Source organism: Aplidium turbinatum, chromosome 13 (assembly GCF_918807975.1).
Source record: "Aplidium turbinatum chromosome 13, kaAplTurb1.1, whole genome shotgun sequence".
In the NCBI taxonomy this organism is placed as follows: Eukaryota; Metazoa; Chordata; class Ascidiacea; order Aplousobranchia; family Polyclinidae; genus Aplidium; species Aplidium turbinatum.
Genome location: NC_137484.1, coordinates 12868651 through 12940739, shown reverse-complemented (window position 1 = coordinate 12940739; position 72089 = coordinate 12868651). Strand labels below are relative to the sequence as shown.

The 72089-nt window shown below is 38.0% G+C and overlaps 4 protein-coding genes across 4 annotated transcripts; 2 read left to right on the top strand and 2 right to left on the bottom strand.

Moving 5' to 3' along the window:
• The first annotated feature begins 2327 nt into the window (after nt 1-2327).
• Nucleotides 2328-4533, top strand: LOC145781903 (heterogeneous nuclear ribonucleoprotein A1-like). The gene has a single exon (XM_082593595.1). The coding sequence runs from the start codon at nt 2363-2365 to the stop codon at nt 3395-3397; it is 1035 nt and encodes a 344-aa protein (XP_082449721.1). The 5' UTR covers nt 2328-2362; the 3' UTR covers nt 3398-4533.
• Nucleotides 4534-14329: 9796 nt separating this feature from the next.
• LOC145781658 (kazal-type serine protease inhibitor domain-containing protein 1-like) lies at nt 14330-27813 on the top strand. The gene is made up of 8 exons (XM_082593332.1): nt 14330-14351; nt 14665-14914; nt 15093-15266; nt 15806-16005; nt 18568-18728; nt 19648-19792; nt 25713-25856; nt 27207-27813. The coding sequence occupies exons 1-8, from the start codon at nt 14330-14332 to the stop codon at nt 27455-27457; spliced, it is 1347 nt and encodes a 448-aa protein (XP_082449458.1). The 3' UTR covers nt 27458-27813.
• A 4092-nt stretch (nt 27814-31905) lies between these two features.
• On the bottom strand, nt 31906-45298 carry LOC145781785 (broad substrate specificity ATP-binding cassette transporter ABCG2-like). Its single transcript, XM_082593457.1, has 17 exons — nt 45172-45298; nt 44596-44843; nt 42869-42928; nt 42231-42345; nt 41876-42028; nt 41557-41714; nt 41116-41267; nt 40533-40706; nt 39416-39565; nt 39014-39138; nt 38672-38757; nt 38054-38143; nt 37226-37350; nt 33962-34116; nt 33607-33696; nt 32862-32998; nt 31906-32456 (listed from the first exon to the last, which is right to left on the bottom strand). Exons 2-17 carry the CDS (start codon nt 44802-44804, stop codon nt 32288-32290), a joined length of 2148 nt encoding a protein of 715 aa, XP_082449583.1. The 5' UTR covers nt 44805-44843; nt 45172-45298; the 3' UTR covers nt 31906-32287.
• Nucleotides 45299-51369: 6071 nt separating this feature from the next.
• Nucleotides 51370-59872, bottom strand: LOC145782108 (protein SLC31A2-like). Its single transcript, XM_082593855.1, has 5 exons — nt 58505-59872; nt 55123-55241; nt 53986-54087; nt 52024-52167; nt 51370-51762 (listed from the first exon to the last, which is right to left on the bottom strand). Exons 1-5 carry the CDS (start codon nt 58704-58706, stop codon nt 51637-51639), a joined length of 693 nt encoding a protein of 230 aa, XP_082449981.1. The 5' UTR covers nt 58707-59872; the 3' UTR covers nt 51370-51636.
• Between the last annotated feature and the right edge of the window lie 12217 nt (nt 59873-72089).

Here is a 72089-nt window from a genome sequence, read left to right as displayed (position 1 = left end):
GCTTATCTTTCTCCTCGTGAGGTGCAACTTCAAAGTCAAAACGCATGCGAAGTTGAATGGTTATTCTCATTTCACGAGTTATCCAAACGTCTGTTAGATTTTCTGTGACTTCAAACATGAAATCAATTTTAGCAAACTTATCAAGTTGAAACTACGACACAACGAACAATTACGTGAATACAGCTTAAAGAAAAAGTGCATTTTTCAAAACTGTTATAGTTGTGTTTTGCTTCAATAAGCACTGTATGAAAATATATACATCAACAATTATGAGGAAACTACGCTACCGTATATACTTGACATTAGGTCGTTTTCGTGTATAAGTCGAACCCCTACTTTTGAGCTGAAAATCGGTGATGTTTTCTTCTCCCGTGTATAAGTCGAATAGCTTATTCCCGACACTACCATTTGATGGTTGATCTAAGTATTGACATTAACATAGGGTGAGGAAATTTCAAAGTAGATCGTAGAGTAACTTACGCTGCTGGAATGGTCACATACCTATTCAAAGCAATAATAAGTAAACCAGCCAACCACTATTTTCAACGAGGTCTTCCCGCTGTGAGATCAAATATGGTTCAACAGAACGGATTGTTTTGTTCGCAATGTGTGAGCCATTGAGCATTAAATCGAAAACCGATAAAAGAAAAAGTGTTTAATGGTCTTTGTTGCAGATATTGCCTGCATTAATGACGTCTTTTACCGCTATTATCACCTAGCCAACCTGACATGATTGTTTTATGCGGCCGCTAAGGTTTGACATCAACTTCATCGATCATGGAATGTTACGTAACAAAAACGATTATATCCTACACGCAAAAATAAAAAAATTGATTTCTTAAAACAGCTCTTTCTTTCTGGTGTCAGTTCAGCACTACTTGACTAAAGCTGAAATTTTGTCAGGTAGTGCTGACCGGAATGGCCCGATTCGGTGAGTCCGATTCGGTGAGAGCCTTTTTCGGTGAGAGCCCTATTCGGTGAGTTTTTTTTTTTAATTATTGCGCGCCGTAGCCTAATTATCATTGCCGTTATAGGGTTAGGGGGTTTTTGGGGTTGGGGGTTAGGGGGTATGGGGGTTTTTGGGGTTGGTGGTTTTTTGAGGGTTTGGGTTTTTTGGGTTTTTTTGGGGGGTTTGGGTTAGGGGTTAGGGGGTTAAGGGTTTTAATTAGGCTACGGTACCCGATAATTTTCAAAAAAAAATTCAAAAAAATCACCGAAAAAGGCTCTCACCGAATCGGACTCACCGAATAGTAGCAGACCCAGTGCTGACGCCAGGAAGATCGCTCCTTCTCACTGTGCGTATTCTTGGCGCGTCCATTCTCAACATTTACTAGGTGTATCATGGTATACTCCAGTGGTTCTCAACCGGGGTGCCGCAAGTTATTAGAGTGGCGTTATCAAATATGCGCCCAGACATTGTAATGATTAGCGTTAAAACTCAGCACAAATTTCGCACTGACTTTGTTTGAAACGAACTTCATTAAATTGTACATGATATGATATGGAGCAGTAGTTAGTTTGTTTTTGCGACAACTCAAAATTATTTTTATTTAATGCAGAAACTTTTTGGTTTGACTGTGGGTGCCACCAAATTATTTGGTTGTTGGTAGGGTGCTGTAAGCCGAAAAAGGTTGAGAGCCACTGGTATACCCTGGGATGCAAATCCATTTGTAGTAACGTATTTGCTTTTTTCCTAATGTAATTTGTTGGCAAGTTATCTTTTACAAGTTTAAACTTATTGCATTTTTATAAATATTTTCAGATTCCTGATGATGGCTTAAATTAAATCGAAAACGTTCGACTGTTAAAACTATTTGTAAATATGTAAAATGTATTGTTAATGTTATAATGCTCAACCCTGTTGTGTTGCTGTGTCTTTCCTGTTTTGGGTACAAAAAAGCAAGCTCTCTTCCGAAACTATGAAAAGTCAGATTCTAGTTTACTTTGAATAAAACATTTTTAACAGCTTGCTTGTGTAAACAAAAACAATTAAAAATATGTAGGAAATTAATCGTATGTTTGACTGCCTGCTGCCTGGGCAGTGAAATATACTGGTCGTGCTGGCAGAAAAATGGCTACTGCAAATTGTTTGGTGATAAAACATAAATATTAAATTGCTCATCCTAAAGATGCCCACCTTTTTGATGAAATGTTTTTCCCATTGCACTTGGGCCAGTGTGCTGCACAGGTGGAGTCTACTTACGACATATAAAGGTTTTTCAAACCTAAACCAAGATTTGTTTGTACTTTACTGTATCAGTGTTTTATTTTTGTTATTTCATTAGGAAGACTTAGAACTTACATTTGAATCTTCTTTTTTCAGATTGGTAGTTTCTAAAATAAATTTCTGTAACATAACAAGATGCCTTACAGTTCTGGCAACGAAGAAGAGCAGTCTCGAAAGCTTTTCATTGGTGGAATTTCACTTGACACAACTGATGATGGAATGAGAGCCTATTTCAGCAAATATGGCAATATCACTGATTGTGTTGTTATTCGGGAACAAGGAACCAACAGATCAAAAGGTTTTGGCTTTGTAACGTTTGAAACCGAAGAAGAAGCTGACAGATGTATGTGTCCTAGCCAACGTCCTCACACTATCGACGGAAGAACAGTTGATGCAAAACGAGCCGTTTCAAGAGAAGAGTCCTCCAAACCGGGTGCTCATGTCCAAGTAAAGAAAGTTTTTGTAGGTGGTGTTAAACCAGGTTGTGATGAGAGCGTGTTGCGTGAGTACTTTGGTACATTTGGCAATATTGTTTCTGTTGAGATTCCTTTAGACAGAAACACTCAACAGCCGAAAGGATTTGGATTTGTTACATTTGACGACTTTGATGTTACTGACAAATTGGTTGCGAAGCGACATCATGATGTAGGTGGGTTTCAATGTGAAGTCAAGAAAGCTCTCTCTAAAGATGAGATGGAAAAAGCAAAGCAACAATTGAACATGAAAGGGCAAAGGTCATCTGGTTCCAGAGGTGGAAGTTATGGCGGCGGTCGTGGAGGTGGCCGTGGAAGGGGGAGAGGTAGAGGAGGAGGTGGTGGTGGTGGTGGAAGCGGGGATGGTTATGGTGGTTACAATGATAGCTATGGCGGAGGTCCCATGAGAGGTCAGTATGGTCAATCTCAGCGATCTAGTGGTGGTCCCTATGGCGGCGGATATGGCTCTGGTGGAGGTGGTTATGGTGGTGGCGGCGGCTATAGCAGCGGTGGTAGTGGAGGAGGATACAATTCAGGCGGATATGGAGGAGGAGGAAGTGGTTATGGATCAGGAGGATACGGCAGCTCGTACAACTCTGGAAGTGCTGGTTATGACAACTATGGCTCTAACAATGGTTACGGAGGATACGGCGGGCAAGGAGGGAATTATTACGGAGATTCAGGTGGAAAATACTAAGCTCTTTATTTGCAAGGAGCTTTGCTTCATATGAAGTGAATATCCAGACATCTATTTGAACATATTTGCTTTCGCAAACGATAACTGTACAGAGTAAATTTTTGTGCACGAAAACGAAGACTAGTTGCCTCACTCAAGACAAGTCTTCTGTCGTTCGTGCCCTTCGGGAATATGTATCATTAACAATGGATGTGCTATGACCAAACACATCGTAATCACTTTTTCAAGACATATTGAGCATTGCTGCAAGATTTGTTTTTTTGTAGCAGCTACTTTGTTTTTAAACTTAGCGATTCCAATTTTGCTTGGTAATACAAGGAAGGGTTTAAGTCGTCGAGTCTTCTCCGTTTTTGCCGAACGTTACGTATATGACTAGCTATTTACAGTAGATGTTCAAACTTTCACTCCAGTAAATTTCACGTATGCATGAAGTGCTTCAAACTGTCTGTTGGTATTGCGAGGTTGCTCTTGACGAAACAAGTATATTTCAAATAGGTTTGTGGGTTAATGAATTTTGCCAATTGTATTCCGATGACTAATTGTTGTTATTTGTCATAATTTGATTGCGTTTATTGCGAGTGTAAACCATTCATTTTGTTTAGAAAATATTGACACTGAAGTTAAGATTTCTCTACATTTACAAACAAACTCCAGTCTTGTAAATCAGCACTAGTGCGATATTTTGCAGCATGTGTTTTAGAAACAGAGTTGTGTCATTGAGTTTCGTGTTGACGCGATTTAACACTGAAGCAAGTTATTCCTCATATATAACATGCCAATGTCCATAAAATGGATTTTAGAATGTCTTCAATGCAATCTCTGAGAAATAAGAAGATTGAACTGAGGGTGTTTTAAATTTTTGCCCCTTTTTCTAATCCACGCATTTCTGGAGCAGTTTTGAGATATTCGTGCATAAAACCATTGTAGCATCCACAGCTTGATTTTGTTAGTCACTGCCGTCGCCGACCATGCCTCTCTCGATGTTTCACTCACCACAGATTCAAAAGTGCTGATTTGTAATACCGGTTGAGTTAAACTTCCACCACACGTGGGGTTTATTCATGTACCTTGTCAAATTGTTCTTGTGACAATTTTACAGCTCAACCAGTTTTTTTAAATAAAAGTAATATTTTGGATTCTATTGAGTGTTTCATCGGTGTCTCCGCATGCGCTCTATATTCTAGCCACACCCTTCCAAGCAAGATGCCCACTGCCAAGAGAATCCGTCGCAAACTTTTCTGGTGAGCCTGTCCTGTAGGAAGAGTGTAGATGACCACACTTGTCTGAAGATTATTTCAGAGAAGCAAACACTTTCAATCACAAACTGAATTTTTACAGCCGAAAATGGCCGAGTCCTTTAAAAAACTGGTTTGACGTAGATCTGTTTTTATTTTTAAATTCTCGTGCTGATTTACTTTGTATGCCCCTGCTACTGCCAAATGAGGTTTCCAGTTATCTCACGTGATGGAGTACCCCGATCTGTCACTGGTAAAACGCACTTGGCGAACCAGAACGCAACAGATAAGCGCAGCTTGAATTAGGAAACGGAAATAACATAAACGTGAAACGGTTTTGCATGTATTCACGCCGGTAACCGTTTAGGTATCTATACAAATGCAATAGGCTAAAAAAAACTTTTATCAGGGCTTTAGATCGTTCCCTTGAGTTGTTGTCCGATATGCAGTCATAGGGCTGTTGGGAAGATATTTTAGGCCCGGTACCAATGAGATTCTTGGGCTCCAATTCGAGACACTTAAGAAAAACGCACTATAAATACGCAGAGGCTTAATCTTCAAGTTCCCGAGGCTCTTGGAAATGGTACGGCCCCTAAAATTAACCCGGATGTAGAAGTTACTTCCCTGTTAACGTTTACTGTGCAGTCATTAAGTTATTGTGACTTTTGGTTGCGTTTATTGACTGATTTCATCTTTTTCCTCGCACTGAGAAAACTTTTTTGAGTGCTTAATCTTGGCATACTGGTAGAGGCTTTGAACCGCTGACGCATGCCCGGTCGCGAAATTTTTTTCCTACGAACTTTTTGTCTCATTTGCATATTTCTGTAAGTGTAGCCATTATCCTACTGGTTAGCGCGCGTAACTGTTTTTACCGATTCATTTTTTCGCGCGGTTTTCTAATTCAACAGCCAATTTTCGCTCTCCAAGTCCACATCTGAACATTGAACTTGAAAAATTCCTGAAGACACACCTAGTCAAGTTAAAAAAAAGTTGAGTAATGAAATTGATTCTGGTCACTCTAAAAGTAAGATTTTCCGAATTGATTAAGCATTAACCCTAACCTTACTTTTTTGAAAAGCTTTTGTGCACGGCAAAAATTAATTTAACAAAATGACTTCAACGGGCGCCGAACCATTGTTCTCTCGAACATAAGGCACAAGATGAAACCATTGAACCAAACTCGCCAACGAAAAATGTTTGCATTTACACGGTATTAATACAAACTCTATGCAAAGTAACAAAAAGTTCGTGGGAAAAAAAATTCGCTGCCCGGTCGCAACTTTCTAAAAGGTACCATTAAAAAATCCCCTTTGAGCAACAAAGGAAAAAGCAAATAACACCATACATTAACTCATCGGTTTGCCACTGCCTGACTTAGCGCAGAGGGTTAGGGCAGTGGTAGTCATTGCACTGACGTGGGTTTGATTCCCACCACTGCTATGCTCATTTTTCTTCCGTAATTACCAAACAAACTTCGAAGGGGATTTTTTAATGGTACCTTTTCAAAACGTGCTGCCCGGTCACCGAGATTGACGGTAACCACTTTAACACAACAACTTTTGTAAGAGCTAGTGAAGCTTCGAAGCAATCAACCAACCAAAAGTAGGCCTACTGGTAGAATAGCGTTTCAACTACCGTAATCAGAAGTAGAACAGAGAAAAGCGCAAACAGTTCTGATAGAAAGTAAATTAGGCCCAAGTGAACGTTCCAGCGCGGGCTAGGGAATACATTTCGATGACGTGGGATCGATTCTCACCCCTGTCATAACTCTTTTCATCTGTAATTACCAAACAAAGCTTTTGGATCAAACTTCTGGCTGAGTGCTAGAATGATCACAATTGGACGGTAGGTACGGTACTTAAACATGTTCTGATTGGGTGGCGGTGTCATTGGGTCTTACTCACAATTGGCATTTAAAGTGGCTGCCTAGATTGACAGAGTGAAGTTTTGAATAGTTGTTAGCGGGGAATTATTTCATCCACTGGGACGGCTGAATAGAGAGCAGTCCTGAAATGCGTTGCTCAACTTACCTACATTTTCATTACTCACCATTCAGCCAGCAACGCCTGACAAATGACAGTTGCCAACGTCTATAATAGTGTATAAGAGATGGATTATTTTGCTTGACTAATTACCGTATCATGTTGTCTACAATCTGTGGAGAGATATCTAAACAAGTCTGGTCTGGTAGGCTATAAAGTCCCGTATGGTATCCCTAAATCTGTGTACGATAGCCAGAAGGCAATTGTCCCCTTCCCCTAAAATATTTTTAACAAACATTTCAACCTGTGTTACAGCATCTTTTGACAAAATTTACTGTTGATTTTGGCTGAAAGTATTCTCAAAATGCGCAATTTTGAGGTATTTGTTTCAAACTTTTGTGGAAGAGCCCTCCCAGACCCCTTTCCGGGTGCTTCGCCTTCGCCGATTTGTTTCCGAGCAAGGTACATGTGCAATATAATATTGATTTGCCCCCCTCCCTAAATTTTGTGTTGGCTACGCCCCTGGCTACACTACAGTGGCTTGGTTTCTCAAGATTTTATTTTTGCTCATGGTAAGAGGTAGAAAAATCGTTAGGTGACGTAAAAGAGCTAAAACGTTCTGTTAATAAGTATCATCATTCATCCTCGATTTTTTCTTTTTGAGTGAAAAAGATTTCTGACGAGTTAGAAATTGAAAAAGAAAAGTACGTTTTAAATTTAATGTGAAATGACAAGCAATGAATCTCTTAATTGTACAATGACGTAGCTAGAAATAGAATTTTAGAGGAGCAACAAGATGGCAACTGTTGGGGGAAAACGCCATTCAACACATATTACAAAGGTATTCGGCTAAAACGTTCTTATAGTAGGCTATTAAAGCGTTTTTGATGCCTCCTCTTAAACCCCTCCCATGGCTACGTCCCTGTCCTTGCAACCGTTCAACATCATTTTTTTAAGGTGTGCGATTGCCCTTTGTGCCCGATTCTTGACAAGAAACTTGTAGCCTACTTTTGGCGTGTGAGCCATACATTTTCCTTTCTTACGTTGCCACGACGGATCAGCTGCAAAATATAAACTTTGCATGCAATCGAATGATTGAAGCTGTGGACAATCGAATAGCAAAGTTGTTTAGGCAGGCTTATAATAGACTTTTAAACGGTTTTCAAAGCCTACTTCTCTTTTGGTACAAAATTAAAAAAGTTGCAATAAATGGTTCGGTTTCGGTACGTAGCTATAATCAGTAGGCATAAAGCAATTTGAAATGTTATTCCTCGTAAAATATAGGCTATTAAAAGCGATCAATCAATTGTTTAGATTAACTTATATTCAAGGGCCTGCATGCTAGGCCTATTGAATTGCAAATTCAAAGTCGTCCATCGGTATCGGTATTTCTGGCAGCCGCCGGCGATGCCGTTGAGGTTCTGCTTGTGCACTTACCAGCCGGTAAAGTATTCAACGACCCATAACATTTCAATTTAATCACTCAAAGAATCTAAGCTGTCTTGTGCTTCAATGGTTCAGTCTGCTGGAGTTAAAAGTGGCGTTTCAAGATATCATCTTGCAGTGTGAAATTCGCAATGACATCGCAAACTTCCCATTTTTATTACGCTATAGCCTAATAGCAGTTGCGATAGTTTGTAGTTAAAAGTGCAGCTTACAAGTGTAAAGTTCTGTTGCAAGTTTTATCTAAGCGTTAGCCGTAAGCCCCTATTCATTGCAAGACATTATTAAACCAGAAAAAGCAATTTACCGCAAAGGGTTAGAGCTGTATGAGCTGTCAAGTCAACACATGCAAAAGACAGTAGATGGTTAAATTTGATGTGTTCGTGCAGTGCATCCCAATTTCTTCATGTTGAAAAGAGAACAAGATCATAATTTATGATAAATCAAATTAAAAGGCAAAAATAATGCAATGTAGCCAAAGGTGGGCAGTAGCGCTACTTTGTTTGTTTGTTTGTTTATCTTTATCCTGCATTGCGGGAAAGCGGACTTGAGCGCTATGCATCGGTGTACGCCTTCCGACGTACACCTGACCCACGTTGCAGCCGACAGCAATGTCAGTTTCCGGTTGTCTACTTTACTTATGACTTAAATTTGGTACTACCCATTACTCGAAATCGATCACTAGGTAGAGGCAATTATCGTTAAGTTTCTTGCCCAGAGAAACAACAGCAAGTGCGGGTGGCTGGAGTCGAACATGCAGGCTCTCGACTGCGAGCCCAACGCGCTAACCACTCGGCCACGGCTGCCGACTTTTTTGGCTTTTTTGGTAGCGGTAGCGGCTGCAGTAGCGGCGCTACGTTTTTCAATGTAATTGCAGCAGAGCAGCGCTACATTTCTTTCAGTCGCACTCCGCTACTTTCCAACTTAAAGTGAAAAAATGAAACTCGTTTTGGGAGATTTTTCATTGAAACAATGCGTGAAAAAATCAAATCAGAAATCGATTGACCATTGCGGGAAACATCAAGCAACGTTGATACCGACAAGAGAAGACTCCGATGATGAACTTTTTGGTGTACTGGTGCATGAACTTCTAAATAGTAGAATCTGGACTGGAAACGCAGTGGACAATAGTAGGCCAAACCAGTGCCGGTCTTTGGGGTGTGCAAACCGTGCGATCGCACAGGGCCTGCAAATTAGGGGGCCCGCAATTTACTCAGAAAATGCAGTAATTTTTGTCATTTTCAATGGAAAAATTCAACAAAAGAATTAGCAACAAGAAAACATAGAGACGCAACCTATTTCGTCCCCTGAACATTTCGTACCATGAAAAGATCAAGAGAAAAAAACAAGAGAGCCGAAGTCGCTGATCGGAGTGCCGCAAACGTTTCAAAATTTCTCTCGATCTTTTCAGGGGACGAAATAGGTTGAAATTCGATTTTGTTGCCAGCGGACAGCACCATTTCACAGCAATTTTCCTACCCAAATTTTTGTTAAACATGCTCTCAGAATGCACCAAATTCAAAGTAATTGTTCAAAATTGTCTGGGGGAGATCCTCCAAACCCCCCACCGCGGGGTGTCGCCTTCGGCGAACACACCATCAAGCATTGCCCACCGACTGTCAAACCACGCCTCTCCCTTTTCAAAATACCTAGCTACGCTATTGAATTGGATCATTGTCATTGGGGCCCGCAAAGCATATACCGCACAGGGCCCGAAATACCCTAAGACTGGCACTGGCCAAACAGTTGGTAAAACAGTTGGCCAACAGTGGGCCAATAGCCAAGTAACTAACCCTGTTGGCCCACTGTTGGCCAACCGTTGTACCAACTGTTTGACCTACTGTTGTCCACTGCGTTTCCAGTCCAGATTCTACTATTTAGAAGTCCATGATTGGTGCCTTCGCATAAAGCGTTGGTAAAAAAAACCAGTCAACTGTGAAGGCCTTTTTTAAGATAGAAGCAAGTCCTTGAGCTTTTCCAGTAGGCCTACCGATTTATAACGCCTCTTTATTAAATACAACATCCCATTCCTTCCAGTGCTGTGGCAGAGAAATTTTTCTCCTTTGGAAAAGACGTGCTGAAGTCAAAACGGGCATGATCAACGGCAGGACTCAGCAACCCGTATTTTGAAATGCTCGTGTTTAACATTAAATTTCACCTAGAACGTGTTTTCTATGACGACTTTGAAATGGCAGTGTAAAGGAATGATATCATTCCTTGTCAAGGTCATTTTGACGTCACAAAGTGCCTCCTGTGTCAGTTTAAGTTAAGACAAAAGTGGTGGGAGAAGTAGCGGTAGCGGGTAGCGCGCTATTTTTAAAGTAGCAAATGTAGCTCATGGTGAAACAAGATCAGGGTAGTCTACGGCTGGTGAGAAACATTTAACTTATTTTAAACTAGACCCCTCTTAAACTTACGAGTTTTCGCTGTTAAAAGACATTTTTAACTTTTTCACTAAAATTGTTCATTGTGGTCAAAGATTTAAAATTTACCAATAATTTATAAATTTGTTAGTTTTGAAATATTTTCTACAAACTTTTAAATTAATATATTTCTTGAACCGAACGCATTAAATCGGCAATATGCTTGTGAAAATATCAATAGGCTAAGACACTTTTTAAATTTTTATCAAAGAGCATAAATAGCTAAAGAGTAGGCTACATCAAATAGGCATAAAATATCCAAAATCAAAGAAAATAGCTTAACGCATAAGCTACTGTAGAACCCTATAACAATTCGCTACGCAGAAAAAATATTTTACCGCTTCAAAGTTTAAAACGAATAAAAACTTGAAGCGCATTCAACAAATTCTATGTTTTGTCGTGGACAAATGTGTGTGGCATTCTGAGGTTACATCATCTGTTCGAAATTACTTTCACAAATTGATGCACGTGTTATGAAGTTTGAATATTCTAGCGAATATTGCATTCTAACAAACAGCTTAGGTCAGTGGTACCCAACTCGTTTTAAAGGCGACCCATTTAAAAAAAAATCAGTTCGGTAAAATCTTGCGACCCAAGCAAATTGTCGTAATATTTTAAAAGCCATACAAGATTGTGTTGTGAACAAACAGCACTACAAAAGCATTAACTTTTTGCGAAAATAATATGTTTATCAAATCACTAATGAGATAGCTGTGCTGGCTTGCTGTAAGTGAGTTTTTGAAATCGAGGCGTTATTTTGCTTAGGCATAGCCGCATGTCGGCTTTAACTTCCAGCCGGTTTCGCTGTTCAGTTTTCAATACACACATGGCGGTAAATCCAATCTTACAAAGCCAAGTTGTTGCAAATGGAATCTGTTTTTGAATCCCTAATTGTGAAACTGTGGGATACACTTTGTATATGGAAGCCCAAAAGTGGATGTTTGCAGAATCTTTGGGGTATTTGTCTTTGAAGGACGCAAAAGAAATAGGGGAGAACCTCCTACAGTGCCCAGTTTTTTCACATTTTCATAAATTTTGAAAAAAGTTGCAGAGAAACACTGAACTTTTGATTTTTATTCTATAGTTTGAGGTTTTCTCTATTTCTTGGCCTATTTGTCTAAGTTCTGGGATTACTAATTTTTGTTCGGCAGCCATTTAAAAACTTGTTTTCAAAAGTGGGCACTGTAGGGTATCGGTCCCATACAATGCCCATGGGGAGTACCTACAGTGCCCACTTTACAAAGCATGACATTATTGTAATGCTTAAAAGGTCATATCCTACTTATCTTGTGTTGTAATATTCTGGCTGCAGCAATCACCACACAAAAATGTTGAATTCAAGCCATACATAAAATGAACGACACTAATCAACAATAAAAGAAGCAGATGAAGAAATAAAAAACTTTTCAACCATTTTTTTCCAGCCATGTTATTTGCCTTCCACGCTTCCGGTATTTTTTTGTCATATTTTGTACGTAGCAAGTTCGTATGCCAATTTTCTAACATTCTTATTGGAAAACCAAAATGGTGCTTTGCAGACCCTATTAGATAGTCACAAAGTTTCTGTTTTTCTGGTAATTGAAAATTCTGTTTACGGAGTAGTTTTGCTTGAAATTGGTCATGGCAATATTCTCTAGATCTCCTTCACACTTAGCTAAATAACGCCGAATTGTTCTACGAGAAATGCCGCACTCCTCAGATACAAATTGTTTTGATCTCCCTTTTACAATCACCTCCATGCATGCTTTCTTCATTACATTTTCTGGATATCTAACAAGCTTTTTTGTAGGCTGCTGGACATTTTGAAAATATGATATAGAAGATTTGTAACTTATTGTCTGGACAAGAACAATAAAAGTAAACCTATCTGAAGATTGTTGCTCATTATCAATAAAAAAAACATAGATCCAACAGTGCCCACCCCTGGGCACTGTAGGCTCTGTCACTGATGGGCACTGTTGGGGACGTCGCCATTTTGGACAAAATGTGCTGCAATATTTATAAACTGCATTATTACAAGCATTAAGCAATATCGAAGCTTGCCTACATTAACTAACTATCCACAGTGTAACTGACAATACTGTAACATGAGCAATGAAGTCACATGCAAACTTTCCTTTCTTCCAAAAAAAAGTTTCTATTTTCCTAAAAAAATGATTTCTGTTCTCACTTGCCAAGTACTTCACATTGCATCTTCACGTTACATGCTAGAAATCATTGGGCACGTGGACATCTCAAAATGAATTCGGGCGCGCAATTGATGATGCATTGTGGGTAAAATTTGAATATGGGCACTGTAGGAGCCTGGGCACTGTAGGAGGTTTTCCCCTACGGTTTGCTACTTCTGTCGTTATGTCCATAAACTGTTCTGCAACATGGATGGAAAGTTGAGGCAGATCTTTTCCAACAAATGGATCAATTATCCAATCATTTTGGTTATTACGTGTTAGAGATTCTCCATAGTAGTGCACAAACTTTTTGGCAAACTGTTCCAGGTGTCTAATTATATCGTTTGCTTAATATCAACTTCATGGCCACAGATATATTGCGTTAGCTGAGGAAAGATATCGTACTCATCTCTGGTGACATAACTTTTCCAGAATATGAGTTTTTGTGTTAAGCAGAAACTTTTGCGGCGCGATCAATCACCGTAAAACCGTTGCCTTGGATATATAAATTTAGAGAATTCAGAGTCAAATATATTTGGCAAAGTAAGCAACTTTTGCCTTGAAATCTTCTTGCAAAAACTTCTCGGCTAATCTCACACAGTTCTGTTGCCTCAGGAAGATAGCAATCTCCTCCCGCAAGTTACAAACTCGCTTCAGGACACGACCTCGTGAGTCGTGACAACCATCGCACTTCTGTGTGCAACAGCAATGCTTGATAATAATCAGAATCCACAAAGACGAAAACAAATGCCGATTTAGTGGACTTGTTTTGATCCTTTAAGAATGAAGTTGAAATTTATTGCATTTTATTAATATTTTCAGATTCCTGATGAAGGCTTAGGTTAAGCCGAAAACGTTTGAATGTTAAACTATTTTGTAAATATGTAAAATATATACTGTTGTAATGCTCAACCCTGTGGTATTGTTGTGTCTTGCCTGTCTTTGGTATAAAAAAGCAAACTCTCTCCCGAAACTATATTGTTTTGATGAAGTTTACACACTTCACATCATTCAACACTTCGTGCAGCTCTTGAGACAGCTTTTTTGCAGCAAAGGCCTCTCTGTGGAGAAAGCAATAAGTCCATACAGCACTTGGGGTTTATCTTTGATGCGTTTTACAACACCAGACTATGCGTGGTCCAACGTGTGGAAAACTTTGTCATAGTTTGTCCGACATAGCGTTAGTGATATATAGTGCACGTTACAATATATACCGTACCCCGTAACTTTGTCAAGTTAATTTATTATATGTTTGAGACTGAAAGTTTTGTTGGGTTTACATTTAATAATAATAATAACAATAATAAAAGCGAAAATTGTTAAAACTTCTTGCACTACGATCATGCTACAAAGCTTTCCGATGTCTCGACATGAAACGCTTCATGACTTGTGTTCATATTTTCCAGTTTTGTGATCGATCTCTTCGCGTTTTAAATTTTTTTTTTGTTATTTTTTTTCGCCCAAGATACAATATGCCTGAAAAACAAGCGAGCCAAAAAAATTATCAGGCGACCCAACTTTGGGTCGCGACCCATGAGTTGGGAACCACTGGCTTAGGTTATCGTGCAAAATTTAAGATTTCCTAGCTTGTGATGTGAACAAACGTGAAGTTTTACGCAGCTAAAGCGATTTGACCGGTTTCAAGTTGAAGTTTGCGTACGTACGCTAATGCTTTATTTGAATGCGGTGGGATGGCGTAGAGGGTAAGACGCTCGCTTTCCAATCACGCAATCCTGGTTCGATTTCCGGCTTATGCTGGTGGTTGACAAGCACCAATCACCTCTACCCAGGGTGTATTTTTAAAGCTTTACTTGAAGCGTGTTTCAACTTTACAACTCACAATCTTGAGGTCCAGGATAAACTGTTTGTTGTTTTGACTTTTTACAGATTTTATTATTGAATTGGACACTCTACTTGCGTTTAATAAACTACATCACGTATACCGGTAGGCTTAAATGTACTTTTATAAATATAAACGCATTTGCTCGACAAAGAGGCGCCTCTTTTGTTTGCTAGTCCTTTTTGTCAACATATCTCACTTGGTTGCATCTCCCATTCATGGCAAGCGTTTACAACACCTGACGCGTCGTTTGCTAAGAAAAGGCGTAATTGGAAGAGGAACAACTACAAATGGAATCCAGCGTTTTGCCTTCTCGGAAAATGTATCCCTCAGCTCAAATACAGCTGGCCCAACAACACTGAATAACAACCATTTAGCAGAAACAAAGCCAAGGCATAAGAAACATCGCCGTCATAGAAACAGCAGGTAGAATTGAATATGCGTGAGCTAGCTTATAAAAACCAGTGCAATTTATTTTTTGCAAATAAGTTTATTGCACTTGTAAGTGCTCAAGAATACTGTTTGTGCAGTTAGTCTTTGGCAGTGGAATCAACAGTGCTAGACTATTGCAAGGCTCTAACTGAATTACTCTTCAAAATTTCAGACATCCTCTTCTGTTTGATTGGACGACTTCATCGTGTGGCGAATGCAATCCGGACATGTGTGATACTCCTCCAGAAGATTGTGACACTGGTCTGATACGAGACGCCTGCGACTGCTGTTACACTTGTGGAAATTTGGAAGATACTCCTTGTGATTTGCCCAACGAAGTGTTTCGGTATAATCATCTATTCGAAAATAACTGTATGACAAGTTTTATCAAATAAGGAAGTCTTCCTTCTCCTTATTTTTCTTCTTCTTTGTGATGTTTGTTGAAACCTGCAGCAAAAGAGATGGCACTCCACCGGTATCGATCTTCCGCTGTGCTGTTTAAAAACAAATAGTCCACATCCCTACTGAACATAGCTATTAGCTAGCCTACTGAATGTGTGAGTGTTTGATGTCCTTGATCATCATTTGTTACACATTTGGAGGTTATCTCCCACTAATTTCCTAAATCAATTTATGGATGTCTATAATTTTGTAGTGTTGGTTTTATATCAATTTATTCGAACGCCAGCTATTAGTTACAGCAATCTAACTTAGGCTAACCTTAATTTGAACTGTTGTAGCTTTTTGTTTGCTGTTAACAATGATACAACATCACCAGTATTAAGCCTGCTACGAATTTTTTAATGATCTTGTTGTCGCCCAGGTTGGTGATGCTGAGCACAAATAACAAACGCAAACATTAAAATCAGATTTGACTTTGCGAAGGTTTGGTGAATGCGGAAAAGACTTGATATGTTCTCCGTCGGATCAAACCAATGGAGAGGCTACTTCGTTTTGCACATGCGCATCTACAACTATCATTTGCGGAAATGATGGCCGGACGTATTCTAATCCGTGCCGATTCAAACGAGCCAGTGGACGGAAAGTTGGTTTGACAAAGTCGCACGAAGGGCCATGTTTAGCAGGTGTTTATATTTATTAGCAGGCGGAGTACTCAAAAACGGCCTATTGTTTATCAAACCATCATACATATTCTTTTTGAAAGAAGCTCAGTCTTGTATGCTTTACTGACGTGAAGTATAGATATACTTTAATAAAGCCTTTAGCCTTTTTGTTACTTTAAAAAGGTAGCTTTACTTTGGTAGCTTAAGTCCAAGCTACATCAAACCAAAAAAAACAACATAACAATAACATAACTGTGCTGCTAGATGCTTGTCACGTTTTGTTAAGATTAACAATACTCAATGATAAGTCAAGATGGTCAATAAGAAAAAAATAATTCGTTTACATTCCAAGCATCGTTGTGTTACTTGGCTAACAACTTTTTTACATTGACTACACGTTTGCAGACGTTGGGTAATTGTATGAAAACAGAAAACGATTTTGCGTGCTAGATATTAACCTTCTCCTTGCAAAAACATAATCGCAAAGACAAAAAATAGAAATATTTTTGTCATGAACTCGGTCCCAGCCACTGACCCGTAAACACAGCAAATTGTAAAAAAAACGTTGAAGAATTTCTCTTGTAAAGTTTTGAGTTTCATAATACCGGTATAGCTAAAGATAAACCATTGACCGTGCTTGACAACGTATCGGATTAGATCATAATGTATACAAATTGTTTTCAAACTATGGTCACAAAAATACCTGTACCTGGAAAAAAGATAATTAAGTTATTAACGCGATTTGGGATCAGTAGCGAATCCAGGGGAAGGGGTACTTGGTCATGCTCTCCAGGTGACCAGGTCGACAAAAAACTTGTGTATTTGTCTTCGCTTTAGCAAAATTTTCTCAATGGCTTTCATTTCATTATCCCAAAGTGGCTTTGGGCACGCATGCGCTCAGCAGAAGATTCGAGGAGTAGCCTATAAACGTTTACCGTATGGGCTCTTTAAGAACTAAGAAAGTAATGCAAATGATTCGAAGCACAATGCTCACTCAACTCGTTCACATTCAAATTGACCTATCCCGGTGTTAAGTTAATAGAAGTACGAGTTGAAACATGACTTGTATTGTAAAGCCTACAATTTGGAAAGATAGGACACCTCAGACCGATTTGGAACTTTCACTGGAAGACTCACAACACTATAAATCTTTCATCAAATATATCATTGAAATTCTTTTCTAACCGTAAAAAAGAAACATTTGAAACCTAACTTCAATTTGAGCCAAGCTTTCCAACCTAAACTTTTACAAAAACCCAAAAGTTCTTAAGCCTAGAATTATACAAAAAGTGATCAAAACGAAGTAAGATTTAACAAAATTGTCAAGTCCCCATAATCCTACCAAACTATTTGCTTATTGGCTACTTACCAACGTGCTTTAACACATCGATTGATATTCACAAAAAAACACAGTCAAACCAATTTGTTGATTGCAACTTCATGAATACCGATGCATATTAGTCTTATTCAGTAGCCAGTAGTTGAAATAAGTCAAAAATGAATTTAGTTTCTTGCTAGAATACAACCGGAATTTGACCATTAGTTTTTGAAATAAGTCTTAAAGTAGATTTTTAGTGAGAATTATGTGACATTTTATAGTTTATGTTATAAATAAATAAAGACGCAAAAAAGTGCTTCATAGTTATTTGCAATTTGAAACACCGTGACATTGACTATATTGAAAATAACAAGCTAAAGATAAAAAACAACAGATTTGCCAACACTGAGTTGATGATGGTGATAAAATTACTGACCTTCGTGTCTATCACTTGATTGTCTTCCAACCTTACAAAAAAATGTTGCTTAAGTAGGCTACTTGTGATCGCAGCTTAAGCGATTCTGGCGTTAATACCACTTGAACTTTTTTGTTCGTTGCAACGCAGCTTGAACGTGAATGGAAATGGCGTGAAAATGTTGCCGTATTTTTTAAAGCGTGCAGCTTGTGCTGCATCAGACTATCAGTTTACAATAAAAAAGACAGATTTGCTGTTAATGGTACTCAAGAATTAGCGTATTTTTGTATTTGGTTTTGCATCTTCGCCTTGTAATGCATACGTCAAATCTGAACAATAAAATTGCTGGAGTCTCAAACAAGTCTACACAAAGTGACAATCCACCACCTGTGTCTGATTTGTTCAAAGGCAATATCGGAAAAGTGTAAAAACACCGTGATTGTGAATTGTAATACAACCGAACGTTTTAATCGTTTTATTTAAGAACTTTTTAGATTGTGCACATTGTATTACAACTTGGCCTACGAATCTACGATGATGATTTCATATTTTTAAAGAGATTTTGGCAAAAACAATTCTTCTTAAAATATCGAAAAAAGGTTAAAATTCATGCATCAGTTCAGTTTACCGCACAAAGTTTGGGTGTGTGATCAGGAAACCGACTAAGCCACCTCGTTCTTAAAATAGCTTTTAACGGATAAAAATAAATACAGCGCAAACGTTGAATAACTTCATGAATGTATGTGCTTAAAGATTAGCTTAAAGGCAAAAAAATTTTCCTTCTGCTATCTTAATCTATTATTGTTGATTTGTAGACTTTAATCCATGCTTTGTTAAAATTAATCTTCAGCGCCTTTAATGGAGATTCCACCAATGAACCAAACTGCTGAAAGAGGAAGTTCAGCTGTTTTTAGTTGTTCCGTGTCCGGATATCCTTTTGCTTGGTTTGAATGGCTTAAAGATGGGCAAGGCATATTTCAGCCGGGCATAAACGACGGAATAGTCATTCAGGTGAGCTTTTTTCTGACCGCAACGAGTTATTGTAGCTTTGTAGCACACCAGTACGGTAAATATAGAAACAAAACATTGGTGTGTACATTCAGTTTAAGCGTTAAATAGCTTAAAATTTCGCTTAAAAAATGTGCCAAGGTTTATGTTTAAAAATGTGGAAAACTTTGGTACCTTTTGCTTTCATAAGATCCTAATTTCTGATATTTTTTCAAAAAAAAAAAAAAGTCGAGTAGCCCAGTGCTTGAGATTTATTTAAAAAGTGTTCTCTTTGATCAGCCAACATTCATGTAGCTAATCTCTTTCTTGACACCTCTTACTGAAAAATCTAGATTTAGCTTATAGGCTTACTAACTTTTTTTTGGCCAGTGTATAGTTTTTACAGAGTTGTAGAGTCGGAGTCGAGGGATTATACAATTTTTTTTGAAAAATAGTGATAATAATTTTACTCTTAATGAGACCAACGAGTGGATGGTCTTGTGATAGCCTCTCATCTCGTTGTAGTCTGAGGACACGCTGCCAACCTGAGAGAGAGAGAGAGAAATGACTTTATTTGCCAATAAGATTCTATAATAGTTTAATATAACCTATACCTGTACTTCAATTAAGTAAAGAAAATTTGAGCGGGCTAAGCAAGCGAAAAACTCTTGCTGAAACGAAAAAAGATTACACATTTGTTCTCGTATTTTTAGGAGTGCATGTGATGTCACCAAATGCCCTTCAGGATCCGCTACTGAGTGCGACGTTCGGTAACTTCGCTTTTGCATCAATTGTGAAGAAACAAACGCTGGAAAATTTGTGCAAGTCCCATTTTTCCACAAAAATAATGAAAACTAGAGTCGACAGAACATAGGACTAGCCTACTACGCCGGAGACTGTTCGAATAATGTATCCTTTATTTACAAAATTCCATTTGTTTCAGATACGTAGTGGACCTTTGAAATATCAAGTCACAACTTGGCTTGAGATTGAAAATGTTGATGTAGCTCATTCAGGCTATTACACATGCATTGCTAAAAACCAATACGGAGAAACAAACGCAACCGCTCAATTGGAAGTCATTCAAGGTTAGCAATGGCCTAAGTTTTGCATAGGACCAGGGCCTCTGAGAGAAGTTTTCATCAAGGGTACGAAGAGTCATTCCGGGCCCCCCTCTCACTCCGGGCCCCCTTCGTCTTGGGCAAAGCGCGTGATGTTTGCTTAGGCGTACCGCGTATTGCACACAGTGCCGGATTATGGGGGGGCGGACTGGGCTGAAGCCCAGGGCCCCCACTTTTGGGGGCCCCCACCTCAAAGAAAAAAAATCTACTAATTTTTTTAGTTGCACAGCTGGAGATTACTGCTTTAATTCGTATCTCAAACAAGCAAGGGCGGCTCACCCATATGTGCTGCGGTGCTGCAGCACCCCTGCCCAACCCCAGTTATTCAATTTTTCTTCGTTTTTTTAACAAAAAACATATTTATTTGATACTTTCATATCCGAAAATGGTACGGATTACGGGTCAAAGTTATGATAATGCTGCCAATATGAGTGGCAAGTATAACGGTCTTCAAGCTCTTCTGCGCGAGAAATGTAGTGTAGCTCATTATGTCCCTTGCACAGCACATTCACTTAATTTAATCGGTAGCCTAATTGTCCTGTAAAAACATGCCGTTCTGCGCTGAGCTTTTTGAATTGTTGCAAAGCCTTTATTCATGGCTCGTCTACTCATCGTTGGCAAGTCCATCGAAAATTCCTAGATGGTTTGAATGTTTTGAAGACATTATCTGATACAAGATGGTCAGTTAGATATGATGCAGTTCTTCTTCCATCGAGTCTTCTAAAGTTCGTTGATACACCACAGATTGACACATTCTTCCGCAACGGAGTTATACACTGACAGGTCCCACCTACTGCACCGGGTGGCAAGCCGAGGGCAAACAAGAAGGTGATCCGCTGCATAGCCGTAGCCAGGGGGGCGAAAAGGGCCATGCCCCCCCCAAATTTTCCAAGTTTGGATTCCGAAGTTGAGCCCTTTGTTGAAAATATAATAAAGTTTGTAGAAATTTATATCGTTTTCCAAGACATCTGGCTATTAACACCTCCAAGGACTTGTTTTAGACACACAGAAAGACATCAATAAATTTTGCAAATCGTAAATCGCGCAAAATTTACGCGATTTACGTTTCTTTGAACTAATTTATGGAAGCAATTTCAGAATGGCTTACTCTGTTGGGTTTTTGTGTAGTTATTGAGTTTTTGTGTAGCTGAGTTTTTAGTGTTCTCTAATTTTAGCCGCAGTTTTTGCCCGTTCGTGTGTAAGAGCTATCTTTAATAAGTTAATAGCTGTTTATCTGCTAACAAATTTCATACAAATATTACCTTAAAAGTGTTTTCAGAAAGCGCTATAATCCATTATTTGAGTGTAATTTTTCAAAAAATTTCCGGGGGAGCATGCCTCCGGACCCCCTAGAATACGAGTGCCTTCGGCACGTTCTAACACCCCTACCACTTTTATTGCTTCAACCCACCAGGATACGCCACTGCACATCAAGTGGCGATGGCTTTAAATCAAACAGTTTGTTGTTCTCTTCAATTCATCAAATATTTGCCCCCCCCAAAGTTTTTTTCTGGCTACGCCACTGGTCCGCTGTTTAAGGCTCAGTGCCACAGATACATGCAACTGGGCCCGTGTCGTAGCCCCACTCCACCATTAATTTTTAGCGAAAAATGTCACTTGATAAGGGCCCCCACTTTTAGCTCAGCCCAGGGCCCCATAAACCCTTAATCCGGCCCTGATTGCACACCATACAACATTTTACTGCAGAATTAGACATCTGTGCGATATAATAGTATCAGGCTGCAATAAAACTATTACTTAATTTTAATAGGCTATGCACAATAATATTGAATATGAAAGATAAATAGCCTATGTCACTTACCTCATGTGATATAAGCCTACCCTGCCCTGCTGCCAGATAAGAAAAAACTGAGAATCATAAAATACAAGTTTATAGGAACAGAGAATGGGATTGGCCTATTCTAAATTAAATTCTATTCCTATGCATCTGAATAATGACAGTTCAGTTTATTTTTGTTTTGTTGGCGAAAAAGAAAAGAACAAAAATATACAAAAACACAAATAATTCACACAACAAGGATGGCAGCGAAAGACCAAAAGGTCACCAAAGTCAGCTGCCACCCAAACATTTAAACAAAAGACCCAAAATTAAGAATATTAACACATATAGCACAAAACCAGCACTTTACATAATACATTAACAGTGGAGTAACACAGGGCAACATAAAAAAAACTGTGCAGAGAAATAAGCAGATGATATATTTCAGGAGTGATCATTGTACAAATTCTTTAATAAACATTTATATTTAAATTTAAAAGCATTATAACACTTTTCCTGTATTTCTTTTGGTATTTGATTCCATAGTTTCACTCCATTAAAACATAGCATCTTCTTACCAGAGTTTGACGTTGCAGAACATAAATGACCGGGCGCCACAATGCTCTGCACCTAAATATCCTGACACCACAGTATGCGCGCCTATTTGACCGGCGCCTAATTGTCTGCACCTAAAAGATGTGGACCACATACAGCCAGTAGGCTACTATTGTACAAAGAGGATAATTTGTACAGTTTAACAACTACATAACAGTATAATGTGCTATTACTGTAGAACTCTGATGTAATGGACCAACACTCTGGTCAGTTTTTTTTCTCCAAGGCATTTGGATGTAACAGATGTCAGATTTCTGATACAGAAAAGGACAAAAAATGCTGCCCATGAATAGTCCATTATATCCAAATTCTGCTGAAGATAAAAAATTCACTATTTATAGTTATTAAACAATCAGTCCGTCATTTAACTTGAACATGCACAAAATTTTTCTGAGATTGAGAATGACAATGACCGTCCAAAAGCAAAAAAGCTCAAGTACTTTCAAAAGTTCACGCTTCAACAGGCTCAAGAGCATCAAATTAGTAGCTGTAGTATGGTATGATTGCAAGTTAGCCCACAATCAAAACTAAATATATATACTGTAATACTTGTACTACAATAACTTCATGATCGGTATTTAGTTACTAGTTAGCATGACAGCTTAATTGTCTGGACTTTTCTTTCAAAAACTTTTATAACTTGGCCAAAATAAACTTTGTCAGGGTCTTCTTTAACTCTTAGCCAATGCTTGCATGTCAACTATATACCAAAAGCAGTATTTTGTACATCGCTGAGTTCATTTATTCAGCAAAACAGATTTTTCTTGCCTTTTTTTCTGCAAAAACTTTAATAACTTTATCAAAGTTAACTTGTCTGGCTAACTTTGATTCTATGCTGAGCCTTGCCAGATTGACTAAACGCTCTTCACCTGTTGTTGATCTTAAATAATTTTTGATCAGCTTTAGTTTACACAAACTTACCATCTTGCTTTGCGTTTTTAATTAATGTTTTGTGTTGTGCATATCATGTGAATTGTCACACACAATTTGTGTTTGCCAGTTGTTGATGGTGCTGTTAAAAGGTGTCGCTTGTACAGCTTAATGTAAAATTTTCAAAATTAGTTATTTATCTTAGATGTAGCCTATAATTATTCCAAATGAGGACACTATGTGGTGTCGAAAACGTTGGATTTAGTAGTTTTTTTTTTGTGTTTAATAAATAATGTTAAATCCGTTAACGCTACTGAGTGTCATATGTATCTCGTACAACAAGTCAAGCTCTCTACCAATGCTCAAACACAACATCAGGTCAAAACATAATCAAATTAATCATCTGACCAATAACTTTTCTTCATTAACTTTTGCATTCACCACATGCTTAGCAGAGATGAATGAAGCCACTTTCAACCTTGCTTTTGCTACGCTATGCCCCCCCCCCCCTCCGGACAGGAGAATAACTAACTTTTATGATTTAATTTAGGGTGCTTTTAACAGAACATTTTTAACGTAAAGCATTAAATCACCACCTTGGGCCCCTAATTTGCGCACAATGCACTTAGTTACCTTTCCGGGCCCTCTTGCTACATTACGGCCCCCCCAGAACTAAATAATAACAACTTTTATGCTTGAATTTAGTCATTTAGGATGGTTTTAACCAAACATTTTTGCGCGTAAACTATAAAATCACAATTCCGGGCCCCCAACAGTCACAGGTCTGGGCTCTCAAGGGTACGCCGTACCCTCCGTACCCCCCTCTCATAAGCCCTGCATAGGACTAACAAAAATAAGTAGATTAAATCGTGCTTAGAGTCTCAGAGAAGATATAAATGATGAATGTAGCAGGCCCAGGGCCCGATTAACCATGAGGCACACGAGGCACAGGCCTCAGGCCCCCTGGTATTGGGGGCCCCCAATTTTTTTTTACATTAGTACCGTAGGCGTCAATACTTTTATAGGTTTCAAGCAGTGCCGTGGGACCGTGTCAAGGGGGCCCGAGCCCACCATCGCAGGGGGCTCACAAATAATAGATTTTTGCGTTTTAGTAAAGTGTTTTTTGAGTTGCTAAAGTTCATTGCGTGTACTTGTCCATTAAGAAGATGATTTAGGCCCTTATTATACTAAAACATCTCAAATTTGGGCCTAACTACACTGAAACATCTCTAAAAACACCATTACTATATAAAAACAAGTTAAAATGCGATAACGTCAGTAACATGATCTGCAGAAATGTATTTAACATATAACAGGTTGGATGCAATTGAATATATGATTTCAAAAAGGGCCCAATTGCCACAAAGTGTTTTTGGTACAACTGTTTTAATTATTTTGGTCATTTACTTTTGTGGTGAAACTTTGATAATGATTATATGCTTAAACATACTGGTAAGAAGCATCATACCTAAAAAGTTCACTCTGTGAGGATTCTGTGGAGAAACTATAGAGAAGTTGAAGTGCAACTGCTGTAGTTGGGCCCATTTCAAAATCAATGGAAAAATTGATAGGGTATTTTTTATGTGTTTACCGATATGTTTGAAAAATTTGGCTGTTTTTTTTAAGTATCATTTAGAAGACATTGAAAGAAATCGGAAAACACAAATAGTTAAATAAAAAAAAAAAAACTGGAAGGCCCTTTTTGAATTCACATATTCAATTTCTTTTCATTGAAAGAAATCGAAAAGCACAAAAAGTAAAATAAAAAAAATGGGGTTGGGTCCTTTGTGTTAGAAAGTTGTAGGTAAATTGGCTAAATTAATATTTATGAAGTTATAGCTTTGCTTGAACTATTTGTTAGCCCATATTTCATCATTTGCAGAGACTATATGAGTATATGGCATTGCATTGAAAGCGATTGCCAACAGGGGCCCCTAAACTTAGCTGTGCCTCGGGCCCCTGTGAGCCTTAATCAGGCCCTGAGCAGGCCTACCGACCGGTCTGAATATTTACTAAAAAGAACATTTTCCTTGAGCACTTTCAAAACCAACAACTTGAATTTTCAGCCTAGTGAGAATTAGGCCTACGTTTATTGATCGCACAAACTACAAATAGCAGCTGATCTGGTTTAAGTAGTTTTCAATGAAACTTTTATTTTTATTTATTTTTTATTTAAGTTATAAAAAAGCGCTATTGAAAAATCCTAACATGTAATAGGCTACCTGTTTCTTTTCTGAATAAAAGTAAGATAGCCTACAGGTGAGGTGAGCTATTTGGTTGAATTGATTGTGCGAATCTTTGTCCTTGGCTTAGACAGCCTCTTTGAGAACTTGTGGATGGCAGTTTTGTCTACTTGCATAAGCTTTGAACCACTGACGCAGGTCCGTTACCGAAACTGACTATGCAAAGTTTCCTCTTTTTGTTGCTTGTGAATAAATTATGCTATTCACTTGCTGCGCTGAGTTGAGATATGTTCTTGAAGTAAGTTGCGTTGTTGCTTGATCTTGCTGTTTTATCCCTTCGCAAAGTTTGAACCTTTAACCAACTGGACTGTAATGACAAACAAATAACCTTTTTGACTGCACTATAGAACAATCATTTCATATTATCATTTTTAAATAGGAGACTACGAAGTGGAAAACCATTATGTTTATCGGGGGAAACAATACATGTTCAATGACGAACAACCGACAGCTTCGATTGACGAGCAGAAAGAAATAGAAGATCATTATGCTATGACGTACTTGCTTCCTCATATGCTACCAGGTAAGTTAGAAAAAAGATTCGGCCCACATGTTGTCTCTTGTAGAGTTCATTTTCTAAAACTTTACCGTCAATGTTTAATTTTAAACTCCAAGATAAGTATTATTTGGGTGACCCAAAAGAAATGCCACCCATAAAAACATCAATAAAATGCACACTCTTTTTGTATTTCATCCATATTTGGTAGTACACATAAAGTTCATGCTTTGCCTGACATGTCTACCCAGTTTTAATGATTTCTGACAAACCATCTTCGTTTTAGTGCCGTTCAAGGATTTGCTCTAAATGTCTACCTTTGCGTTGCAAGCACACCTGGATGCGACGTGCAAAATTGTCAATTACTTTGGCACATTCCTCTCTAGAAACTGTCCTGATTTTGGCACCGATCGCTGTCTTCAGTTCAGGGATAGTCGTACCCAATAATCTGCAAAGGCCACTTCATTCCATCAAGTGCACAGCTTGGGTTGCAATCTCCAAGCATAGAATAATTGGGCCATTTTGGTTTGAAGACGAGAACCAACATTCAGTCCATTCAGTCCCAATCAATACGGAGCGTTATCTAGGGGTTCTTAGGAAGTTTTGGACAGCCTTGGGTAGATGTAGAGGTGTTGTGAGGGATGAACAATGGTTACAACAAGATGGAGCAACTCCCCATACTTCAAATGACTCATTGCAATGGCTGCGGGAACGCTTTGGTGATCGTCTCATCGGTAGGAGGTGTGATCCTGAATGGGCCTCACACTCGTCCGACCTCACCGCCCCCAGATTTTTATCTGTGGAGTTTTCTCAAAGATAATGTCTACAAGGACAATCCCCAGACTATCCCTGAACTGAAGACAGCGATCAGTGCCAAAATTAGGACAATTTTCTAGAGAGGAATGTGCCAAAGTAATTGACAATTTTGCACGTCGCATCCAGGTGTGCTTGCAACGCAAAGGTGGACATTTAGAGCAAATCCTTGTACGGCACTAGAACGAAGATGGTTTGTCAGAAATCATTTAAACTTGGTAGACATGTCAGGCAAAGTATGAACTTTATGTGTACCAAATATGGATGAAATACAAAAAAGAGTGTGCATTTTATTGATGTTTTTATGGGTGGCATTTTTTTTGGGTCACCCTATAGTTATGCTAAAAAAATAATTTAAAGCGTTAGGTGTAGAAATTTACTTGGCACCCCTAAAAGATTCCAAGCTATGTTGAAACATGATTATGATTATTCTGGTCTTTTAGTAATAATTACGTCCTTCTGGTAGCCTACTTCTTGGGCCCGAGCACAATGTGGCTTCCCTTCTTGGTCATCTCTTTTCTAGCAAATGTAACCAACTTTTAACACCAAAGACTCTTTTTTTAGATGCAGATGCGACTTTACCTGAAGAGTTTACCCAATCGAGATTCGACAGTGAAGATGCAGAATTTCGCAATTATCGCACATATTCAAGCCAAAGTAAACAATTTAAAAATGCAAAAACTACCAAAAACGACACCACGGTGGTAGATCAATTGTTGGAGCAAACTTTGCAAAAATTGGTGAAACCAAAACAATTTAAAGATATATTTTTTGATGATGATGACTTTTCGGAAGGATCTGGAAATGCGCTATAGCTTTTGTTTGTGCTTCAGCTTGTTGCACTTACTAGTCTTAGCTTCGTTAACATTAGCAACTCATTATTTAATCGAATGATTGGGGAAATCTTGGACTGAAAAATCTTCTTTGATAAGTTAATTCTGGAATTATTCCATCCACTGGATGCTGCTTTTGAAATGCGTTGCTCAAGCGCACACAATAAGTCGAACCAGGGCAGCTTGATCGTGACGTTTCTTTGTTTATAAAATCAGGCGCTTAATCAAGTGGGTTATCAGGGCAATTTAATCAGAATAACTGAAGTTTAAACAGCTACTTAGTATGCAACAATACAACATATCGGTATTTGTTATTAACGTAACATGTTTTTAATTTAAACTGCCTAGGCTACTTCAACTTAATCATAGACTAGCCAAGGGTGGTCCAAGACTGTGAGCATAAAGGGCCACGTTCAGATTTGAAGAAAACTTTAGGGGCAGCATAAAAAATGATTTTCAGCTTGTTTGCCATTCAAAAAAGTGATTTTCGGCTCGTAAAGGTACATAGGCTACCACGTCAACAAAATAGCAAACCAAAACAATTTATTGTTTCTGGCTTTTGATAATAATATATAATAATATTGCGTCAATCTCTGATTTAAATTCGGTGGTAACAGACGTAAGCAGGCATCCAGGTGTCGTTAGCCATTCTGTTCCTTGTGTCGCTTAATTATATATCAATCGCTTTGTAAGTGAGTAGCCTAAGTGCTTTCGCAAGTGTAAGTGCTACCAAACATGAAGCACATTTTCAGTGCAAGTCTTATTAAAATAGTTTTTCGGAACGGATAACTTATTACTAGCAAGCACACCAGAAACTTTATTTTACATTTGTTTATTAGCCTATTGGCAAAAACATGTTTCCTTCCAAGTCGAATGGAACTCTCCTGTTTTCCTCTGGACTCATTTTATTATTAAATTATTTCACTTGGCTATATGTAAAATGTAAGTGTATTTTAACCAGATTTTAACACCTGTGGACATTGCACTAAAAAATCCGGCTAGCAGGAATTGTTGGCAGGCCGCCACGTGCCAGGGTTTGGACCGCTCTAAATTAGCCTACCACGCCGATATCGCTTATGTTTTTGTTGAATAATATTTATGGGAGATGGTTGCATGATTAAAATTACAAACGCAAGGGAGGGTCTAGCAAGTAGTCTTATGGGAGGGGAAGTGATTTTAACAAAACACAATGATGTGTAGCAGGGATATCTAAAGAGGGGATACAAAGGCTCGCAGCGATTGCCTTATTCTCACGACACGAGAAGGGCGATATTCAAACATGCGGTTCTTTTTAAAATTACAGAAAGCTTTGTAGTGCTGCTGGTACAGTCAGTGATGGGCATTATCGGCGATAGATTTTTATCGCTTATCGTTATCGCTTAATTATTTTTTCAGTTATCGTTATCGCCAAAGACAATATTTGATTATCGCCGATAATTAATCGCCGATAAATTTTAAGCGGAAAAGTGGAAAGACCATGAAAAGTAATATTTTTACTAGCCACCTAGTTCATGAAACTAAAATTAAAACCAGTTCTTCTTCAGTGCCTGAAGTGTGTGTGCACAGGTCGTTGTCATGGGAGGAGCACGCCCCCTGCAGCGACGGCCCTGACAACACAATAATTTTTAGAGTTGCAAATTGCAATGCAATGAAATCCATGCAACAAGTCTCTTGTTGTTTTGCTGCAATCGCGAGTGAATTTTACAATTAAAATGTAAGCGCACAGGCGGTACAGATTTGTTTGAAGCGAAGCGAAAGAAATTGGCAAGTGGTTTATGAAACTGTCGCAATACGAGGCCGCTTTTGCATCGGAAACATGGTCTTTCGCGCCACCATCACTGAAACAAGTCATTGCAGAATATGATATTGCTTCAAGCATTTGACATGCAGACCGACATCACACTTTTTGCATCTTGTAGTAGTTTTTGCATGACAATAGGCGCATTGAGCTGCATGGTAAAATTATGCTAAATACAGTATAACCTTTCCCATTTACCTATGCTGCATAGCCGAGTGGTGAGAGCGCTGGAACGGCAATCGAAAGGGCAGGACACTTACAGGCATGCCTGAAAGTGGACAAGAAGATTGGCTTCCTTGCCTTCCCGTCTACTTAATCTAAATCTTTAACCACCGGGCGTAAGCCTTGTATACGACGACGATTTACCTATGCGACATAGCCAACGCTCAATCAAATATCTTTATTCCCACTAATAATACAGTGCCTATATTGTAATTCTTATCTCAGCAACTCAGCGTTCTGCCATTGCTTTAATGATGGTGTTCACAAAGAAAACAGAAAAAATTTATCTGAAATTATCAGTAAATTACGATAATTATGTTATTGTTCTTGAACAAACACGACTAATTTGACAAGCTTGATGGATTTCACAGTATGCACATTTTTACTACCAATAACGCTTAAGATTACTGATAAATTTTCAAGCATTTTGCGTTTTTGGGAATTTTTTCAATTATTGCTGACTTTGCTGTAAACAGCTCGTAGAAAGCAAAATACAAAGTTTGGAATTTTTTATGGTATTTTCATTGGATTTAATTATTTTGCCTACTGCACGTAAGCGGCAGTGTAACTCAATTGATAAAAGCATCCAACTGGTATCTGAAGGTATAATTATAAGCACGGCGGTTACCTCAGTGGTTTGATTCTGGACTAAGAGGTTGAAGATTCGATACCTACTGCCGTTGTTGCGATTCTATTCATGCATTACTTACAAAAAGTTTTGTCCCTTTACAGTATATTATGTTCGATTTTTCGTCATGTTGATGAAAACAGTTCGTGCTGCATGGGATGGGGCAGCGCTAATCAAGAAAAAAAAAAATTATCGTTATCGGACATTATCGGCGATAATTTATCGTTATCGCTTAACTTTTTTTTGATTTATCGTTTATCGTTATCGCTTTAGGCATTTTTCGTTTATCGATATCGCTTAATTGAAAAATGAGTTATCGCGCCCAACACTGGGTACAGTCAGCTACAAAAGATAGTTAGCAAATTTTATGTAGAACATATTTAAAAAATACTTGTTTTGAAACACAATTGAAAGGGAATTAATAGGCTAAGCTGTTTTTCTTACCAAAGCCTTTGCAATAGGTTTGGTGTAAAGCGAGTATACGGATGGTTGAATTAACAAGTAGGCTAACAATGATCACGCAGTGAATATCCACGCCTGATGCTAATAGCCAAGGTTTATTAAATTGTTATCGGTGTATCGGTGGTGCCAATTGCCATTTTACGAGAAACAGAAGCCTTCTGTTGTTACACGCAATAAAAGCCTTTGCATCTCCTTTAGATGTCCCTGGCCATATCAAGAAATTGTAAACCTGCTGCGGACTTCTTGTGTGTCCATGACTGCCTGTCCGGGAAGCGAAGTTTTTTTTCCCACCAGATTTCTGTCTCATTTACATATTTTGGTAAAAGTTTGGATTAAAACCGTGTGAATGCAACATTTTCTCGTTGGCACGGTTGGTTCAGTGGTTTCATCCTCTGCCTAGTGATCGTGAGAACGAGGGTTCGACGCCCGTCGAAGTCAAACTTTTTTTTCTTTAAATTAATTTTTGCGGTGGTTAAGAGCTTTTCAAAAAAAGTAGGGTTAGGGAAAGCTTATATTTTATTATCATTGCAGAATTTCATTGGTAAATAGTTATTTCGCAATCTGAATCAACCAATCTCTCAAAACACTTTCGGAAAATCTTACTTTTAGAGTGACTAGAATCAATGAGACAGAAATCTCGTAGGAAAAAAAATTTCGCGTCCGGGAACCATTGGGACGAATTTTCAATGCAGCTCTATAGTCAACACACGTTGTTCAAATCTAGTTAGGAAACAAGCACGTTCTACTGTCACTACTTTAACTTATTAAAACCAAGTTAAAATTAATAAAAAGTATTTTAGCTCGAACTTGCAAGCATAGAAGGCTAGCATGAGCTGCGACGAAAAAATAAATTGATTTTACAGCTCCTGATTAAAGCTATGAGCTCGGAATCCTTAGTGGACATGGACAATAATTGCACATGGAGAGTGGTCGTTACAAGTTATAACACCGATGATCAAGTCACTTTTTTCGATCGATTTTAGCTTCAGCTTCAAGAATATTCGTTCGCTATTGTAGCACAAACAGCGTGGCCTATTAGCCTATAGGCCACGCAAAATATGTAATGCAAAACGTTGCAAAGAAACGAGAATTAGATGCTCTTACTGAGTAGTGGAAACTGCTAAAAAGGCACGACAAAGGACTTAGACGATGTCTTTTTCATTGAGCTGTGGATATCTTGATAACATTCTCATTCTTAAGCAATAACCATTATATTATAATAGTCGCACTTACCATTACATTATAATAGACTTAGTCGCACATTTCGTTGTCTGGCATCCTACAGTTTCTGTACTACGTTTTCTTAAAACATAAGCCAACTGCAGAAAAGCTTAGACTTTATTGAACGATACTATTTCTGTGTAAGTGATTCACATAAACGAGTTAAGTTGCATAAAGTTTACAAACAATCTTGCTGTTAGGAAAATTCACAAAAGAGGTAAAATGCATGAGACAAAGGAATAATCTCAAGGTTAAAAAAGCGAAAACATGATTTATACATAACAAAGAAACAAGTTAGTGCAAAAAAGGTGCCAGAAAACAAACTAGCCTAATAACACGATAACGATAGCCTGAACGTAGAAATATGGTTAATAAGTCACTTTGTCAGTTGGCCTAAACAACAAGGTTTACCAAAAGCGAAATAGCATAAAAAATTTTGCAATCGTATGATGCTCACTGATAGCTGAGCAACCAGGCAAGTCTACGTCAGCGTCTTCGTGCGTGTCAACTGAATGTACGTGATCGTAAGCATGCCGAGAGTGATTACTGACAAGGCAAGCACGTTAACCCAAAGATCAAATTCGGATAAAATCCCATTAGCTCCAATTCCCAACCGCTCATTGACAAATCCTTCTCCAGTTACAGTGTAACTAAAAACGTAACAGAATATGAGACGCGTGAAAATTACTGTAATTGAATTCAATCATCGGCAACGCAACCTTACGCATGTTGTTGCTTTAAATCAGTGATGAAAATAATCCTCACAGCGGGGCAACATTCTTTACCAAAAAGAAGCAAGAATGCCATGAAGCGAAACACGATATTTAAAAGTAAAATCGTCTGATGACTTCGGCTAACATACAAGTGCAAATACAACGTAAGTTACAAATCGTGCTGGCTTTCAGAAAGAATTCACTCCTACTCTTTTATAACCATCTCCTGCTCAGTAAACCCTTAATTATATGAGGGTTCGACCACCATGTATCGTGGTTTTAAAATCACAATGTTCCTCAGAAAAGAGGCAAGCACGCTCCTGATATTGTTCCAGTACTTACCAGGTCAGGTTGCCAATCGTCTGGATGCTTGTACTTGGAGAACTTGCAAGCTGCAGCAACGACGCTGCTCCTGACGTGTCCCCAGAAGTGATGCAGGTGCTGAAGTTCGAATGACGGAATTCGTTCACACATAAACCCTGAAAATAAAGTGAAAACATGAAAGTGAATAAATTCCGTCATGCACAATTGCACATCAGTAGACTACGGTTAGATGATATTTTAGACTTTCATCAACCTGTATTCCCTAGCTTAGCCTATAATCATAAATAGAAGTTATTTTTCACCACGAAAATCTACAATTGACCAGATTAGCATGAAATAGGAAAAACCATTTACAATTGGCATAGAGATGTTGCATTAATAGTTTTTGATACATAAACAATTGAAGACAGCGGAGTTAGATTATCAAACGTTTATTTAACTTTGCACTGATAGAAAGTCAAGTACCAAGATAAATGTTTAAAAAAATCAAACATGCGGTTGTAAGAACATTTTGCTTTGACCTAACTCGCCTCTTGATTCCACAAAAGTTAGGTCGTGTGGCACGGCCGTTCAACTAAGCCAGGACCTTTACAAAAAGACAACTTTATTTGCGCTACGGCAAGTATAACACAAATAATACAGAAAGCTGACCATAAATGCATATAAATTGCATCACCAACCAAAGCTACCAAAAGTCAAATGTCAGTTTATACAAACAAAAGGTAGAAGTCGTAGGACTGTAATAGGAAGAGAAGCAATTTACCGAAAATCCATATTGTGCAATGCTGAGGTACTTGATCCAAGAAAGCCATGGCAAAACTGTGTCGACATTGAGAAGAAGGCCGGCAAATAGCTGAAAAAAAGACACAATTATTTTAAGTAACTTGTTTTGTACACTGTAATCATAACGTTACTATCGACACCACGCAGCTAGGAATTTCCCACAACAAAATTCGTCACTTTTACATTGATTCAACGTCTACAAACGTTGCAAAAATGACGGATTTTGCTGTATGGAATGGTTCAACACAATTTCAAAACAAGTTGTGAGTTTTACAAGGGAAGAAGAAAGTTATACAATATACGTCACTAACGTGCATACGTCACATCCAACTTACGATAGAAAACACAAACGTGAGGGAGATGAAAATGCTCGCTACAGCGAAAGTGCTGAATGTGGAAGAAAAGAACAAGGCAATGGATGTCGCTGCGAAACCGGTTAAAACCAGAAGCAACATGAAAATGAAGAAGGCTCCAACGTCAGCTTTCATTCCTGCAACGACAGTCAATTGGATAACATTCACTGGTCTGGAAGCTGCGGCGTTGTAGTGACTAGTCTCGTCCTGTTGCTCAACACAACAAACAGTGTACCAGCCTCATTTTTTTAATCAAATATCGATTTCGCTTGTAAAGCATCTTCAGTTTGATATTGTCAAGAGCAAAATAATAATAAAAAATTCTTCAAAGGTTAAAAGTTTAGATATTATGATGTAACAAAGCATGTTGCGCCACCATGGAAACAATGAAACAAATTATGTGATCCATTATTTAGTAATTACTTCTTTAGTAATTTTCTTCTTTAGTAATTACGTACTAATGGATCACATAATTTGTTTCATTGTTTCCATGGTGGCGCAACATGCTTTGTTACATCATAATATCTAAACTTTTAACCTTTGAAGAATTTTTTATTATTATTTTGCTCTTGACAATATCAAACTGAAGATGCTTTAAAAGCGAAATCGATTTTTGATTACAAAAATGGGGCTGGTACACTGTTTGTTGTGTTGAGCAACAGGACGAGACTAAAGATAAGAGACAGTCAACCGCTTCAAGTGGACAGTTTGCTGGGTGGTTCACTAAAAACAGAAAAGTTTTATTAGTCAATTTGTAGTGACTGCCAGGGCCGTAGCCAGACCGCAGAGCAAGGGGGGGGGGCGAACTTTTTGTTAGGGGGGGCCGAAAAAAGTTAAATGATTTTGGCATTTTAACCTCTTAAATACCGGTATCCACAAAAATTGCAATATATATCATATTAGTGTTAAGACCAACAGTCAACACTGGTCTCTTATTTTATCCACTAGTTAAATCACGGCAACCATATTACAATGACCAGCATAACACAGCAATTGTTGACTTGTATAAATACCGATACTTGTTATGAGCAAAAACTTTAACTGCCTCGAAGAAGCTAGTGCCGAGGATTTTGATATATATGATTACATTCCGCCTATACACCCGTGAGATAGTCTATTGCAATTGCAGTCGCGGATGTTTGGATGCAAACCGTCTCATAAACAAGTCTAAATCGATAGATTTCGATACAGAATGTTCAAAGGCCATAAGCACCCAGTTTGCCTGTCTTGGTTGTAACATACTCCGTCTAGTGGGAGCGTCAACCCTTGTTAACACTGAGAATCCACACTCACAAACGGCAGTGCTAGATCCAAATGTAGCAATATCTGCTGCAAGGTTGAACACTTCACACTGGTTCACAGATCAGAAAACTAGAAACAAAATTTATTTACACTGATTGGATTGAAGAGAAAAAATAAGCACTGCTTAAAAGATTCATCATCATCACGTGCCGTCTCCGATCCGGAGGTTGGCTGTCACTTTCTTCCACAAGTCACGTTCTTCCGCTACTCTTTTTGTTTCTCCAATGCTTGACAAATCAGCCCACTGTACCACGTCATCTCCCCATGTTCGTCTCCTTCTTCCCCTGCACCTCTTTCCTTCCACCATACCTTCAATAACCAATTGATGTAGCTGTCCTGCCGCTCCTCTCAAAATATGTCCCGCGAATTTCATCTTTTGTTTTGCCAAGTCGTTTGCCCATCTATCTTGCACTCCAATTCTTTTCCTAATCGCTTCGTTTGTAATGTGTTTTTATATGATATTTTTAATATTCTTCTGTAGCACCAGAGTTGAAAAGCATTAATTTTTTTGTGAATTTCTTTGCTGTAGGTCCAACTTTCCCTTCCATATGACATGACTGGTTTGATGTAACAAGATAGAAGTCTCAGTTATAATTGTAAATTTATTTCTCCTCTTAAAAATTCCTTGCATTTCCAAAATGACGCTTTTGCTTGACCGATTCTTCTTTTTATATCATTGGTGCATCTTCCGTTTTGTGTAATGAGGGACCCTAGGTATGTGTACGTGGTGACCTGATCCAATTGTTCTCCTTCCAGATTAATTTTTTTTTATTATTTCCATTGTTTTTTTTCGATGAGTTTAAAAGATTACGGGTTTATATTTTGTATGCGTTGTCTTCAAAAACCACTTGCTTTACCACTGCACATTTTGCGATTTATCACTGCACAAATTTGGTTTATCTCTGCACAAATTGGTCATCACTGACCCTTAGGATTAGGTATGGTACCGAGAATAGCGACAGCTGATATCAAATAGCCTAATTTGTACCGGTTTGTAGGCCTGCTGGAAAACCATTCCCTCTTTGTTAGGTTATCATTCTTTCCCAAAACATTTTTATTTGGCACAGTTTCTGACAATTTTTCTACCAACCTAACACGTGTTGGCCTTGGTTGAATTGAACATGTTGAGGTTGCCAAAAGAGGGGTAGGGGGGGGGGGGGGCGAAATTGTTTAATCAACTTAGCTGTTAACTAAACAAAACAATTGTAGTTAATTGGGCCTAGGTTGGAGCTCTGCAACGGGAAAGATGGACAAAATCATTATACTTGTAGCTGTTGCTCGAGAATGTTGGGATTTTGCCAAGGGGGGCGAGGCCTCCCCCCCCTGGCTACGGGCCTGAGCTCTGCCTTAGCAAGCAATTCAACATACGCTTGAGACCTTGTATGGCTAAAACTTTCACAAAAATAGGTCTAACTTAAGTCCTTTTAAATTTACCTAAACCACTTTTGTGCCTCAACAACAATACAGGTATAAAGATCTAGCAAATCATTGATAAGAAGCAAAAGGTCACAGTTTCAATTACAAAAGACGAATTTCGCTGAAAAAATCAACTTTACGTCTGTTCACGAAATTATGGCCAAGTTATCTGTCTCCGTATTGTGACATAGATTGTCGCGCAATCGTGACGTCATCATTGCGATGCACTGTCACGCTTGAGCGACAATCTCTCGTCATTCTTTTTCTAAATTTCTAACTTGTGTTTTCCAAACGTGCTTCGTCTTCCTTTTACGATGTGTGAATCTAACGGACGGACGTAATAAGAGTGTGAAGTGACTATTCCACATCACAATTGAACCCGTCTCATTTTGACAATATACCATCTCAACTCAACACATGTGGAACTTGAGTCAAAAGTTAGAAAGAAGACAGGTTGGGTAACAGTTAATGCATAGCTGTTACCAGAAAGAAAGAACAACGTCTAAACCTTTCCCATTCGTCACTCACCGACCATCCAATACGTGACAGATCCAAAAATAAGCGGAGAAATGGTTCGCATTGGGATGAGGTCAGCAAAAAGCTTCGACAGGAAATACGAAACCACTCTGTAGTAACCAGACACGTATTCATGTCTGTGAAAGGCAAATGAGAATAAAAGTGCAAATTGAAACAGCGTTTCTTATACTGAACAAAACTCGAGTGATTAATGATGGGACTTTTTATGTTCGAATTCGAATTAAAAAATCCACCCGAAAGTTTAATCCTGGCAGTTTTGCATGAAAGCTTTGGACCACTAACGCATGCCCGGTCACCGAAATAGACAGAGTGAAGCTTCCGCTTTTTGAAGTGTAGTTGGGTCTGCACTCTGCATGTAGGTGTTCCATCTACACGGTGCCGCTAAATGGAGAGCTGTCCTTAACACGAGTTGCTCAAGTGCACACCTCTAGAGAGTTAAATCAATGTTGTGTGATTTTGCTATTCAGTTATTCGCAAAGTCAAGTGATTATTGACTTTGTTATTAACCGGTGCATTTGTGTTCATTCAGTGAGTATAAGTGCGCAACCAATACTTTTTACCTTTATAAAAGCACAGATGCTTTCAAGGGTGCATTGAGCGGTTTTCACCAGATTCAAAATATCAATTAAACAAACAAAATTGAATAAGACGAAGCAAATCTATTGCACGCGAAAACAAAATCACTGAATCTAAGTGAAGGCACCACATAAAGATCGCATAAAATATCTTCCAAGGAAATTTTGAAATATAACACGCTATTATTATAAGAGTCTATCAAAACCGTCATTGCGTTACCAAACAATTGACATGAGAAGTTACATGAAGATGTCTTTTTCCTTGTTGAACACTTCAATGGCGCTGATAGAGCTGAACATGAGGTTGGTGATGATGAAAAACAGAACACCAAAGCTGGAAAAGAACCATGATTATGAGAGTATATGGATCTTGCCAGTACAAGTATCCTGACGTGGAAAAAGTGGCATGTCGTTTGGAAACATCCCAGACAGCAAGACGTTGAATCAATGTTAAAACGACTGATTTGCTGTTTGGGATGGTTGTTGCCGCATCATGTCTCCGGCATTATTTGACGTGACATTTTAAGCAAAATTGGTTAAATTATCGCTATAAACCAGTCAGAAAATCAGCTTATTTTACATTGATTCAACGTCAACAGACGTGTAAAAAAGAACTGATTTACTGCCTGGTGAAGCGATTACCTTGTTAGGATGCTATGGTCAATATATCAACATCGTATCGGTGTTTTATTTAAATTTATTTCCTCTTCTTAAATTACGATTGAATTTAAGATAGTGTAAAAGCAGATTCTGTAAATACAACCCCGCATTTTTCAGTAAAATAATGTTGAACATAGCCAACCTCATGTGCTTGATTAAATTATCTTATTTCATAAACAGTCGATATTTATTGACGGTTTACCGATTTTGGGTGCCAGTTGAAGGATTGTCATCAACTTGATAAAATAGAAGTCCAAATATAACGCCCACAATTATGTTGATGGCAAGCTGAAAATTTTGTAATGTTATGATAATATACAGCAATGCTTTTGCATAAAAAGAACAAACAAAAGCCATCAATGCACAATGGGTCAGTGTTCGGTACAAATTCCGTTACTTAAATATAGTTCCTAAATTATTTTTTTTTTAAACGTATATGGTCAGGAATAAAAAATGCTAACATTCTCCTTGCAACAGACAAACACACTGTTGAAATATTCAATACTGCAACAAATATTTCAGTTGACAACCAGCCTCGGCTTACATTTCCAACTGACGCAAGTGGATTCCTGATCACATTTCGAAATGCCCGTTTCGAAAGAACACCAAATTGGTAGTAGAACGGGGTAGCGTAGTCGTCGTAATCATTTCTTTTCTTCCTTTTTTTTCCTACACCACACAAAGCAAGACTTTTCAATCTCAAATTTTGGGATATTAATTTGCAATAGAATAACGTCAGAGCAAAGACAAATCAAACGAGTGAAGATGGCAGTAAAGTTTCCAAATCTGCTAATCTTTGTGTTTTTATGCTTAACCAGAAACTGAAAAGGAATTATGAAAAAATTGCAACTAAAAATAAAGAGTCAGTGTACCACGAAAAGAATTTGGGATTTTATAAAAAAGTTTATCTGATGGTGTATACAACTGCTGAATCGCTGAAATAAACCTGAAGACAGTTCTAGTATCCTCGACAGTTCGGCCTGGTTCCCTGTGTGTATGTCTGAACTCATGAAAGAACTGGAAAGCTTTTCCGCCAACGTTGTATTATCGTTATCTTGCGTTTCGTCGAAGTTCTCTGTAGGATAGACGTTTGATCAGATCGAATCGCCGACAATGCAAAACCACATAAAAAAGCTATTTATATAAATTAAATAATCAAGTAATCTACAAATTTAATATTTCTTTAGGGCAGATTTATTTTTTGTGTGATATTCCAAAATACCCGATACATTTTCTTCTACGTTTTTGTTATAAACACAAATACTCGTAGGTTTAGTCACATATGCATAAAGCTGAAATAAAATCTACATACTCTAGTTCTAAATTTAAAATGTAAACTGTTTGAATGGTGATGCTTGTCACTTTACTGATAATGGCGTTAATGTTGCAACGTATTACGTTATTTTGATCATTAAACTTGATGCCAATGTTTACTTTATAACAACATGCGCAGAGGGCTTTAAGTCAAATGGCGACCTCAAAAGAGACGACCTCAAAAGAGGCGACCTCAAAAGAGGCGAGAGATTTTTGAATTTTTATGTTTGTCATTGAAACGTGAATCTATTTTTTGTAGCAAAATTTATATTTTAAACCGAACGTTGCACAACCAGCAGTATATTGCACCCGACAATCATCAGGTAGAAAGCTGGTAGGCCTGCAAAAGTAGACCACCTGACGTTTACTGCCTTGATAACCAGACAGCAAAATCCGTTATTTTTTCATTGCGACAAATAACACAAAAAAATCTGAACCGAAAAGAAAAATTGAACAAACAGAAGGCAAATGAAGACATCACACATCTTTCTGGGCAAAAACGACCTTCAAACATCTTTGAAAGAAAACAAATTATGAATACCACTGTATTTATTTACAGAAAAAAGTGCAAGTATTGTCAAGACTTTACATAACTACTGCAAAATACGGATTTTATTGTCTGGGTAGTGGGTAGTTAGAAAACCAATCTTATTTTAGATTCAACGTCTGCAGGCGTTTTTCTGGCTTAGAAAATTTTGACTGCTGTAAGTAGATGAAGTATTAAGTAAGTAGATGAAGCTGTAAGTAGATGACGTATTTGAAGATTTCGATGGAAAAGCAGATAAAAATATTTTGCAAATGAAGCTTTTGAAAAAGTTGTTTACCAGAGGCATCTTCTATAGAGCTCGCAAGCGCTGTCGAATCCCCGTTGATGACGTCCAGAAAGAAATCGGCCGGATTGTTATGTTCTTGACAGTGGTAGCCTGGTAGTTAGCAATTGAAAGTTGCTATTAACAAGTTTGCAATGTCTTTATTTAATGGTAACTGTTTAGTTAAATTACCAGCTTTGCACACGCAATCACTATTCCTTCACACCTGCTTGTACATGGCGGCTTTGGCCCAACGAAGATAAACTTATTTAAATAGGAATTTTCTGTCTTGATATGTTTGAGCGCAAGCCAGACAGCAAATCAACCGATTTTTACATTGATTCAACGTCTGAAGAGGCAAATGAGGGACAACGAAAAAGAACATGATTACAAACGTGATACGTTTCCCAGAACAAAGCGGGCAAATACTTCTGTTACGTAATATTTTGTCGCCTCTGTAATGTCACTTCATGTTACGTAACAGTGTTTTGTAACGACAAGAATATGAAATCAAGATATTTACCAAGGCTTTCGAAGTAAGGAAGGACTGCCTCGTACGACCCATGGTAGGCAAGCCTGCCCAATGAAAGCAACGTAAGCGAATCGAATAATCTGAAAATGCTGTAGCGAGGTTGATGTATGGAGAGTATTATGGTCCGACCTTTCCTCCCCATTCTGTAATAGAAAAATATAACAGTAGTTGAAGTTTCAAAAGGTTTTTCTTTTATCATTGCAATGCGTAATTATTTTATTCTCGGACTGGAAGCAGAGACAACTGGACAAAAATGACGTCACTTCGTCGTATCCGGGCATACGCCTGATGGTAAAACTTGAGGATAAGTAGACCAGAAAACAAGAAAGCCAATCTTTATCTTTTTCCATGTCAGAAAGTTCTTTTCAAGACGTAAAAATGATCAATGGCAAGATATATTTTGTCACAAGATCGTGCATTCGTGCAGGTCACCTCTTGAGGAGCAACATAACAGCGTTGGCTGTTGAAGCATCCAGTCCGGTGGTGGGTTCATCTAGGAACAAAACAGTTGGTGCAGTGATCAGCTCTATTGCAATGGAAGCTCGTTTCTTTTCTCCTCCAGAAATTCCTCTGATCATCTCGTTGCCAACCTTGACAAAAACAAAAAAACAAAAAAAAATATTGGTTTCTGATTTGTTAGATTGGTATAAAGAAAGTACTTTTTGTGCAATGTCGTTGAACCTTGTTTGATTGTGAGAGAAATCACGAAGTGAGTTTTCAAGAGAGGGTACTATTTTGATTGAAATCTTACTTTCGTGTCGGCACATCCAGTGAGACCAAGATCGTACAATATTTGATCGATTCTCTGGCTTTTTACGTTCTTAGAGACGGACTTCGGGATTCGAAGGTTTGCCGAGAACCAAAGGTTTTCACGAACAGTCAAAGTTCCAAGAACAATATCTTGCTGGAATTTAAAGAGGCACCATAAAGTTTATGAACTCTCACATTTAATGTTGGGAATGCAGATGCATACGCCAATACCGACCTAAAAAATGAAAACCAGTTAAAAGTAAATTACACAACCCGTACCGCGTACACTCTCGAGCCAAATTAAAAATTTCATAGCAGAATCAACGTGTTCAATTAGTGGCCAAGTGTTAATTCACCTGCACGACATAGCCGCTGATGCGTTTGAAGTTTTTTGGCAAAGGCGATCCATCTATTAAAACTTGGCCAGACAATCCGCTGGGATCTTTTCGTCGAGCAAGAATATCCAACAGGCTGTAACACAATTGTGCAACACCAAGTTGCAATCACAAAGTTTTGCATTATTTCGAACTCGGAAGCACATGGACATTTTGCCATGACGTGGCCATTCTCAAAAACTGATAACAAAATGGCGCCATTTTTAGGTCCTGATGACATTTTTAATTGTACGATTGCAAGAATTCAGAAAAGGCACGCTTCGAACAGCAGCACCCAACAAGCACAGAACGTCCTAAAATTGAGAAGATAAAGCATTGGTTGGATCGGCCTAATAAACACTATTCTGACATCAAACTTTGGATCACTTGCTGAGCTATATGATGATAGGTTTAACAGACTAAGCCAACCTGTTTGTGTTTCAGCACGGTTTTCACTCAAAGCAAATAACTGAAGCAACTCAGATCATCTAAAAATTGTCTGTGCAAGTGTGCAGTGTGCACACTTCACTAACTTCACAATGCAAATAGGAAGATAAGCTGTTGTCACGGTCATTCACACGTGAAATGTAACTATCGCAAGCAACGCAGAGCATACTCACGACGACTTCCCACTTCCAGTCGGCCCCATAATCGCATTTATGCCAGGCTTCATCATACCACTGAAATGTTAACGCAATTTGTTACCTTTCAAACGCTGTTACAAAAAAAATATTTATACAATGTTGAATTTAAGTTTTTAATAAAATTCAGGCATTTGAGTAAACGTAACATAAACAATATGCATTACAACAAACAAAAAATTTGCAGTTTATATGAACAAGGAAATTTCAAACATATAGCAGCTTTGAGCAATCGGACCCTACAACGTTACAAAAAAGTCATATAAGATATAACTCAGCATAGTACAAGTCCAGATACCATGCATCCCTGTACAAGTCATCACACAAAACTTAGAAGTCCTCATGACCGGAGGTGTAGTTGATAAGACGAAAGGACAAACCACCGTCCTGGTAAGTGAGGTGGTAAAATTAAGTCCACAATTTACTTGGGTTTTTAATCGTAAGTGGATTGTACTATAACACTGTTTTATGGCCAGTTGCTCTCTTTTAGCTAAGTTTTCCCTTAGACCGCCCACCCGTTTGCATTACTGCATATAGCTATGATCAAAATATAAGATTTATATATGGCTGTGTTCAGTTGTAGGCTTACTGGTAAATATTGGAAATTGTGAAAAACAAAACCAGACAGCTATGCTCACTTTCAATTACAGTATAATAATAATAATAATGTTTGTTTTTATATAGCGCTGTATCAATCGCAGAATGCGTTGCTCCTCAGTGCTTTACAAAGCAGACAGTGTCAATGCAGCCGTATAGAGGCACAACTGAGTACAGTACATTATTACCGGAATCCATTCCATTGCTCAATGCCAAGCAAGAATTAAATTCAGTACCGTTATTAAAAAGTCTTTGGTATGACCTGACAGGGTATCGAACCCATGCCTACCAATTCAGAGACGGGCACACTAACCACTAAGCCACCGAGCTGGTTCAATTCATTCAGATCTTTACCAGACACAACCGTGTCTCATAATATTCATCACACTTGAATCTTCTTAGGGCTAAGACATGTAAATCAAACATAATTGCATTGCTACCTCAATATTTTAGTTTTTCAGACCTTTTACCACTAAGTGGTGCAACATCACAAACTGGATAATAAACTTGCTCCACATTAAACCACAATTTTTGATTTCACAATAACTTGCTATATACAGTGCTTTGATCTGAAACAACTGCCAGTGCAGGATGGTTTGGTGAATGATATTTTTGTCGAAGGTGGTGATGGACAAAGATGATTTTTATTCAAGAAACTCCTGTGGCAAAGCACTCTGGCCAGCAATACGTTTTTCCAGAAAACAGGTTTAGAACAGTGTCAACCATGTGTCAAAATAACAAAAGAAACAGTATCATTAAGCATATTTAGTATCACAACAAGCACAAACTCAGCCAAGCTTTCAACAAAACCTCTTCTGCAATCTATGTCAACAAGATTTCTAAAACTCCAATTCCCATGTGTTGCTGTTTGACCTACAATTGCTACAATGCTACAATTTCACAAAGCTGCAATCTTGAGCGTATAAGTTAGGCCTAATTTGTCTACTGTTGTTTGTTGACTGTTTTTTTGTTGTTGTTTCATTCGTCTACAGCTGTTGGAAGTGGAGTTGCTCACCACACACAGCACTACGGTATTACAAAACGAAACAAATAACATCAATTTTTATTTAAAAATTGTTTTCACAGCACATCAGTATTATTTCACTTACCTGACGTTTGTTAAAATGGTTTTGGAATCCTTTGGCCTACAAGAACCACACATGCTTTTTGGGATTTGGACAGTGTAGTTGATGTCATGAAATGATAACACTGTTTGCTTCACCTCTGTTGAGTCAACATTGAGTGATAAGGATGACACTCCATCTGATTTCTCCTTAGTTGGTTTTTCCAACTGAATTATGTCATTAACCTTGCTCATTTTGACATAGCAGAAAACCACACTGCTTTAACAAAATGCCTGTAATTAACAATTATTATCAAGAAGATCATCTTGTTGCCAGCTCTGAAAGATGGTGTTTCTTATGTATAATTGATATTCTCAATTATAAACTAGACACATTGCACTCACCAAAATCTTTACGTGCATGCCATGTTATAAGCCTAGATTTGTCAAAATGTATGAAAAAACAACCTTGCTTTGTGAAAATTGCACAGATAAATCCATAAAAATAACTTAGTAGACAAAAAAGCAAATGCTCAGTAATGTTTTTTTATATTTTAGTTCAACATCTGTGTAGCCATTTCAAAACACTTCTGTTCATAACTTAATAGGCTAGCCTACTCACTTTTATCAGGTATTTTTGCTATTCTCAACAGTTATTAGCAAGGATGAAATACAACTGGTCTGTGAGCCTCATACTCCTATCTTGTGACTATCGTCTCAAAGTTAGTGTGCATTAAAACTTGTCAGAACAAAGCCTTCACTCCTATGGAACAGCTACAAAGGGAAACAACAATATAGATACCGTAAAGCTGTGTCAATGCTGCTCATACTGCAGCACAATATAACACTAGGCGACTTTAGCTAAAGAGCTGATAAACCATGTATGGCAGCTCTAGTCGTCTATTTTTCTGGGGAATATTATCTAACTATCTGGTGAAACAAAACTCAGTGTGACAATATACCGTAGATACTGCCATGTGTGTTGTCTCACTTACTAAATGCCTGCATTTCAAACCACAGGGCAATATTTTTATTATTCTTGGCATCCATTCCACAAACTTTCGTCTTGAAGAAACCATTTTGTTAGTTTCTCAATGGGCACTCCAAAGTGGGTGCAACCTAATTTGTACCATGAACAATTCGTACCGTCAGTTCGTACCTTGAAAAGATCGAGTGAAAAAATTAAAAAAAGCCGAAGTCGCTGATCGCAGTTTCCGCAAACATTTTAAAAGGGTTAGGGTATCGAAGTATCGGTTAGGTATCGGTATCCGCAAACAAACAAACTAAAAAGATCGAGAGAAAAAATAGAACAAAGCCAAAGTCGCTGATTGCAGTTTTCGTTTTTCTGCAGTTTCCGAAAACATTTTAAAATTTCCGGTAATAATCCTAAGAGTTTGCCGAAGTTGCTGATCGCAGTTTCCGCAAATATTTTAAAAGGGTTAGGGTTAATCGGAGTTTCCGCGAATATTTTAAAAGGGTTAGGGTTGATCGGAGTTTCTGCAAACATTTTAAAATTTCTGGTAATGATTCTAAGAGTTTTTGTTTGTTTGCGGAAAATTTTAACATGTTTGCTGAAACTGCGATCAGCGACTCCGGCTTTTTTAATTTTTTCTCTTGATTTTTCCAAGGTACGAACTGACGGTACGAATTGTTCATGGTACGAATTAGGTTGCATCACTCCAAAGTAAAGCCAAACGACCACTTATTTTCAAGGCAGTGGCTATTTGACCGGCGCCAGTCTTTGAATCTGAAACACTATTTGACCGGTCATGACGTCACTATATAGGCATTTTTTTCTTTTTCTCTTTCAAAGCATAAGACGAGAAGAGTATATAACTTCTAAATTCAACACCTTATGTTCAACTGATTCTGTGGCGCGTAGGATACGTATCGGGCTGGTGCTCCAGAGGAATTAAGTTTGATACTACGCGGAAGCGTTCTTTTTTTAATTTTTAACTAAATTTTGACCCGAAGTGACTCAATCAATCAATCATTTTATTTTTCGTCATTTTTAACACGTCCGGGACGAAAAAGATACTAACTACAAAAATCGATATAAACCTACCAGCACGTTAACGAATGGGAAAAGGTAGCAAAACCTTGAAAGGTTTAAAACATGCCTGAATAAAAAATTATGTAGTAGGCTATATATCAGTAGTTAGCACGGCCACAAAACCCAAAAAGACAAATAGCAAAAAATAAAACAGAAACAGAGAGAAGCACACATGTAGTAATGAATGACAGTCTAATGAAAAGTGTTGTGGATTGAATTTGCCATCGTTAGGCTTCTGCATTTTTGTGGTCAATTTTTAATTTGAGTAGCCTACAGCCCAATTTTTTATGTCTTTTCAAATATGAGTAATAAAGTTAGAGTTTTTAATTTTCTTTAATTTAAGAATTTCTCTGAATAATTTTCCGTTTGTCATAAGAGGATGTGACCGTGTTTGCCGAAAGACGCAAAAATGTAATGACGAACGGAAAATTACCCAGAGAAATTCTCAAATTTCAGAAAATGAAAAACTCTAACTTTATTACGCATCTAGCCTAGTTGAAAAAACATAAAAAATTGGGCTGTAGGCTACTCAAATTAAAAATTAACCACAAAAATGCAGCAGCCTAACGATTGAGTCAATTCGGGTCAAAATTTAAAAATGAAAGAACGCTTCCGCGTAGTATCGAACTCATTCCCTCTGGAGCACCAGCCGGAGACTTATTCTACGCGCCATCGAATCAGTTGAACATAACTGCCGAATTTAGAAGTTATATAGGCACTCTTCTCGTCTTTTGCTTTGAAAGAGAAAAAGAAAAAAATGCCTATATAGTGACGTCATGACCGGTCAAATAGTGTTTCAGATTCAAAGACTGGCGCCGGTCCAATAGCCACTGCCTATTTTCAAAGTCTACAGTATTCTAAATTAACATTTTTATCAGACAAAATCAACACAAATTAGTGCCAGCGGTTGACCTTTACTTGATGAAACTGATAAACAGAATACTTTTGCTTCTAATAAATCAAGACAATATATCGAAGGAAAGTGGAGACTAAATACAACTAAACTTCATTGCCTATTCTAATATTGCAGGTCTAGCCTACTGTAGGAAGGTCAGCCGATGTTATTAAACCTATCGTAAGTTTTACTAATGCATTTATTTATAAAGCAACAAATTGCATAACCTGAGTTGGTTTTTACTAAACTTTTACACCCAGTGACCCAGTTGCTCAATCTGAACTCAGTTTTGCTTTTGCTGCTCAGCTGATCGGTAGCCACTTTAACAAGTCGAAATTCTGCCACTGAAATTGACTACAATGCAACCGCCAACCAATCAGAACGTGTTATAAGAGGCTACCGTCTAATTGTGATCCTTCTAGCACTCATCCAGAGAGTTAATGCTTGTTTTGAACTTTATTTGGGAATTACAGAAGAAAAAGAGCAATAGCAGTGGTGAGAATCGAACACGCGTCAATGAAATGACTACTTTCTAGCCCTAACCCTAACCCCTAAGCCAACCAGCTGACAAAAAATCCATCACCTAATTTGCTTTCTATGATCTTCTTTTCGCCATTTTTACGTCACTTAAACCGTAGCTTATGATTGGTTGGCGGTTGCATTCTAGTCAATTTCAGTGGCAGAATTTCGACTTGTTAAAGTGGCTACCCAGCTGATCAGCTGCTTGCAGTGATGCCAGGTTGTTTTTTGAAACCAAGCAAGTGAGTCTAAAAAACAAGCCCAAAACAGGAAAATCAACACAAAAACAAGCCCAATAATTTGCAACCAATACCAATTAGCATAAAATATGCAGTTTAGCAGTTCAAAATTTTCAATACAGTCTTTGCAGTCTATACATCACGTTTATTTTAAGAATAACATTTGTTTACGCCATTCCAAGCCATATAATTACCTTGAAAAGAAGGGATACAATGTTGACTACAATAAAAACCTTGCAATTTCAGTATCAAAAACAAGTTAAAAAAGGTTTGACTGGCCAAAAAAACAAGCAACCGGCAAACTCAAAAAAAATTACGCAAACTCGAAAAAAAACAAGCCCAAACTTGCGGGAAAACTGCAAGGTTGGCAACACTGGCTGCTTGCTTCTGATCTTGTCTTGCGCTTGGACAATCATGCATGGCAACTAAGATTATATAACACACAAACGTGTTGCCACTTTAAAATTCGGCAAGTTATCAAATTGGTTTATTTGTTGCGCAGTACCAGTTAAACATTAAACGACACAATAGGCTACGGCTACGCATAGCGATTATAATTAACAACAGAAAATATTAAATGTATACTACATCGTTTAAGTAAGCAAATGCTTCAAGTAAACCACAACAGCAAGCTGAAAAATGACCAAGACGGTCTTACGGTGTTCTAGTTCACCCCGATAGCTTGGTTGGTTAGCGCCAAGGGCGCCGGAAGCTTGCAGGAGGCAGATGCCCTCTGTTCTCAATTTTTCTGTGTATGGAAGGACAGAGGGGCAATGGTGTCCTTTTAAGGTGATGTAGGCTACTGTACATTTTGCAATATAACAATTTCTGCTATTCGCTTTTAGCCGTCACAATCTTTCATTTTTGCCTCAAAAATAATATTTAATTATTCACGGCACAAAATTCTGCAACACAGTAGGTTACATCATTAATCATTATAACATAACATGATGCCCTTCTTTGTGTACCGGACACTTGTATCATTACTCGATAGTGAGCTGATAGCTGAGCATAAGCCTATCGCTATATCTTATCTTAAAATTTTAAAAAAAATTGACTTTTCAGCAACAAAAGTGCCATTTTTTCCTAATCCTGTCTCCCCAGTCAAAAATCATTCCGGCGCCCCTGGTTAGCACGTGTATTCGTGAACGAAGGACCTTCAATATTAAGCAGCCCTGGTTCGACTCTTGAGGTGTGCGCTTGAGCAACGCATTCCAAGGACTGCTCTCCATTCAACGGCACCTAATGGATGGAATAATTTCCCGGCAACAACACTTCAAACTCCACTCTGCCAATCTCGGTAACCGGGCCTGTGCTGCGAAACTGGTAGGAATAGCTTATCAGAGGCTTTGTCAGTAAGAGGATAAAAATTCAAAACCAATATTTAAAAAAAGAAATTACGATAACATTATCGATTTAACCAGGGCTGTTGGGAGGATAGTTTGTGCCCACTACCAATGAGGTCCTATCTAGGCCACAAATCAAAATATTTACAACAAAAACGCACTGTATTCAAAGAAAATGTTGTGGTTTCTTTATGTTTTCGGGTCCCTAGAAATGATTTCAAGCCCTTGAAATTATCTCGGGCCCAAATCTAAAAGTGGCCCCTGAACACTCTGTCAAGACTACTGGAATGAATATCCGCAATGCCCGCAATGCTTCTAGAGACCAAAAACCTTTCCTAGAGGCCTGGGAACTTGAAGAAAGCACCTCGATCGTATTGTTTGGATATAGGAGATTTCGGTGACCAGTGGAACGATTTACCAGTGGGACACTGTCATTTTCTTGAACCGTGGTGAACGTAAATGACTGATATTTTGCGTGTAGAAACCGAGATATTGGTCAATATTGTTTAAAGTTGTTCAGTTGCAAAATTTTTTGTAGTTCAGGAATGACATCACAAAGAGTTTTTTTTCACTTGGTGATTTTAACCAGGGAATGGGATGGGATGGAATGCAAGACAGATTTTGGGATGGAAGATGTCAAGAATGGAAAAGAAAGAAGATCTTGATGATGGGATGGAAGCAATCTTTCATCATTCCATCCCAATTCCATCAGCAACTTTCTAACGCTTTATCAAGACATGAAAACATTACGTTGCTTGCTAAAATAATTCGAACGGTACATTCAAACAATAATTCAAACGGTAGCCTACGTAATCCTTAGGAAAATACTGCTGTTAAATTTTTAGCTTAAATTTTTCCTATGGTTTTTAGGTTTAGCCTATTTGTGGCATATGCAACGCGGAGATGACAAAATGTGAAGATGGAAGAGAATTCTGAGATGGAATGTAAGATGGAATGTAGATGGAAGATGGAATGTAAGATTTCTAAGATGGAATGGAGATGAAATGGAAGAAAATCTCAGGATGGAAGATGGAAAAAACATCTTCCATTCCATTCCATCCCATACCCTGATTTTAACAAGAGTGGTCAGATTTCTTTTATATTTTTGGTTCAACTATAACTTTGTATCCAGTAGTTTTTGGTCAATCCATTAAAACTGCTTATTTTAACGTTTCTTTGATGTGAAGTGTCAAAACAATGTCTTGCAATTCACAAATGAAAAATCTGTTTTGTATTTTCAACTAGTTTCTTGTTAGATCAAATGCATTTTTGAAGTGCCCACTGCTCCCTTAGGTTAAGTACGAGTGGGACACTTTAGCGCGGTATTTCAACCTTAATAATAAATATCAAAATATTAAATTTTTTTGTTGAAATGTTTTGAAGATGTGAGTAAAAGGTGAAACTTAATAAAAATATGGTTTGGTACATAATTATTCGAGTTATTAAAGAAAAAGCTATTTTTTTCTAACTGGTCCCTGACCTCTCCTAGTTCGCTTTTCCTAGATGTGCCTTGTTTTGGGGCCTGAGGAACACATTGGTGCCGTACCACATCGATCTCCCTCCATTTTGTTATGGTTTTTTCACTTTCGGCATGTTTTTCATTTCCGTAATTTCCTTGATATTGTCAAAATATTTCTTTTGTTGTCTTCCTTTTGTTCATTTGCCTTGTACAGTGCTGCACAAACCCAGTTAACATTAACTTTTCCTACGAGCTGCTTCTTGGTGTGTGTCCGAAATATCTTAATTTTTTGAGGTTGAACAATTTGAACAACGCAATATGATCGTTTATTCACAAAAACGCATAATAATAACAATAGCCTTGCTCTGAGGATGCCCGCAAAATTAAAAAATAGCAAGCTAGGCTAGTCTACGTTTCTGCTTTTTTAATCCATCAAATGGATTTGTAATAAAATTAATATTTGTAGCTTTCAATTAAAAATTGGAAGCCTATGTATATATACAGTATAAGGATGTCACTTAAAAAAATAAAAGTAGGCTATCGTAGTTTCTGAACTAAGTTTCCTTGTCAACATTTTTAGTTATTTGATGCGACTGCTTTGTTTTCATAATATGGTGGACTTTTTGTGTAGTCGCTTCCATTGGAAAAGGATGACTCATCCCAAGAGTGTGCTTTGTCTTTTTTACAGAAATGGTCAGATGTCTGCAAATAAAAGAAGTTTCAAAACCAGTCCGAGATCAATTTGAAATGTAGCTTCTATGCAGTTACGGAAATTAGGTTAGGTGATCTCTGATGCAGGCTAGTATATAGTTTTAAATGATTTAGAATTTAAATTTTCTTTAAAATTACTTTTTATCGCTTTTTATTTTATAGGCAATTGTCTCAAAATTGTTCTTTTATATGACAATTAAAAAATGTTTAGTTTACACTTGCTTTTAAAATAAACAAAATTAATGAAGTTACCTTTTCGTTTTGATTTGAAATGGTTGGAACTACAAGCATTCCACCGGCAATAAAGTATCCAACCCCAGCACCGACACAAGCTGATAACATCAACCAAACGTTGTATGTCATGATGATTAACATCAACAGGTATGCCAGAAACACCTAAAAATAATTTACAGAGGTTTACTTTATAAGAAAACCAGAGTAATGATTGTATGCTTGTATATACCGCTGAAACGCAAGGGTTCTTCGCTGCGCTTTACACTGTGTGGACTGCAGTCAGTTTTCACGCATCCGTAAAGGTGCAGTTCGACATGATAGCCGATAAGATTGCTAGACCCAAATTTAAAAAAAAATGCCAAATACACTTAAAAAAAAACTGCTAAATTCAGGGAAAAAATGCCATATTATGTTATTTTAAGGGAGTCGATTAACAAAAAGTGTCATTGTTAAATAATGTCGTTGACTCGTCGGATGTATTTTTTTTTTGGGTACAAAAATAACATGTAGCTTATGTAGGAGCAATCCACCTAACATAATGCACAAGGCTGAGGAGGCTATCGCACATTCACAGGCTACTCACTACAAAACAGCAAACCATACCATGTTTTGCTAGCCATACCAGTGTTGCCTCCAACGACAGCCATGAAGACCTTTGCAATCAACAAATGTTTTACGGTAGTTAACTGTAGCAAATATTGAGAGCGAAAGACACATGTTTTGCCTAAGCTTATTAGCATCACATCACTAATTCGTGCGACAGAGCTGTCAACCGCTGATGGGTTGAGCCTTATGAGCGAAAAATGTGTCTATCCCTATCGATTCTTGCTAAACTCAACTCTCGAGAAACATTTGTTAGTTACAAAGATCTAGGCTATAGGTTGCAGATAGGCTACACCGGTATGGTCATTGAGTCAAATGTTTCTAGCTATTATTTCAGCATGCCAGTCAGTATCTTCTCAGTAGCCTGCGTCTACAAACAACCGCTTGCTCTGGAGTGGTGTTGAAACAACGTTTTTTCGAGCGTTTCGAGACGTTCTCATGTGAACATACTATCTTAAACTTTTCGCTGGAGTAAGCAAACATATGTTTTGGAATGTATCTTTGCTGTTATCAGTTACAGTCAGTTATCTTGCTATATTCCTCCTAACAAACCAATAGGCCTACAAACTTACAAAGAAAATTAGCAAGATAATTATCGAATGATGCTGTTGACAAAATCAGCCCAAAATGCAATAGGATTATGGAAAGCATTAATTATTTATCAGCATGAAGGAAAGAGAGGTTGCCATTTACAACTTGATTTTTTATGAATACGAAAATACTGCAAATCGATAAAACAGGTTTTTTTTAACTAAATATTAAAATGCTAAAAAACAACTTCCAAAAAAAACTCCAAAAATAACCCGCCAAACGCATCAAAAAAACACTAAATCGAATTTGGCATTAAAATGCCAATTTAATAATCCTGGTTGTCGAGCCCACATCTGCTGACTCGAAAGCATTGTGCCACCACCAGTAGCGTTGACAGGAGGGTACAGGGGGAACTATTGGACTCGAGCCCGGCATTATTTCATTGGCCCAAAACCTTGTCAAGGAGCCCGGGAGTTTAAAGAAACTACCACGTATTCTTTGGGTATATTGTAAGTGATCATTATAACATAAGTATCTTGAATTGGGACCCGACGATCTCATTGGTGCCGGACCCAAATTGTCTTCTCAACGGCCCTGGCCACCATTGTTGAACTAAAATTATTAATTTTGTAAAGTTGCTAATAAGTTAACCCAACATTTTTTATTTCGACTTAAAAAGCAAAATCAGATCTTACACAGCGATTATCAAGTTGCTAAGTCTGTAGGCCAAGCAGTAGCCTATTGTTGTTGCTACTGACGAATAATTATAATATAGGCTACCTCACCTATGTGACCACGACCACGTAGCCTATAGCCATATGATCCACGGTGAGAGCAGAGCCTTACCTGGACAATCTGCAAAATACTTTGCAGAAAATGATGAAGCCAAAACTGAGGTATCTTTTTGGGTTTGAAAACACTCTCTGATGAAGATGAAGAGTCTAAATTCTAAAAAAAAATACAAAACCACCTTAGACTATTAGAAGTTTTGAACAATTTATCTTTTTTCTTAAACAGCGCACCGCTGACAAAAATGTTGGGCTATAATTTTTTTTCCAATTTTATATGGCAACATCCTCCATTAAAATGGAGATAATGTTTTGTAGATTATTGTTTGATTGATTGATTGATTGAATCTTTATCCTCGGACTGGGAAAGCTTCTTGCAGAGCTTAATCCTGGCAGTTTTCGCGTACTTGTAGAGGCTTTAAATCACTGACGCAGGCCCGGTCACCGAGATTGACAGATTGAAGTTTCCGATTGTTGAAGTCTTGTTGCCGGGGAACTTTTCCATCCATTAGATGCCGCTGAATGGAGAGCAGTCCTTAACGTGCGTTGCTCAAGCGCACACCCCGAGAGTCGAACCAGCGCCGCTTGATCTTGAAGCTTCTTCGTTGTAGGCTATACGTAATACGACGTAAAAACGCGCAATTTCAGGAAAAATGCTTTTGATAGTTTGAAGAAATACGTTTTTGATGTTAAATATATCACAAAAGCAAACAATTTCATTAATTCGTTCTTGTTTTGGTTTATTTTCGCATAATTAAGTTAACTACAGACCCTAAACCTATATCAAGCTCAACATTTTTTATCCTGGCACATTCTTTTGCACGCCACTGTTACAAAGTAAAAGTGCGGAATAAGATTACAAATAAGCGTTTCAGAATCTCAGGAGGGTCTCATTGTATAAGCAACAAATGCATTTTTGATTAAGTTACAGCAGCCTATATGCTGCTCGTCACAAGCCTCGAAGAGATTTGGTGATCCATTGATTTGATGATCAAACCAGCTATTGTTGTCAGAGGTCCTTTTTTAAGGATTTTGAAATTTTTGACATATACTGCACTACGTAGGCTACAGTACATCAAGAAAGGGTTGACTAAAGTTAATTGTTATAAGACTTAGAGCATTATTTCAGTCTCTTAGCCATATTTTAGCTATATCATTAGTTGATTCAAAGTCACAAATCATTACACTGAGGTACCATCTCATTCAGCTTTTTCAAATGGTCAAGAACTTTTCTTTCATACACTATGCGTGCAGTTTTCATAATTTCGTACAACATAGCCAACCCAACAACTCCAAAGCATGATCCAATTAAAGCTGCAAAAACATAATAAAATTTCAGCAAAAAAATAATAAGCCTAGGCTAGTTTACAATGGTTTAGGGCCAAATTAAAGTCGAGGTTTTATAACTTTGACTGAGTCCTACGTCTTTCAGAAATTATTTACATTTGGGCCTTTGCGGATACCGTAGCCTGAAAGCTTATCCTATGCATGGTGTCAAAAAAGACTGCTGCAGTTTTGGCCTTACAAAGAACTTGACATTTGTGAGTGAGTTAGCCAGTCTGACAATTCTGCGGTACCGGACACCGGTAGTCAAACAAAAAGGAAAGCGTTTAGGAAGAAACTAGTTTTAAGAACCAAAGAAAAGCCACTCAGACAATAACGTAAGTTTATTGTTGGAAAAAATAACTTCTATGCGAACAACTCTCGGTAGTCACGTCTCTGTCTAACAATGACAGTCCATCGTTACGTTTGAAGAGTTGATTTATTAATGTTTATTTTTGTACCAAGTTAGTTCTATTTATTTATATTAATTTATTTTTAAAAAAACTTTCTAGGAAGGTGGAAGGGTAGCTTATCTAAAAAATGTTTACACCACAGTTTGAACAAAACAAAACCTCTAGGAGAAAATTGGAAATACAAAAATATGGTAGCCTACTGGGGGGCTTGTGTCCAGAAAGTTTTGACAAATTTTAGCTTAATTTGGCTGCTCTTTGTGCGTTTTAAGACCTAACGGTGGTTTTCATGTTCAAAATGCCAACTTTGCATTTATCAAATCAAAATGGGTTTTCTGTAAAAGTTTGACTAAGGTTTGTTTTAAAATTGAATTTGGACTAATTTTCAAACATTGTTTGTAATCATGGATAGATTTTTATAATTTGTCTGGTAGATATTTTTTTGTTGATTATTTTAAAGGCAGGACTTGTTTAGACTGCTTTACGGTCTGACCGCCCACAATCTGACTCGTTTTATTGACAGACTGATTAAACAAATCTTTGCGCGGACTTTATAGTCCACACATCACGATATTGGCATTTTATTCAAGCATAATGTTTCAGTAGATGTTTTTCACTGTATATACAATCAGTGGCGGCTCGTCCATAGAAACTGCAAAACTGCAGCACCCCCTGCACATTTCAGTATTTTATTTTTTTTATTAATTTTACGTTTTTTCTCGTGTTCTCTATAGATCCTACCGACTAGAAGTTTCATAATTTCTGGGTTTTAAAAAATATGATGATTTTTTAAGATTTGTATTTGGCAGCTCTGAACTGCAAGCCCTGCAGTTGCGATCTTATAAAAGAAGAACAAAGAGAAATTGTGACGTCATATTTTGGCTCAGGTTGCTTCAAATCCCACAATTTCGAACTGCAAATTTTGCAGTTGCTGGTCACGTGGTCAGGCTAGCTACTGTTGCAAATACTGTTGTTTTCAAACACGATATTAGGTGGCTGCGACTGATGCTGTTACATGGTTAGACTAATGTGCTTTGCTTTCTTCACAAAAAGATAAAGCTTAGACTAGGTTTTCATTAGTGTTGTTAAATTAAATTTAAGAAAAGCTCTACCAATAAATTTTTGTGGTTACCAAACCTGGTTGATTTTTTATAAATTAAATGTAACCTAGGTTCATTATTAACTTACGATAATAAGTTAAGGCCAAAGGTCACATGCTAAAACAGCCTATTTAAACTTGATGAACATCAGGAAATTAATTGCTCAAATAGCCTCAGAATTCATGAAATACCACTAAAATAAGGTAAAATTTATGGGGGTCATGTCCCTAGACCCCTTGGCATCGCGCCTTTAGCGCTCGCTCTTTCACGTATAGGCTACCTCCGGTTGCAGCACCCCCTGCTATAAATACCACGAGCCGCCACTGTATACAATTATACATATTTAACCTTTAGCACATTGCAAACTTATTGCGTAAGCTTCGAAAAAAAGTAAACATAATGCTAGTTTGAAAATATCTTTTGAAAGAATTCGCCCTCTCCCAAACTCCAATGTAAAATATCGAAATATGGCTTTAAAAGAGAACAAAAAAACAAACAATTTATTGAGCCAATTTATGAATTCTTGGAAACAAAGCTAAAACAGCTTGCAAAAACCATATTAATCCTTCAATACTATATATGTCAATCAAAAAAAGAAAGCAAAAAACGATTTATTGCCTTGATTTTTCTAGATGTTAATGCAGGCTGCGCAATGTAACTATAGGCTATGTCACTGCAAGCTGTGTGCCATATAGCGACATATAGCCCATTGGTCGCCATATATTGTTAAGTAGGCCTATACTTCAGAATAGATGCGTACTGCGTAGCCTACATAAAAACTGGGCTAAGCGACCGAAGAAGCGCCAAGGTTGAGCAACGGTACTTCTGGGTGTAGCTTATACCTTGACAGCTCTCCATTGAGCAGGACTTAGTGGATGCAATGCATAGTTAACCGGAAACAAAACATGAAAATAGGCCTTCTTCGTCGTATGAGCTGTTCTTCCGGATTATATGTTTGGGCATGATGTCATCAGCCACTCGACAGTCTCGTCATCCAGGGCCTTCAGTCCAAGCGTTCCATGTGGTGGTTGATGGATTGGGCAGTCATGGACGACATGATCTACTGTCTGGTCTGTGGCGCCACACTAGCATCCCGGTGAGGGAGCCAGGCCCCATCTGCACATGTCTGAACGAAAGCGACCGACGCCGGTTCGTAGGCGGTTAAGCCGGACCCACGCAAGTCTTGCGAGGGACATTCCCGGAGGGTGGGGATCGACGTCGGGTAGGAAATCACGGAGTCGGGAAGTGTTGTTTTGCCACTCCATGTTCCATGTGTAGATCGTCCAGTGTGCCGCACTTATTCCAAGATTTTCAACGTTGTTCAGAAGCTGTCGTGCGGCGGGCACAAATGGGCGTCTTGATTTCAGTCGCTGCTGTCCTCCAGGTAGGCCTAACAAAATAGGCCTATTTTGTTAGGCCTACCTGGAGGACAGCTAAAATAGGCTAAATAGGCTAAAATAGGCCTAACAAACGGAAACGTCAAACAGACAACTTTAGTGACCGAGTCTGCGTCTGTGGCTTGAAATCTCTACATGTAGGCCTATTCGATAATGGTTAAGACTAAGCTTTTAAAGAGATTTTCTTAGTCTGAGAATAAAGATTCCCATAAATAATAATAACCAATTATAGATTTTTCTGTAAACATCTAATTAGGACTACTTTAGTTAACGCCAAGCTACTAGGATTACGTTTGCTTGTTCATTTAAATTCACAGAACATGTTGAGCTGCGTTAGGTTAACCTACTTCCTTGATCAGCAATGACCCACTCTTTGAAGACTGTTGTGAAAGGCATCATGAAGTTGAAATACATGGCCATTGACATAGATCCCATTCCACTCATGTTTCCATTCATGCCGTTCATGTTTCCATCCATTCCATTCATGTCTCCATCCATGCCATTCATGTTTGTGTCAGATGTGGGATTTGACATTCCTGTCATATCCATAATGACTACTTGTGCAAAAAATTACAGTTCGGTTATAAAATATCCCAACAAAAACGTACGTAGCACTCTGACTTGAAGCAAAAAAGGTTATTCAATCGTTGCAAGTTACAGTAGTTGTAATCTAAGAACTGTTCCTAGTGTGCTGTGGAAAATTGAATAGAAGGGCAATAAGCCTTAGGAAATAGATAATTGATTCACTTGTAAGCAGTGGCGTAGGCTACGTAGTGTAACATATTTATGGAAGAGAGAGGCTAAGCAGTGGCGTACGTACAGTCGTACAGCATATTTATGGAAGAGAGATTGAAAAATAATTGCATGAGACTATGTGATACTATAGCAGCCTACATTTACTTCATACCAGACATAAAAGTAGGTTTAACACTTAACAAGTCACAAAACGTAGGCCTGCACCGCCGAGTGGTAAGAGTCCTGTTACGACAATCGAAAGGGCACGGTTCGACACCAGTGCATGAGCATGTGGCTGAGTCTTTAGCAGGTTACTTAAAGGCATGCCTGAAGGGTGGACACAAGATTAGCTTTCTTGGCTTCCCGCCCACTTAATCCAAATCTTCAACCACCTGGTGTAAGTCTGGATATGACAAAAAATAACATAAGGATGTAATTGTGCTAATGATGAGCCAAACACCTGTTCATTAAACTCAATCAGGGATACTCGATTTACACAAAAACCATGAGAACCTATTTTGTAATCAAGCTCAACTGAGTGGAGAGGTGACCTCCTACCCTCTTACGTACCGTACAATACTGCTTGTAAGCACCGACATAAACAAGCATGAGGACTGATCTATTTTCAGTCAGTTATATATCAAAACCGAATATTGCTGGTTTTACCAAAAGAAAATATTTGCTTAAATCATAAAATAACAATGTATATATTGAATACTGAAAATTTCATCAGGACAATCTACGCAAACAATGCGATGTAGACCTACTCAACTGGAACGATGGCAGTATATTACCGAAAGCTTATAAATCTTTATGGTCTTCATACGCAGGCTTCATGCCTAGTTGAACGCATCAGTTGGAAACGTTATTGTTGAGAAGGAGCAATCTTCCTGGCATCAGCACTACCTGACTATTCGAGTGTAGCAAGAATTGACAGCGATAGACACATATTTTGCCTATGAGGCTGGGCTCATCAGTATCACATCACTAATTCATGCCACATAGTTCTCACGCTCATTTTGTCAGTCAATTGAAGTCTTACTTTGTTGTTAATTGAATCCTTACTTACAACCCTTTGTTGTTTTCTTTCCAAAGGTAAGGAAAAGTTTTCTACCCAGAAAAAAAATACATCCAATCCTTAAACAAAATCTTACATAATTTTCTATGGTATCCATCTCTGATAGAGCTATTAGGCAGAACTAATCAGAGCAGAAGTTAAAAATGGAGGTTTAAAAATGATTGATATAGAAACAAAATTTTAAACCAGTAGAGCTGACCGAATTAGACACCTGTGCACACTCGATAAAGCTACAAAGCTATGGCTTGAGTGGGCAAAGTACAATCTAAACTAGTGCTCTTCATCCTTTTTGTCAACACGGAACCCTTCATGTGCTTTCGCGTTTGTCACCGAAGCCCACTAACAGAAATTTAGAAATTAGGAATTGCTTGGTCGGAAAATTAAATATTTGTTATTACACTGTTACACTTTAAAAAATAATTAGACGTTTCAAAATAAACAGTTAGCCTATTACAAAAGCTATAAAGTTAGACATTTTATGACTCTGCTGTTGTTGCTTTTCTTTTACAATTTTCTTAAATCGACGCTCAACGGTCAACGTTGTTTAATGCAATTCTAATACACATATTGACAGTTCGACACCCTTCAAGCAAGTAGCCTACTGCTTTTGTATTTAATAGTGGTTAAAGCAGAAAATGCTGTTTCACACAAATGGGTATTTGGAAATTGACACAGAAGTTTCAATGCTTCCTTTGCAATTGCTGTCCCTTCTTTCCACAGAAAAATCCAAAAATATTACTTTCCATTTTTTTCAAAAATTTCCTCCAAATGAATATCATTGCAGATATCCAGGAGTTCTTCATGTTGTTGGCAAGGGAACATGAAAGGATTAACCACACACTTTAACAAACGGAAATTCTCAGATTCTTTTTTAGGAAAGTAGCGGTAGAAATTTTTCCTCAATAGCTTCAACACTAATTTCTTTATTTCAGGTGTAGTCTCTACTTAGTCTGCTTGTACTTCTGTGGTATGTACATCAGCAACATTCTATGACTGTGATGCAACAATAACGGTCTTGAAAATAGAATAACAATAAACAGCAAGTGACGCAATAATTAAATCCATGTTTTCTTCGGTTGTTGACTGCATTCAACCTCTTATTTAACAAACTGGTCCACTTGGACAGTGATCTAAAGAAATCAGAATGATGGATCAAAAATACCGAAGCAAGAAATCAATTTCCCTAAATAAATGAGGAACCCTCGCGGAACCCTTAAAATTCACGGAACCCCACTTCATGTTCCGTGGAACCCTAGGGTTCCGCGGAACCCCTGTTAAAGAGCACTGATCTAAACTATAAAATAAGGCACATCATGGCCACCTGGAGATGCGGCGTGTATGATTTGTCACATTTTGCAGATTTTGATTACAGCTACTGCTAGTGCTTCACTGACATTTTTTGAGATGTTTTTACATTTTGCGGTTCCTAATGACGTAAAACTTTTTTGTTGCCTTGGAGAAGCAGTAGCAAATGAGAAAAAGTAATTTGAAAAACGCAAAATCAGACTGTTATTGACTAAAATCTTCGAAATTGAATTTTTTTTTGTTTTTCAACGTGTGAGAATGTTAAAACCTATTGTGTCATCTGGGGAAAAGAATAAAGAAAGCGTAAGAATATAATTTTTAGAAAAATTTATTTAAACGTTTGCTCAAAGTTAGAAAAACCTGGAAATTTCTGCAAAATGTGACAAATCAGGCCGTATCTTTAGGTGGCCATGGGCACATCAACCCAAAATTATATAACCTAAGGTAGACCATCACATAGGCCTACTTCTGTTTCATGCAAATACTCGATGGCTTTCAACAAGAAACGTAACCAAACGAGTGTTTGAGCTTAGAGACAAGCTTAAATTATTTTTTGACCTTTACATAAAATTGGAATTTGTCTCATTTCTGAATGATGAAAGGTGGATCATTCAATCACACAATCCATTGGCTGCTGCGCCTGGATGTAGCCTAACAATGTGATCTGCGGCGGCCTCAAACGCAAGAAGAAGACGATTAGATTCCTTGCTTATTTGGTTGCTATGTTTGGCTCATTGATCAAACTAAATCTGAAAATGCAAGGGAAAAATACCGATATACGGTATATATTCAATCGCCATCTCCGTTTAAAGCAGATTGCGCATTAACATGGGTTATCTGTAGGTTATCCATGAGCCATTGACATATTCATACCATGTAATTTTACAACCTATAATAGGCCTACTACTTCCATGCTGACTCAAGGCAGGTTGGAAGAGAGTGTGGTAGATTTATGTCACTATCATTTTATGTCACAGTGATTGATTTATGTCACTGTCATTAGGAGATTGTTTTAAGGTACAGGGAGGCTCTGCTGTCCTGGTCGCAGGGGGACTATGGCCTCTACCTTTCGACCAGCCTGGCTTGGGTGGCCCTTCCAGGAGCAGATGCCAGTACCGCTCAGCATTTAAAGATGCTTTGGAAGCTTTCACCAGCAAGCTTGATAATTGAAAGAGAAAAGTTACAATGAACAATTGAACATGTTACCGTTAACATGTTTAAAGAATTATCATCGGTGCTGGTTGTTGACGGCAAAGAACAAGCTCTTCCAGGGTTAGAAAAAGAATTGATTTTGCAACATCTCACAGCATTAGAACTGGATTTAATTCGATATTTTTTTGAAATTTATGACGATGAGCTTGATTTAAATACGAAATTCATTCATATTGTTGATGGAAAAACTTCCCGATAAGTTGCAGCAGTGCCGGTCTTTGGGGTGTGCAAACCGTGCGATCGCACAGGGCCCGTAAATTAGAGGGCCCGCAATTTACTCAAAAAATGCAGTAATTTTGTCATTTCCAATGGACAAATTCAACAAATGAATTCAACAAAGGAATTAGCAACAAGAAAACATGGAGACTCAACGGGTGCAACCTATTTCGCCCCTGAACATTTCGCACCCTGAAAAGATCGAGAAAAAAAACAACAGAGCCAAAGTCGCTGATCGGAGTTGCCGCAAACATTTCAAAATTTCTCTCGATCTTTTCAGGGGACGAAATAGGTCGAAATTTGATTTTTTTTACTCCGATTTCAGGGTACGAATTTTTCAGGGACGAAATAGGTTGCATCCAGACTCAACATTGAGACATAGCTTTATTTCCGAAAAATGCCAAAGAAAGCATGATCTTATCCTTTTGCTATGCCACCGGACAGCACCATTTTACAGTAATATTCATACCCAAAATTTTTGTTGAACATGCTCTCAGAATGCCTCAAATTCAAAGTAATTTTTCAAAATTTTCTGGGGTCCCCCCAGACCTCATGCCGCTGGGTGTTGCCTTCGCCTTCAAACCACCCCCCCCCCCTCTCCTTTCAAAATACCTAGCTACGCTATTGAATTGGATCATTGTCATTGGGGCCCGCAAAGCATATTCCGCACAGGGCCCGAAATATCCTAAAACCGGCACTGGTTGCAGGATGAATTTTTAGAACTCAAAACGGATTCTTGCGCAAGAGACTTATTCAGAGAAAAATCAATCACTGGATTTTGGCTATCAATGTGTAATTCCTATCCCAAAGTGGCAGAAAAAGCTATTCGAAGAATTCTTTCGTTTGCTTCCACTTATAGCCCCTCTTGCAAATGAAAACAAAACAGACAAACAGATTAGACTTGGAGAATGATATTTATTGTGCTCTTTCCAATACTCTTTCACCACATTCATGAATTGTCGAAACACAAAAATCACAAGGTTCACACAGACTGTTAAATGCATTAACTCTTATATTTTAAATGTAGGCCTATTCTTTGAATAAAGTAGCCAACTTTTCAGCAACGTTCTTCATTAATTAAATTATTTTAGTATGAAAAGGAATATTACAGGCCAAAAAGCTTATTACTAGTGAAAGTTTAGTTTATCTTTCAAGACTTAGATTAAAATATTAATGTAAACGAGTTTTTAACAAACTAAATTTATAAGGGGGAACTTAGATTTGAATATCGACTAAAAGGGTGCACCAGATAAAAAAAAAGGTTGGGAACCACTGACCTAAGTAAACCACACTCTGATTGCCTAAATTCTTTTTATTTTGACATCTTCTGTACCTTTCTCCAACTTCAAAAACACAATTTTGACTGGACTGATATATCATATAATACAATATACACAACCCTAAAATCACAAAAATAAAATAAAACTGAAATTAGGAGCCTAAACAATGAACCAATAAGCTGGTCAGAAATACTCCTTACAATGAAAATATCAAACCCTACTTCTCAAACTTTGACACATCGATCTGCTATCGAATAAATAGCACATTCAGCTTTTAAATAGGACGACTTTTACAAACAGTCTGACTCAAGGCGTTTCAGCCAGAACAAATTTATTCAATGCAAATTTTGCTGTGGACAATGTAAAACACCTTGTAGCTGAATCTGCCTTGACGGAATCAATTAAAAAAAAAACAGAAAAATTATATCATTCAGTAACAAAAGATTAAACTTACAACTGATGTAATCCTATACAGTATACAACCATTTTCCAATCAGTCAGGCAGACAAGCTATTGTACTTAAAAGTACCATAATTAAAAAAATTCACTAGACATTGGAGATAAATATATGTGGGACAACAAAAAATTTGCCAAAACAACCCTCTGAGTTATTAAAACCAAAGTTAAAATATATTTTCAAAGTGACATCTTTTTGATATCGACGCTCCCTACAAACTCCTAACACTGTCGCATAAGTCGAAAATGCTAATCAAACCCCCACTGTCTTCGAAAGAATTCTGCTATAAGTAATTTATCATTTGCTGTATAGCCTATGCTCATGACTTGTGAATTATATGGAATGCATCATAGTGAATAATACTTATTCACATCTTAGCCATGTCATCTGCATGCTGCATCATTGCACTATAAAAAAAGTAATGAACACTATAAGAAAAGTAATGAAACAACATGCAGATTCTTTTTCGTTTATGCAATTGCATACATACTCGTACACTATAATATTATCTTCCTTTTTTATTTTCTTGTGTCTTGAAATGTGTTACCAGCCTGCCCTACGTGATACACGCAATTTCATGTCAAGCACAACAACATTCTTTAGGCTACCCTATTTACGGTAAGACTTATCGTTTGGGCTCCTATGAATGTACTTGTTACATGTCCGTCACTGTGGCGATAAAACGCTAGCTCCAAACGTGACATCATAGCGACAATGAATTCCCAAATCTATCGCATGCTTTTATTTTCTTAATTCAGTTATAAACTATACCAGGGGTGGGCAAACTTGTTCAAGGAAAGAGCCGCTGGCGGATAAACCATAAACCCCAGCGAGCCGCAAAATCAGTTGACATCACATAACAGCAATAAAAACACAATGATTGTTTATCCATATAAGTTATGTAGCCTACTTGACTCACTAATCTCTGAAAATTTGGACGATAAGTTGTTAATGCTGTGCGAATTAATTCTTCCATTTGTCAAGGTTGCACGATGTTTTGATTTTACAAAGTTATAAACTCTTGTAAAAATGAATAAGTAAGTTCTGGTACTACTTCTAAGCTTCAACTAATCGCTGCTTACAGCGACTTTACTAAACTTCCAATGTTGCTGACTGAACGCAAAATGAGCCAGAAAAAGCACAATGTTGCTTTTGCAAAGTCACAATTCCATTGTTTAACAATAGCTACAGTAAAAGGGAGACCCTTGTTTGATCTTTGTGTTGTATTGGCCGCAAATTAACCTTTGAAGAAAGTGTAGGCTAAGTCACAAATTTTAATTTATACCAACCGATTTTGCGCCCCTATCAATGTGGCGCCCATGGCTCGAGCCATACCTGCTATACCCTAGATACGCCACTGCTTGGTTGACAGTCCGAGAGACATTTATAAATTATAATCTTAATTTTTTTTATAATATTACGATTCAATACAAGAGCCACAAAATTTATGTTGAAGAGCCGCATGCGGCTCGCGAGCCGCAGTTTGCCCATCGTTGAACTATACTGTGCAACAGATTGATATCAATAATATGATTACCTTCACTATTTTTTGTTGTTTCACTTTCTCAATTGGCCTTTCAAGATTAGAAATTATGTGCTTAATCTTTTTTCTTTTGATACCTAGTGCTGTAGAGCTGTTTTCGCTTTCCAATAAAAGAAAAAACACAGCCTCGTGGGCGAAACACGTATCTATCGCTGTCAATTCTTGCTACACTCGACAGCCGAGAAACACAAACACATGTTTTTGGGAAAAGTCTTGATGGCTAGTGTGGAGGCTACGGCTCCTTCTCAACAAAACAATAACGTTTCCAACTGATGTGTTCAAATAAGCACGAAGCCTGCGTGTCAAGACCATAAAGATTTATAAGCTTTCGGAAACAGATTTCCATTGTTCCGGTTGAGTTCATCGCATTGTTGTGACGTAATGTTGATGAAGCAACTTTCTGCCGTGGTGCGTTTTAATAATTTCTTTCATTTTTCAAAATTTTGTTTTTGACCAGTTAATTCTGTGATCTTTTCGCATGTGTGAACAAAGAGCTGACTTTTCATCTTCCATATTTGTGACAGCTCTCCGATGTTCTTTGACCTGAGAACTGATGCTGCATTCAGTTTGGCCAATATATAAACTGCGTCACAATCATTGCACGTCATTTCATAAACAACATTTATTGTGAAAAGGGTTTGGGTTTTTGGTAGTGATACAATATTAAACTGACGAGAAACACATGGAAACACTATTGTAATTTAATTTCGTTGCTTCGAATTTAGGTTTAATGTTGGAAGTTTTTACGTAATTTAACCTGGAAAGTAACCGCTCATACATCTTTTAACCAACCTTTAAAATAAGGTGTGATTCTTTTTTTTCTTGTCTTCAACCGCACTGCAGTATGTAACTTTGTAAATTTTAGTTTGTATGTTATTGACTCTGAGGAAACGCATTGTCATCGTGCGCGAAACGTCAAGGAAGCAATACATCAACCAGTTTGCCGTTGTTTTAACTTTCCCTTTCATCAGATGAACGTTGCAACAAATGCTGGAAACAACCTATATATTGTTAAACTTTAATTATATTTTTGCTTGAGTACTGCTTTTTTCCTCGATTGGACGATTGGTTTCATTTTCTTATCGTCTGAACAATGTCTGCTTTTTGATGGTCACTTTATAGAAACGTTACAACAACGTTACGTTTGTATGCGGCCGCCGCGAAATATAACTTAGTTTTTTGTCGCCTTCCTTGTAACATTTTGAGTTGTGCAGCCCTGGCATAGGCTTACTGTTTCGATTGGTCTAACTCTAAGATTTTCAAGAACTATGTTATTTTACTAGCTTATTCAAAAACCATTTTTAATCTACTAGCCACCTATTGTACTGCACTGGCCTGTAGGCTTTTTTGATAAATCTCAGTAAAGAACTTCCTCTCGAATCAAGTGGTTTTCACATTATTACAAAGTTTTATGAAACATTTTCAATGTACTTACGTAAGTATTTAAATATTTGCCTAGTTAACAAAGCTGACATGTTTGGCCTTTTTCCGAGTTCTTCCTTTGTCTAGCAATTCTTACTGTAATTTGCTCATCCGATGATTACCCCATGCCATGATGTGTGAAGTAAGTAGGCTACAAGCAAAAAACAGAAACAATTTTCTAACGTTAACAGTGCAAGTAAAAGGCAATTGGAGTTTAATCCAAACAGACAGCTTCGATGTAAAGTAAATTTTGAAAGTTGTCTGAGAGAGGCTACTTCAAGACAAGTAATACAAGCCGACTTGTCGCTATCCGCAAAATGATTTATGAAAAACCAGGAAGCTTCATGGGTTTTTCCAAAATTAACTAGTACTACACTTATGCAAAATGCTTATGTTTTGCGTTTAATTTGTTAACACTTTTAAACTACAACTGATTAAAAAAGAGATTACTTAAAAGCGAAAACAAAACAAAGCAATAGAAATAAAAATGTTACAAGAATAGGCTACCACGCATCTTACACCACAAGCTTGCCGACGATGACAATACAGTTTTAGACGACGACTACTTTTACGCCATCTTTGGGTAATGAGTTTCTATCGACAAGACAAACTTAATGATGGTTGATGGGCAACATAAAAATCTTGTAACTATGCGCAACTTGAAACTACGTCGATTGCGGAGTGGCGCTCTTTATGGTAGCCACTTTAACAAGTCGAAATTCTGCCACTGAAATTGACTAGAATGAAACCGCCAACCAATCATAAGCTGCGGTTTAAGTGACGTAAAAAATGGCGAAAAGAAGATCATAGAAAGCAAATTAAGTGATGGATTTTTTGTCAGCTGGTTGGCTTAGGGGTTAGGGTTAGGGCTAGAAAGTAGTCATTTCATTGACGCGTGTTCGATTCTCACCTCTGCTATTGCTCTTTTTCTTCTGTAATTTCCAAATAAAGTTCAAAACAAGCATTAACTCTCTGGATGAGAGCTATAAGGGTCACAATTGGACGGTAGCCTCTTATAACACGTTCTGATTGGTTGGCGGTTGCATTGTAGTCAATTTCAGTGGCAGAATTTCGACTTGTTAAAGTGGCTACCGCTCTTTATAGCCCTAGTTTTCTCTCATCACTGAATTATGAACAGTGAGCTTCTCTAGAGAGAAATGCCTGCGGCCCTTCTTAGGAGTATGGCCTGTTGAACTGAACTGAAATTATTTATATTATATCGTTCATATTATTCCTATATCATAATTATGCTCTCTCTCTGTAGGGGTGTCCGACAAATTGTTCGTAAGCAATTGTTCGTAAAGCAATTGTTCCTAAGCAATTGTTCGTAAAACGATTGTTCGTAAAATTAATTCTTTGTAAAACAATTCTTCCTAAAGCATTTTTTCGTGCATGCAGTTAAAATTTGATGTATACGAAGAAATGCTTTACGAAGATTTGTTTTACGGATTTCATTTTACGAAAAACAGTTTACGAACAATTGTTTTACGAACAATTGCATACGAACAATTGCTTTACGAACAATTGCTTACGAACAATTTGCCTATAACCCTCTGTAGGTAACTAAGTATCATGGCTGATACAGCCCTCGATGTACAATGATGTTCCAGTTTGATCGATCTCTTGCGTCTTGCCAAATTTTAGTAGGGTTTTTGATATGTGGTTGAAAATTGTGCAAAAATGCGAATCTTTGAGCTCCTCTTGACCGTTTTCCTAATATTTTTCCACTTAAAGATAAATCTTCAAGTTCGCCTTTCCTTATGATGTGACCCAAAAACTTCAGCTGCCGCATTTCTAAAGATCTCGTTTTACCGACACAGGGCTTCAATAAATATGACGTCAAAGACTAATTTTTTTACTAAAAACGATTAACACAGTTATAACACTGGGAGACTTCTCTGCCGAAACACTCTTATCTGATTTTGAGCCTCATTGGCACACTGATAAAGGTAGCCTAGCAAACCTTCTCTTTAGCGTGGTGAAAGTTGAAGCAGCAGATCTTGTGTAGTAGCCTACAAGAATAATAGCCCAATGCATCCCTACCCCTTGCGTAGCCTAGGCCTAAGTCATTGCTTTGGTGGTTTGTTCCTTTCCAGATTACGAAGTCAAATCAAATTTATACGCGATTTGTTTATCACAAAAATAAGATAGTCTACGTATTTTGACATGCCAATAAATAGGTGTTTTCTGGAAAACAATTTATTATAACAGTTTGGTTGAGAAAAGCTAATAGAAGTTTCAACACTGAGTCACTTAAGTCTGCAAATAAACACGAAAGTTAATAATTCAACGCTCTGAGAAATACGTGACATTGTTCCATATGCCTGCTTGAGTCGGATTAGCCCAGTAAACAAACAGGCTATTGCACAATTGTTCCAGACGGTTGTTCGCCTGGTCAAACGTCATGTAGAAACCGTTCGGGTCTACTGAATATTACGTCATGGAAATTCCTAAAACATGAGCCAAAATTGCACCATCGTCCGTAAGACTCGTGTCAATCCTGTTGAAACCGGTTTAAACATGAAATGTTGCGTCGCCTTTGAGTTATCACAAATTTTTCTGATTCATTCTCGAAGTTGTTTGTTGGAAGTCGGTCGCACATTTAACTGGTTTATTTGGTGCTTGCTAGCTGGACAAATTCTCCGTCTTTTATCCAAGTAATCTGTATCGTAGTGACAGTTTTGAGGTGTAAGGCGTTGCACCAGTCATTTCGATAGCCGCGGGCTAATTTTACAGGAATACACTTTAAGAATAGACGTTTCAAGGAGTGTTTCCTTTCGGTCACTATATGCAGACAAACGGATTCGGGAACTTTATGTTACAATTTTCCCACGAAGAGATTATGGTTTACCGCTGTGACCATAAAAAATAAAAGACGAGTTCTTGTCAGTTGGTAGGTCAAGAAGAAATTAAAGCAAGAAAAATAAAAAACGAATTTGTTAGCTGGTGGGCCAAGAAGCACTTGAAGGCATAAAAATAAACGACGTGTTTGTTGTCAGCTAGTGCAGAAGAACTAATTAGAAGTACAACAAATAATAAAAGAAGATTTGTTGGTTGGTAGTCTACACTCTTACAGAAGCAAAGAAAAGTAAAGACATTTCTTCTCAGTTTGGTACTGAAGAAAAATAACTTTGACATTCATTGGCAAGAAAGAAGATTAAAGACAATCCATCTGTGCTTGTAGATTCAAGTGGAAGAATCCAAGCAAGTTTTGTGGACTTTAGGACTTCATACTCGTACAGCTACGGTATCGTGCATTTAAATTCTTTTTTGTATTTTTACGGTCTTTGCAGTTAAGTTTTTTATAACTACTGTAGCCTAATAAATTTGTGTGTTTGTGTAACTTAATTTTTTTAATTGTTAATTTAGCCCCAACATTTAATATGTTTACACTCGGTGGCGACAAGGACTCGACCGCCGTAGACTCGACTGAGTTTAAGCCTGATGATGTTCTTTGCGGTCGGGCAGGCCATTCTGGGGAGGGACCCATTAACGATGAGGCTAAGTCAGTTCGAGAGGCCCGGCATCTTAGACGGGATATTTTGACTCAAATTGGGAAACTTTCTGTAGCCCTAGGTTCTTTGAGTGATAAGCAGGAACTGTTAATTTTTAGATCTAAGTTATCTACTTTAGAAGAAGAATTACGGCATTTCCATGCTCTTTTGACTAAAATCTTTAACTCTGCAATCTTGGCAGAACTTCGTGATAGGGTAGACCCCGAATTTAACTCGTTAAAAAATAACTTTGAACAAAAAGAAAGTGAGTTCTCAGATATGTTGGATGCTGACATACATCCTGAGGATAGCGCCTCAAATGTAAGCACTAGGATGTCTAGGACTTCGTCTCGGATAGTGGCACAAATTAACCTGCAGCTAAGACGAGAGGAGCTCCAGATACAAGCTGAGGCCGAAGCGAGAGCTGCTGAGGCTGCCGCGAGAGCTGAGGCCATTCGAGCTGAGGCTGCCGCGAGAGCTGAGGCCGAAGCGAGAGCTGCTGAGGCTGCCGCGCGAGCTGAGGCCATACAAACTGAGGCTGCCGCGAGAGCTGAGGCCATTCGAGCTGAGGCTGCCGCGAGAGCTGAGGCCGAAGCGAGATCAGCTGAGGCCGCCGCGAGAGCTGCTGAGTTCGCACTCAAAGACGCTCAGTTGAGGGCTGAACAACGTAAAGAGGTAGTTTTAGCTGAATATCGATCAGAGGTGGGCTCTCGGCGTAGCTCTAAGAAGGGCTCTTCTAGGCATTCCAGAAATGAACATCAATCGCAGTTTAATTTACATAACCTTTTCCAAACGCCCGTTCAACCTGTGAGTGGACCAGGGCAATCCACACGTTTTCCAGCTGTTTCAGGAGGTCTCGGGGCCGCGGCTAAGGGTCTTCCGAATGCTGTAGAGCCAAGGTCTGCGAATTACAACCGAACTCCTCCCCCAGAGCGTACAGGTCACGGGGCCGCCATTAGTAGTAATGCTTTGCCCCCTTCACAGTTTTCTGCGCCGCTAGGTTTTGATCGCCCAGCTACACGTAATTTGGGTGGTTGTGAGAGGCGTATCGCGTCTCCTGATTTTAACGTGTGTGAGGATCGTGATCGGGCTGTGCATGTGACTGAGCCCACTCAGCCCCTTAAGGGATATAGCTTGTCTTCTCCCGCTAAATCGAGTTCTCAACAGCAGGATTGCTTTTTTGAATACCA

Excerpts from the sequence above, each read along its gene's own strand:
- LOC145781903 (XM_082593595.1), top strand. The coding sequence starts at position 2,363 with ATGCCTTACAGTTCTGGCAACGAAGAAGAGCAGTCTCGAAAGCTTTTC.
- LOC145781658 (XM_082593332.1), top strand. The coding sequence starts at position 14,330 with ATGCGGTGGGATGGCGTAGAGG. Across the intron at positions 14,352-14,664 it reads GCGGTGGGATGGCGTAGAGG|TCCTTTTTGTCAACATATCT; the intron begins GTAAGACGCTCG and ends TTTGTTTGCTAG. Across the intron at positions 25,857-27,206 it reads GCTTCCTCATATGCTACCAG|ATGCAGATGCGACTTTACCT; the intron begins GTAAGTTAGAAA and ends CTCTTTTTTTAG.
- LOC145781785 (XM_082593457.1), bottom strand. The coding sequence starts at position 44,804 with ATGAGCAAGGTTAATGACATAATTCAGTTGGAAAAACCAACTAAGGAG. Across the intron at positions 42,346-42,868 it reads ACTGGAAGTGGGAAGTCGTC|CCTGTTGGATATTCTTGCTC; the intron begins GTGAGTATGCTC and ends ATTGTGTTACAG. Across the intron at positions 41,268-41,556 it reads GTTATGTTGCTCCTCAAGAG|AATGGGGAGGAAAGGTCGGA; the intron begins GTGACCTGCACG and ends TTTCTATTACAG.
- LOC145782108 (XM_082593855.1), bottom strand. The coding sequence starts at position 58,706 with ATGGATATGACAGGAATGTCAAATCCCACATCTGACACAAACATGAAT. Across the intron at positions 54,088-55,122 it reads TGAAAAAGCTGAATGAGATG|AATTTAGACTCTTCATCTTC; the intron begins GTACCTCAGTGT and ends ATTTTTTTTTAG. Across the intron at positions 52,168-53,985 it reads GTATTTTGCAGATTGTCCAG|GTGTTTCTGGCATACCTGTT; the intron begins GTAAGGCTCTGC and ends AATTATTTTTAG.